We start from the raw sequence: 72,089 nt of genomic DNA, 5'->3' as shown, positions 1-72,089 counted from the left end.
TACTTACCAGTACTAGTTCCCCTACTTTCACAAGGATACATGCCAGTGCGAATGACCATAGACAGGATTTCATGATCAATTACAACGAAAGTGACCTGCCCGATTCACGGTACAACGCTCTACATATTGAACCGGGCGGCTCTTGCTCCATTAATTCGTAAGATCGGCCAGATATTCCACAATGCAGCTGCTCATTCATATGCAGCATATGCTACAAACTATTATGACAAAACAAACAAGACGTATATTTTATTTCTACATAATCTAAGGTTAAACACATTATCTTTTTTGACACTGTTATCACATAATCCATAATCCATGTGGTTATTTCGAAATATCAAGGTATAGGAGACACAGTTCTGGTTTATTAGGTGCAAATTTAAGTATTCGAATTCTTGTTTGATAAATAACCATTCTGCAAAAGTATAACAAAAATATATAAAAACATATCGATTTCGAGATTAGAAAACGTAGTGAATGTTATAGAACAATTGGTAACGTTACGTGGAACGTCTGGACGGCACGTGTATAATTGTTGAATTAACGCCAGAAGAATGTTTATACTGTAAGTGAATTAATACTGTATATTTTACAGAGATTTTCTTACACCATTATTCATTCTGTGAATTTAAGTTATTTTTCTTTTTTTATTATTTTTTTTAATACTTGCTTACCGCGTTTCGTCACGCGGAACATCATGACGTCGAAATGTTTATTCTTAAATTGCAGAATGAAAAAAGGGACTTAAATAGGCGGGTTCGTATGATTTACATTGTTTCTCATGAAGTTAATGATAAAATCGATAATAATTATGATAACAGTGATTATGATGTTGATAATGATAATAATGATAAAGATATAAATAGAACCTAAAAGGACTTAAAAATAAAGTAATAATAATAATAATAATAATAATAATAATAATAATAATAATAATAATAATAATAATAATAATTTATAATAATGATAATAATAATAATAATAATAATGATGATGATGATAATAATAATAATAATAATAATAATAATAACAAAAACAATAACAACAACAACAACAGATCTAATACTAATGTAAATAATGATATCAATATATCATGTATTATTACTATAAATAATAAAAATAAATATAATGAATGATATGTTATATGGCGTAAATATAAATAGTTGTTTTGCAATATAACCCTCGTCTGGCGGCAAGGGTTATATATGTAAACAAATGTTTATACAGGACCATATAACCTGTGAAAATCTTTATAACTAATAATGCAAGCTTTTTAAGCTATAAACATTTTGATAGGTTTAATAGCCCATTGTAAATATTGGGTAAACTTATATAACCTAAATTGACAAACAAGAATTATATATCAAACAACCGTGTATTTACGTCCATATAACCCATTGAAAGTCTTAAAATCGAATTTGTAATAGGCAATTGCGAATTTCTTATCTTTGATAAATCACAAAATAGTAGCAAACATGTATGTTATTGGTTATAACGACTTTTAAAAGTTATATTATTAGTTATTAAGATTTTTGACAGTTTATATGACCATATATAAACGGTTGATGGTATATATAACCCGAGCCGCTAGACGTTACAAAACTACAGCGAGAGCTGCTTTTTGTGCCGTTACGGGCGGATGGACCCTCATTAAACATTAACTACATACGTTACAAAACCTTCATTCTAACACTTTCGGAATTTTTTCTATATAAACAAAGAAAGCCCGAAGCGTGCATTATTCTACAACAATGCACTCGCCGTTCTTATTATCTCCCTGTGTATTTTCACATTGCGGGCGCCATTTTGTTTGAAAAATCTGATAAATAAAAACAATTTTTTGTCGAATTTTGTTGTGAAAACTATCTAGAATGAAAGAAAATGGTCTAACTAAGTAAATGAATCCGAACACCAATATCTTTTATTCAGTCGTTAACGCTGTACAGACGTTTAAAGACTTAGTATTGTTTACGTGACGTCACAATGTAGCGCCAAACAGCACGTGCAAAACAATCAAATCAAGTACGTTATTTTAATGTCGCAAACGAGTTAAGTTTTACATTTATTTCACTTTTAATAATTTTTATTTCGCTTGAAAAATTATAGAGTGAAATAAAATAAAAAACAAAGTTTAATCAACGTTTTAAAAATGCGTTATTCTCAAAATGTTTCTACACACGGAAGATTTAACGACAGTTTTTTTTCATACCACTGTAACAGCCTTTAAAGAACGTTTCTATTGGCGAAAACAAATTTAAACACCAAACATAAAGTCCGGCTTTATAGTAATAGATCTAATTATATTTTTTCTTGACGTGTTAGAATGGAAATAGTTATTAATTCTTTGTGCATTATTGTATAATAATGCACGTTTTTCGTTCAAATGCTTTGTAATTAATCACTCAGGCCTATCGGCCTTCGTGATTATATTACTACGCATTTGAACTCAAACCGTGCATTATTCTACAACAATGCACTCAGAATTGATATCTATTTCCTAAGTATCATAAACGATAATATACAATTAAATTCATAATTCATTGTGTGACGTAATATATGTGACTTAAACAATTTTGGCATTGCTGAATATACCATCCTTGACATTTTATTTCTATCATTAAGTTGTCGTTTAAAAGAGTTGGGAAAATAGCCCAGTTAAATTACATATTCACATTTATCTTTTTTTCTGTTTAAAAGGCGGAAAATAAAGGCGATTATGTGTCATATAGTCCAAGGAAGGTATTTTGTTACCTCATACAAAGTAGTTATGAATAATAAAGTAAAACACACGCTCTAACATCACATTTTATTGTGCACTATATTTCTGTAATACATATAGGATATTCAAGTTTTTTCTCTCTCTATAAATGCAGGATTTATTTTCATCGAGTGGTATGAAAATACATATTTCAGATAAACTTATTTAACTTTTTTGACCTTACAATGCTAAAGACTTCTACTTTCATTTTATTAATTAAGAATTAAGTAGTAATGCAATTTTATTGTAATGCATAAGAATTGTACCGAATTAGCTAAATGACGGATTTAGTGTGTGTCAAAAAGTAGAGATAGAACCTGAATCAATTGCTTTATATAGTTTTAAAAAAAGATATTTTCCAATAATCGAAAGTACATTTTTTATGGTAAGGAAAATATTTGAATTACGATCCGTTTTTTACATGTACATGTATGTCATCTTCTTGCATATATATTTATTTATTTATTTATTTAAGTCTCAATAACATATATGTATATATCAATCAATATAAAATACAGGATAAAACATATGGCATACATATATGAAACCAATCAAATGCAATACATTGCATGGCTTAATGTCCTTTTTGTTTGTTTGTTTTGGATTTTTAAAAATTACTTTCCTTATTTCTGTTTGTCTAAAAGAACAAGCCAAAACAAAGAAAGATATGCACACAATATGAATTGAATATGCCTACTTTTTATATTCTTATTACAACAACAACAACAACAACAATAAATATGTGTATTTCATATAGACATTTGCATATAATTCCAGTATGATCTCGGCATAGGACCATGTCATCAAAGAAAAACAATTTCGAAAACCCTGACAATACTTGCGGCAAGACAAGAGGAAACGCTGCAGACGACAGTAAAATATCAAACCGCGATGACGATGACAACATTGCGATCCCCGTGCCTCCGGACGGAGGTTGGGGTTGGGTGATTACGCTGTCGTCATTCATGGTCGGCATGATTGTTGACGGAATTGCGTTCACATTTGGAATTTTCTTCAGTGATTTCCAGGACTATTTTGGCGCCAACAAGAGCACAACATCTTCGATAAATTCTGTACTCACCGGAACATATCTGTCTATTGGTAAGTGCATAAATCAAATCATGCTTTTCAAGATAAAAGTCGGCTTAAATTAAATCTGTTTTTTCTAACTCCCAGTGTTATTCAGGACTTACAAAATTGATTAACAAATATACCTTTTGTATTAGTGTTTAAAAACGTGGACAGTATTGTAACCGTCGTACTCTCGTACTGTTACCATAGTACTGTCACCATCGTCGCGCTTCAACATTGTACTGTCGTACTTGTCACCATTGTACTGTCGCCTTCCTGTCACGCAAACATTTCACTATGTACATGACGTCAGACGAAGATACGTGCCTTTAAATCTATTTAGTTCTGTGACATGGCTAACGTTTTCCTCCATATTAATATTTTACTATGCGCGTGCTTAACAGGAAGTCGACAGTACGATGGTGACTGTACGGCAGTACCATGGTAACGGTTAGACAGTATGATAGTAACAATACGACAGTATGATGGTGACAGTACAGCAGCACGATGGACTATCACGATCGTTATGTCGCACTCCGCCACCGTACTGTCGTTCTGTCACCATCGCAGAGAAAACGCGCTGGCCCTAACGGAACACAGTATGCAATTACCTTTTGAAGCACAATCATACACTTCTAACATTACTTTAATTTCCTTTAAATACAGTTTACAAATGAACTCAGAAATCCAAAGTATGCTACATCTCTGCACTGTCAATTTTTTTGAAAAGTTTACTTTAATAGCTCAGTAAAAACAAACTGTTTTTTTTTTGTACATTGCTTAATATTTGGCTCTCATCTTATTACTATACCATTTTTGGTGCGTATTGCAGTAAACAATTGCATTGTATTGAATTGCATTGCATTGTCATTGCATTATATTTTTATTCACAGTTACACTGATATGAATTCATATTATATTCTTTATATTATATGAATTATTTATTTATTGCTTTTAATAAATTTAATATTATGATACTAATATTTTGTTTGTTTGTTTTCATATTGCAATAGCATTGCATTCATTCGTGGCATAGACTGAAATTTGCCTGCATTCATTTCTTGTTTGCAGCCTTGTATGGTCATTGCATTGTATTTAGTGCTTTGGTCAATATACGCTTTGTTTAGCCTAACTTTCTCCAACGTACTTAATTATTTTGGTTTTGTTTGGGTTTCTTTTTTCCTTTTTGGCAAGTAAACGACATGAAAACTTTTGTCTGTTGTTAATGAATATTAATAATTTTTTTGAAATTATAATTCATTCTATATAGACAGGCCCAATTAAAGGGTGCTTTAGATTATATGCTGAGATATTGTTTGTCCATGTAAGAGCGGTATCACCGGTGGCTCGTTTTTACGTGCCGCACCTTTTTCCAAATTTTCAAGTGATATTTATTAACTGTAAAAATTTTTGTTTTGTAAGCCTTTTTTTCTTAATTGGAAAAGGGTAATAACACAATGACGAAGACGTACGGTTATTGTCCGTTGGACTTTTAGTTTCTAACACGGAAATAAAATAAATGAGGAATTTTTTTTAAAATAATGTGCGTTGTATATATCAGTATATCTATAAATCAAAGCCATAAATTAAATAAACGCTTTCATGTCTTATAGGTGCTTAGCAATATAACAGCGAAGACATCAACAACAACAACAACAACAACAACAACAACAACAACTCAATATCAACTTCAAAATAGATTTTTTTATTAGCTATGAACCATATTTCCTGTAGGATTTGATATTTGAATGATAATATACATGTACTTGTTAATATTCGTTCTCTCATTAAAAATAGAGAAAAAATGTTTGTTATTTCTAGAACTGGACCATAGGGAGCCAACTTGTGCCTTAATTATGTACACGCAACTATAAACAATGTATATTTAAATACACTTCTGACAATACTACAAATTATCTCATTTTTTAACTCTTACTTTCGGCGTTTCTTCATTTCAGGAACTGGTTTCGGATTGATGTATTTACCGGCTATTGTTATGGTCGGGTACTATTTCGATAAAAGGCGCGCCTTGGCTACAGGAATAGCTGTCTGTGGCAGTGGCATAGGGAGCTTTTTATTTGCTCCACTCAGCGAATACCTCTTGAGTAAATATAGTTGGAAAGGTGCCATGTGGATTCTGTCCGGTATATCCCTAAATGGGATCGTATTTTCTGCGTTATTCCGGCCTCTAGAATATGCAGATACTTCTGTTGAACTTATTGAAACTTGCGATGAAGAAGTAGAAGTCGACAATAAAAATAAACCAATTTATAACCCATTGCTGCAGAAGATTAAAGGTACACCCGAGAATTCTATGTATAGAAGTAAATCGCTTGAAGCATGTAATAAAGAAAATGGAGGCGTGAAAGATTCCGACATAGCACGACTCGGTCATAGCCTCTTTTTGGATGCTGAACCAAGGTCACGAAAACACGCCAAAGGTCGTCACGTGTTACACCCATTAGAACGAAAAGATATATTTTATAGCGGAAGCGTTCAAAGACTTCCTGAATATACAGCTGCGGGGAATGAAGAAAACTTCGTGAGAAGCATGCTTAAACTAAACCACGATCTCTCGGATGAAGCTGATACTGGCAGTGTTAAAAGCAAGAAAGTCTCTTGGCTTAAGCTTTTTACAGATACGTTTGACTTCTCACTTTTAAAGAGTCCAACTTTCGTTATCTACGGTTTATCGTGTTTTCTATGTATGATAGGTAAGTAGAATACTCTTGTTTGTAATAGTAGCCTAAAACACAGACCCTTGTCCTCTTAGCTTTAGAGGCACTAACTATCAAAACATTACTATATATAGCATGTGGGAACTTACGTAAATGCCTCTTACTATGTAATTAGGTAACGGGGGGAAAATATGATGCCGAAACACGGAAAGAGTCAATTTTGACATATTTTGCATAAATTGTACCAAAATTTGCGAACTAAATACTGATAAATTGTGTATATTATTGTTGTTTGCCCATCTTGCTGTATGCTGCTTTAACATCGTCAACTACAATTTAAGCGTCACTTTGCATTCGCACTATTATTTGCACATATTATGCATATTTTGTTGGTTTACTAGTACCATATAACAACAACATCATTATCAACAACAACAACAACAACAACAACAAAAGAAAACAACACAAAATACCCAACACAAACGAGAAAACAAGAACTAAACACCAAAAAAACAAACAGTTTATTGTCTTTGATTGACTTGTCCATCTTTCAAACTTTGCATAACCATTCTTTATTTCAAGTGATTTAGTGAAAAGTTCAAATATGTCCTGACTGAATAGCTCTGTGCTGGCCAATCTTGGTCTGCACTGGTCGCATGAATAGATTGGTCGCATGTGTACACTGATCACATGAAAACACTGGTCACATGGGTACACTGGTCGCATGTGTACACTGGTCACATGGGTACACTGGTCGCATGTGTACACTGATCACATGAGAACACTGGTCACATGGGTACACTGGTCGCATGTGTACACTGGTCGCATACGCACATTGGTCGCATAGATAGATATAGTTGTCGACAGTAGGGTGAAGGTTTATTATAAGATTGTATTTAAAAATGCTGTATACACATGTCTGTAGTCACGTCTTCATGTGGACAGGTTGAAATTAAGTCCAAAATAAATCAAAGATGACCTGAATAACTTTCAATATATCACCTTAAATGACCTCTCTTTCCTTTATGTTTATCAAAAAGTAATACTTTTGCAGATAATCTAAAGAAGCAGGACACACATTATTACATCTTTATCACTTTATCAGTTTTATTACGTACTCCCTTATTTACTTTCTCTGATAACAAACACACTAACACCTGGCCAGTATCATTAGTCACAAAGCTACAGTTTTATTATGGTCATTGACCAGTCTTTTTGACCAACATTCGTTCACCTCTAAAAATGTCGACTCATCTTTATTTTATCCAATGAACTTTCATTGTTACATAGGCGTTGCGTTGTTTTAATGCCGTGTGGCGGTGGTAAAAAAACTCCCCACGTACTTTTCAGTCAGAGAGATTATATTTTTGGTTTCATCTGTTGTCTTTTGCTTTGTTTTTGTACAACTTTTAACAAAACAAGATTCTCTACAAATTGATCAATCTAAATGTAACAAAAAGTTTGTTTATGTTATTGTTTTATATTTTGTTTTGTTTATTGTTAAAAGCATGTACAATGTTTTATATCTACGTAATTCTAACTAACTTAATTTATTTCTCAAAATATATATACATGTTTCAATTAACAACATACACAAAGCATTTCAAATATGCTTAAAAACAGGATTTGAACGAAAGACAAAGTGTCTTATGTAATTTTTTCTCCTAAATTAACTTCTAACTAATTTAAGGTCATTTTCATAACCAAGATACGATTCTAGTTGTTTCGAAATAGCACCGATAATCACACGTGATACAATTTTCAAACTTCTTCTCATGATTCGAGCAAAGAATATATAAAATTTTCATGGATTTTAATACATATGGTGTTACAGCCGGTGCTAGGGGTATTAAATATGGCTAACCTTCCATAAACTCACTTTTTAAAACGAACTCGAACAAAATGAGTTTGTATTTGTATATATAAATATTGATATTTTATATTTTTTGTTTCAGGGTTTTTTGTTCCATTTATTTACATACCAGACATAGCCGTGAAGAATGGTATGTCCACATCACAGGTTGGTATATTTATCTATTATCAGATTGGTATATTTATCTATTATCAGGTTGGCATATTTATCTATTATCAGGTTGGTATATTTATCTATTATCAGGTTGGTACATGTATATTTATCCATTATCAGGGTGGTATATTTATCTATTATCAGATTGGTGTTTTTATCTATTATCAGGTTGGTATATTTATCTATTATCAGGTTGGTATAATTTATCAATTATCAGGTTGGTGTTTTTATCTATTATCAGGTTGGTATATTTATCTATTATCAGATTGGTATATTCATCTATTATCTGGTTGGTATTTTTATCAATTATCAGGTTGGTATATTTATCTATTATCAGATTGGTATTTTTTTATCCATTATCAGGTTGGTATATTTATTTATTATCATTACTAATTTATCTCTATTTGTCACAATATTATGTTCCTTGAAGAGAAGATAACGTTCCATTGCTAATTTTAAGAGATTTCAACATCAAAATCTCAAAATAATCAAACGTAGTTGCAGTTAAAAGAAATATCGAGACTAAATGTATTAAGTTACTTATTAATGCGTTTCATACAAACTCTAAAGAAGTTGAAGCAGGTAGAGTGTATATATACATGTATGTGTCGTAAATACATCATAATTACCATATTACATGTAATTAATTTTATCTGCATTAACTTTAAATAGTTACCCTCGTTGTAAACATATTGACTTTGATTTAATATTTTAAATGAAAATGCTTATTATTGCACGCTGGGCAATTTGTCTTCACATTTTGTTTCGATAATTTTAGACATCGTAAACAAAGACAGAGAAACAGAGCCATAATTGAGCCATGTCATGACAAAACCAACATAATGGGTTTGCGACCAGCATGGATCAAGACCAGCCTGCGCATCCGCGCAGTCTGATCAGGATCCATGCTGTTCGATTACAAACCCTATAACAAGTAGAGAAACTGATAGCGAACAGCATGGATCCTGATCAGACTGCGCGGATGCGCAGGCTGGTCTGGATCCATGCTGGTCGCAAACCCATTATGTTGGTTTTGTCGTGACACGGCTCATATACATATAAAATGTCAATTTGTTTTGATACTAGAATGCCATTAACATATCCATTTGTTTATTAATTTTGATTATTTTGTAAATCTGCATAAAGCATAGTATTTAAGTTTATGGTACATGTATTCATTTTATACTTTAAGATTTGTCATTTAGATCTACAAGGCCATACTCTTTAGTTATTATGTCATAAAACAGGAGCATTTCAAAGCACTTAAAAAATTTATACACGAATTAAGAGCCTTTTTCGGTGAATTCAAACAAATTGCAGAAAAAGTATGATCAAAGAGATGCCATTCTTTTCATGAAACTTTTCTATGTTATTAACATAAACAACTATATTTGTTAAAGCTTTTTTTGAAGGTTTATTTTTAAAAAAAAATTGAATAATCATGATTGTTATTACGTACTTTTATAAAAGCGGTATGTAACTTAGACCTTTATATTTATTTCAACGCCTGTGATGCATACATGTGTGTACAAAAGAAAGTGTGCACTTTGTTCTTTGAAATTATGTGCAGTAACTGGAGTAAAACATTGGCAAATTTGATATCAAAATTTGTATAGATGTTTTGATTACAAAATGGTTTACTTTTGTATTGAAATTTGATAATTGTCAGAATTTTGGCTCTGTGTAAATAGCGGAAGGGCGAAAAGTCAAAGTTGCAAAATTGTGACTTTTTATAATTTGAAAGTTTATCAGTATCTGTGGCGTCCATCATATAATTGGATCATCTAAAGTGTTCAAGACTGTATGGAACTTAATTAAGTAACATCGTATGGATGTGGTATTGAATGATGTTCCATTAAACATTTCAAGCATTCAGTTACATAAACGGATTAACAAAAAGCACAATTCTGGAAGTTTTAAATTTCACCTCTCAGGATTTTACACGTAGTCAAAATTCTGGTGATAATCAAATTTCAATTAGATATAAACCATCGTGTAGTCAATTCATTTCTGCAAATTTTGATATCAAATATGCACATTATTTCCTCTAAAAATATACAAAATTTCCCTGATACCAATTGCACACATTCTTTTGCAACTGAGTATATTATATATCGTTATTGTGGAACTTATGTTTACTAATATATTTCACTTTTCTTCTTGGTTTTCAGACTGCCTGGATCATATCAAGTATAGGTATTATCAACACAGTTGCCCGTATTGGCGTGGGCTGGATATCCGATAAGCCATGGGCAGATTGTATATTAATTAACACCGTTTGGTTAACTATTACTGGAGTCCTCACAATGTTTGTCCCATTCTATAACGTGTATGCAGGCTTAGTGGCATATGCTGTTTTATTTGGGTGCGGGATAGGTTAGTAAATTTTTATAAGTATTTGTCATTGCTAAATTAAAAATAAAAAACCTGCAAAGTTTTGTTCCGATCAAATACATGTATATCAATGCATACTTATGATTATTCTGACAACAATTAGGATAACTTAGGTAATGGTGACTGCAACATATCATCATGTTTCTTAGTAACAAATTCATGGGAAAATTGCTATCATTTCAGTTTAAATTCAATATATTCATGGTTAACATTCAATCAACTTCTTAAAGGAGCTTCACTGAGTATGTATTAAGGCAGTGTCCCTCTGCAAGCTAAAACAAATATTGTTCTTTAATATATCAATTGTTGCACTTTAAAAGAAAACAAATACAAATGATTAAAAACGGAAAGAATTGAATTGAAAATAGATCCTTTTTGTACGAATCTTAATCCAGTTTGAGTTTTTTTGGTCATCTTGCTCAATTAATATGATTATTATAGAAAAACTGAGAGAGTGAATGTTCGAAAATTTTGCACAGGTGTTATTTGAATCAGATCTACATCAAAAGGTATTTAAATATTAAATAAAATATTTCCATTTTTGAAAAAACTCTCTTTAAAAATCCTCAGTTGAGTCCATTTATCAGTGTGAATATTCACAAAGGACTCTTTTTGTGTTATTCAAATAGCGGTTATGACAAACCTTGTTTAATTCGAATGATGTCTGTCTCATGTCAAAATTCGAATGTAACGATGCCCCTTTAACTATTTTTCAGCTGTTTTTGTATCACTTCGATCAATCATAGTGGTCGAGCTTCTTGGTATTGACAAACTGACCAACTCCTTTGGTCTATTGATACTGTGTCAAGGTCTTTCGACATTCATTGGATCGCCGATTGCGGGTACGATTAAACAAATTACGTCATTTCCTGAATAAACCGGAAACAGATTTAGGCGATGCCCTTCGGCAGGTCTTCTCTCTTTTGGTACTGATAGGGCCTATAAATTCTTTTTTTTTTTAAATGTTTTATAGTTTTCATATCAAAAATATATGCAAATTGCAAATTAATTTATTATAATACTCATCTTATGAAATGAAATACATGTACATGTATTAACTTTTGCGAGGTATCACCTTCTAAGGCTATTACTTCCTCGAATATTTTCGTATGGTCGTGTATAATGTTTGATGCATACTCTACTATATTACATATGTATGTATTTCATGCTAGCTTTTTGAAAAAGGAAATAGTAAAGAACAGAAATCATGAAGAGAATGATTAAAATTTAGGCATCAATAAAGTTGTGTTTTAACCTTGCTGACATTATTATTATACCCATTTGTGAAAGTAATTATCAATATGAAACTGTAAAAATATGTATGTGTTGCAGGTGCTTTGTTTGACGCTACAGGTAATTATTTGGCATCGTTTTACCTCGCCGGTGCTGTGATATTACTTTCTGGGTTAATATGCCTTCCACTTAGAAGACTAAGTCGTTGGGAAAAAGCTCGAGATGAGAAGATAAAAGAAGATAGAAAGAACTGTGATGTAGAGAAAATGTTGTTAGATAAAAGACAAAGTAACGGTGAAAGTTTAAACAATAATGGGACATGAAAAATAACAGTCACGGTACTATATATGACGACACTAAGAAGGATCTTAATACGGAATGTGATTTATTTTTTTTAGCTTATTTTGTTATATAACATTATCGTTATACTATATATATATACTATACATAAGATATGGATTGAAAGGCATAACGCGATACACCTATATTTAACTTGGTGGGATTGACCGTAAAAAGACCCATCTTTCCGGATAAAAAGCTTAAATGTATACACACATCTGTTATTAGATAACATTTGCTTTCATTTATCAAATATATAAAATATTTTAATCAACTTTCTTGCCTTACTATACCTATAGCTAGGTACGATTAAGTTAGTTTAATTTTCAAACAATATTAAACTTTATCACGCTAAAGATCTTAAATAGAGTTACCCATCTTTCACTTTCATTCACATAAAATATGAGCATTATACATAATAATATGAGCTGAAGGTTAAAATGACTTTTAGATAATTAAAATTAGACCCATGTATCATTTCAGAATGATCCTTTTAACTGATTTAAGAATGGCCAATGTTTCAGTTAGTAATTTTGTAATGACCAATGAAAATTCACCTTATCTGTAAATCTTAAAGGAAGTGAAACTGATTTTAGACGGTATTCGACCGAAAAATATAATGAGCATTTGCTTAACATTGTGCTGCTTTTGGTTTTGTTCCCTATTGTCAGATAGATACATGTAATTGTGCTATGTGAGAACAGTGACTTTTAAATACCTTCCGCACTATACGTAATACCACAATGCTGTCATTCATAATATCATACAGTATTACGGATGTAGCATAAAAGTTAACAATAATAGAAAGTAAAGCATCTAATGACCTATAAATTTCAGCAACAGGTTTTTATTCTTGATATTTAAATAAGTAAAGACAAAATAGATCAATTTGTGTTTGTTACAATTAGATATATAAATGACAAAGTTTCAAGTCATCTAAAACTTTACATTTCTAATATTCATCATAGTCTTAACACAATTACATGAAAAATAAATAAAAAAATATAATAAAAATTAAAATTTAATAGTACCATCTTGTTTAAAAAGATATTGACGATTTGAAAATATAAGCATTAAATTTTTTATTTTTGCATATACATTAAGTGTTAAAAAAGGAGAAGAAATAAGCAAAAATACATTGACAAGACAAAAAAATTCTTAAAAAGTACAAAAATAGCTCAAAGTATGGCTTGAACCCAAGCCCCACATAAATTCAGGACGTTCTGCGCGATAAAAAATAAGATGCAGAAATTTTCACTTTTAATTGCATGTAGATAAATCATCATTGATATTGAAATGGGCAAAGTCAAAATTGATTTTTGTTTGTATCCATTTTGTCACATGAACTAGGCTGCGGAAATTTCCCCTATTTCAAATTATGTGCCACTGAAAGTCACTAAATGTATTGTGATCGCAACAATCTTGTTTAAAAGCAACGCCAAATGAAATGGGTGCGGAAATTCTTCTTTTATTCAAATGCATCTTAAATATGTAGAGTAGAGAATATTCAAGTTTTTTCCCTATAAATACAGGCTTTTTTTTCATCGGGTGATATGTAAAATAAATATTTCACTAATGGCAGTAGCCACAAGTGAAACATGATAATATGTTATACCATACTGTATTAATTGAAAAAAAAATCTTTAATTTTCCATTTATCATATACATTTTTCTCTTTTTGACAGTACAATTTTAAAGACTTTCCCTTAAATTTTGTGTATTGACTGAATTAAGAAGAAAGTGTACCGGCAAGACACCGATGAAAATAAGAAAAATATGTTTCATTGCAGTGAAAAATAAAATTTTAAAGTGAAAATACGGAAAATATTTCATTTATAAGAATATAATAAAGCGTTTTTTTTATTCTGTTTAACTATTACCACATGTATTAACGAGCTTATTTAAAAGCAATGTAAACTTATTTATGGAGAACCAATTTTCCACATGTATTTCTTTTCATTTTGTACATTTCAAATAACATTTTATATATGACATTGTAAAAAAATTAAATTAAATTATAAATCATCCACGAGGCAGGTCATATGCTTGATCAACAATGGTTTTATAATTCGGATTATTGAATTCCATGTAGATCAATATCATTCTATCTAGAAAGCCTTACATACTCTCTCCATATATATACATATATACTTGATTTATGCAGTAGTTATGGAACAGTCATAAAAAAGGAAGCGAACCACTCACTAAATGTATTGCCAGTTACTATTCAACCTCAAAATATTGGACTAAGTTTACTCTGTGAATTACAACTTATTAGCGAGCTCGACGAGCTGGCCCGAAGGGCCTGCTCGCAAAGCGAGCTTTACGGTAACGCGAGTACCTGCTAAGTGATGGTTTTGAAAACTTTCGTCCAAAGTACCGAATTGGACACATCGCAACCTTTCGAATTTAAAGATAACGATAAAAACTGAGGAATTCTGACTGAAAACGGATGTGTAGACTGGTCACCCGCGCGCGTTTATGGGAACCATTATTGGACAGGGAACCAGAATAACGGAAGCTGTGTATAAAAAATGAAAATCTAAGGCGCCATTTTGTTTGAAATCTGATAAATAAAAACAATTTTTTTGTCGAATTTTGTTGTGAAAACTATCTAGAATGAAAGAAAATGGTCTAACTAAGAAAGTGAATCCGAACACCAATATCTTTTATTCAGTCGTTAACGCTGTACAGACGTTTAAAGTATTGTTTACGTGACGTCACAATGTAGCGCCAAACCGGTATGCCTAAAATACGAAAGTGAGATTTTTGACGAAAGTGAGCGAAAGTGAGCGAAAGTGACTTTTAAAATAGTAATTATAATGATTATCTTTGAAAGTAAATATTATCATTTTCTGATATTATACTTCCACTTTGTGCAATAATAGTAAAAATAATTTCAATTTAAATGGTATATTTTATATTTAATAAGTCACTTTCGTATTTTTCAATGTAAGCGAAAGGAAGATATAAGAATTTGTGTATATAAATTATGCAAATAAAAACCGAATAAATCATCATGATGATTATTTTTCATTATAAATATAAGTAATTTCTAATAATATACGTCTACAAACTGCAATTTTATTGTAAAAGTCTATTAAAACGTTACAATTAATATTTTAAAAGTCACTTTCGCTCACTTTCGTCAAAAATCTCACTTTCGTATTTTAGGCAAACCCGCGCCAAACAGCACGTGCAAAACAAACAAATCAAGTACGCTATTTTAATGTCACAAACGTTTTAAGTTTTACATTTATTTCACTTTAAATAATCTTTATTTCGCTTGAAAAATTATAAAGTGAAATAAAATAAACAAAGTTTTATCAACGTTTTCAAAACTCGTTATTCATTTCACGACAGGGGCGGAGCCATATTTAACACAGTACGTGTGACGTCACACGCACTCGTTCCTGCATTTGAAATAAAAATGAGCGATTAGTTCATACTATTTCACGTAAATAATACATTGAGCTCGCTTTGAGGCTTTGCCTTTTTCATATTAAATCTATGGAACCCTGCGTATATGATGCGATTTAATTTTTCCTATTGACATTCTTGTGTCAAAGACTGACAAATATATTTAGCGAACCTTGGAAAAAGATTATTATAATACATATGAACAGGTGTGATGTAATTAACACCGGAAGTGAAAAGAATGTTCACGAGATTTACAATCGTATATTCTCGGTCCTTCCGGTTAGTCTTCGGATATTATGAATATATGATATATTACCAATAATCATCGAGGCATTCCGATTAATATTTTTATAAGGATTTGCCGCTGCGTCTGCAAGACCAAAACAGTATCAGCTACGATGCAGTAATCGAGTTTTGAATTTATTTCTGTTTTATCTAGTCATGGAATTGGTGATGAAGATAACTTTTTTCTTTCACATATAAATTGGAATATTTAGAATTTTTTTCCCGAATCGTGATACCATTGGAGAACTAAATACAGACTTTTATGTTTGATTCATAAAAAGGAAATACATGCCCATTTGGAATTAATATTTTCTTTACAAACATTGTGTGACAGAATAAACTTTGTTACTATTGTTTCTATGTCATTGTCATGAATATTTCAAATGCTACCATACCTGACAACTCGACCATTAGGATATTTCAAAATGACGTTTTGAAATATTCATTTCTCACATTTTCATTTATAGTCCTGCAAAGCAACATAGCAACATGCGTGGCCATTAAAAAGACCAAAAGAATTCCGTTTGCCTCTAAACTACTAACGTGTGCTACTCTGACATGTGACTCTTTGTTTTTAGGAATAATACTTTTGGTGGCAACCTTGCAACTTATATCAATAGATACAAATGAGTTGTTGATTGCCATTTTCACCGAGGCAGGCAAACTGTGCATTGTAATTTCCTGGCTTACCGTTACCATATTATCACTGGAGAGAGTTATCTGCCTTTATTTCCCGAACTGGTATACAAGAAACGCGAACAAGAGAAACATCATTGCCTGTCTGGCAGTGTGCACAATTGTTATCGTTCTCATTAAACTAATCTTACGCTATGTGATACTTGTTTCACTAAGAAACGAGCAATTTGATTTCGTGAAGGCAACTGGCGCCACTTCGCAGAACGTATATTTTCTAGGTATTTTCCTAGCAATAAACACTGTATGTTACATAGCGACATATCTCCTGGTAAAGAAACACGCGAGGTTGATTCAAAGTACGGTTGGAAAAGGATCGACAAGTTCAGTATCACGGACGTTCATTTCGACAAAAAACATCACGTGCATTACAACGGTGTTTCAGCTTGTTCACATACCATTACTGATTTGTCTTTTGCTACCATTTAAAGGGGAAGCATACCGACAGACTTACCTTACCATGATTTTCATGCTTATAATGTGTGCTGTCAACCCAGTACTTTATGCTTGGAGATTCAAAGAGTGCAGATATATCATGTTCAAACTTTTGATATCAGGTTGTGGTATTTTTACCAAGCGTGAATATTTCAACAACAAAGTTGAGTCGTTTCGCATGGAAGTATATGACATCAATAGACACTAGATACAAGAAACATATAAAACGAACCTCAGGGAGTTTTTTTTTACCGCAAAGAAAATAAACGCTTCTTGTTATGTTGCCAAGAGTTTTTTAAGCAAAAAGGATGCGCATTATACTCATCAGACAATCTTGAACTTATATTTAATAATCTGATTTGTAAGCTCTATTTTGATGAAGTAACAATAACATGAAATCATGCTGATGAATAATACGAAAGATCGGTTGGGATATTTCAACTTCATGAGTTCCCAATTTCATCTTCGTGAATTCACAATTTTGACTTCGTCAGTTCACGTTTTCAACATTCACAATTTCAATTTCACAAATTAACTTCGTGAAATTACGTTTTGAACGATTTCAGCATCGTGAATTCACGATTTTTATTTTACGAATTCCCTGTCTTTAACTCCACAAATTTACGATTTTCAACTTCTAGAATCAACTTAATGAATTCATGAAAAGTGCATTTTTAGAATTGCATGTATAATTTATCCATGCTGTTCGTTATCAGTTTCTCTACTTGTTATAGGGTTTGTAAGCGAACAACATGGATCCTGATCAGACTGCGCGGATGGTCTGGATCCATGCTGGTCGCAAACCCATTATGTTGGTTTTGTCGTTTTGACGCGGCTCATATAATGTTGTTGAAATTGTGAATTTAAGACTTAAAGAAGTTGACATGTCACCGCCGGTCGAATAACACTTCTTAAAGCAAATTCGAGTTACTGCAGAAATGTACATGTGCGAACATGGGTTGATATGAAATAAAGCAAACTCTCTTAACATTTAGTGTTGTGATAAAACATGTTCTGCTAAATACTATTCTATATGACGATTGCTGTTTGTATCCCACACGTATTCTGTGTGCTGATGATTTTTTATTATAAAAGTTTTGACTTCTTTAAGAAAATGGAGGCGATGGAGAGACAAGATACTTAAAGCTCTGATTATCTTACTTAGTCGGCGATTGGTATGAATAGCAAGGTGCAGGACGTGAAGTGGTTGCAAACTTGGTTCAAGCGAGGGAATTGGTTGCAAACTTGACAAAATGGCTACCGAGTCAAGAATATTTATAACATTCGCACGAATTTTTTTCGGGTAAGTGGATGTGTATGTTATTTTGAAATTTTTTAATATGCCTATTCCTTAAAGCAATGTTTATGACACACTCGGTTCAAGGAGCTTCTGATATGACGAAGTTATTGAAGATATAAACTGGTTATGTACATATTTTGATATTTGACAAGTGACAGTCCAGGGTGATTTTTATTCTCATTTATTCGCATCTGTAGGTTTTTAAGTTCACCAAACAAGACAAAATATGTATGTTTCAATACTGTATAAATGTTTGAATTTGTATGTTCCAAATAAAATTTCAATACACGAGTAGATCTTGTTTAAGCGCATTTTTGTTGCCAACTTGCAGTTCACGCATTTCTGGTTGCACACTTACTTTTTTTTCAATCAAATATTAAATTGTCAAAGAATCAAATATTAAATTGTCAAAGAATTTAACCAAGATCATATTGATTACTCACAGATATTCAATGAAAAAAATATTTTTATACATGTACATACAACTGTGTTTTTTTCACTTGCTTTTAAAAAGCTTTTAAATAGCTTTGACATTTAAATTGTCAATTGTTATCATTTATTGGTACGGCCAATCCATGTCCAGACTTTTGTGCCCACTCCTGGTTTTTGTTCGGTGCCCTACTGAATACCGTTGCGGCAGTCCATTGTGTCTTATTATCTTGTCGTGTGTAACCGGTTGCATTTTCTTAATGTCGCATGTATAAAAATAAATTGTCATAGAATATCTGTGAATAATTAATATGAGACAGAGTAATGTGAATTTTAACTTTACTCAAATATGACATGCTTGCCAAGAGCTTTGAGATGCCAAAGTTTGATTAAGAACAAACTCAGATGTAATTTAATTCCTTTTTCTGTATATGAACATTAATGAGTAGTCATAAAAAGATGTGATAGAGTTTTTAAGTTGTAATGTGAAAATGTATAGTTTAATAGTCTCTAGCAAATCAAATATTTGATTGGTTTCATATGTGTATGCCAATTGTTTTTATCCTGTATTTTATATTGATTGATATATACATATATGTTATTGGGACTTAAATAAATAAATAAATAAAAAAATAATAAAAAAATAAAATAAATATGACCTTTGTTGAATCCTTTGACAGTTTAATATTTGATTGAAAAAAAAGTTTGCATCCAAAAATGCGTAAACTACAAGTTTGCAACTAAAATGCGCTTGAACAAGATATTTTCGTGTATTGAATTTTTATTTGGAAAATGCAAATTGAAACATTTACACAGTATTGGAAGATATATTTTTTGTCTTGTTTGGTGAACTTAAAAACCTACAGATGGATGCGAATAAATGAGAATAAAAATCACCCTGGACTGTCACTTGTCAAATCTCAAAATATGTACATAACCAGTTTATATCTTCAATAACCTCGTCATATCAGAAGCTAGGCAGCTGAGTTCTTCAACCGAGTGTGCCATAAACATTGTTGCTTTAAGGAATAGGAAGAAGAAGAAGAAGACCTTTTATTATCACTGATCCTAAAGAGCCACTGACAAAGCATCAATATATATATACATACAAAAATTAGAAACATGGGCATATTAAAGAATTTCAAAATAACATACAAACCCACTTACCCGAAGAAAATACGTGCAAGTGTTGTAAATATTCATGACTCAGTAGCCATTTTGTCAAGTTTGGAACCAATTTTCTCGCTTGAACCAAGTGTGCAACCACTTCACGTCCTACCCCTTGAATAGTGTGTGTTAAGTGTGTGTTGTTGTTTGTTTTTTGTTGTTGTTTTTATGCAAATCAGGAAATTTGTTGTTGTATTGCGGACGCTAGAATTTATAAAGATGCGGCATTTATAAAACATGTACTGTAATCAATAATAATTAATAGCTGTTTCTCAGGTTTGACATTTTAATAAGGTCCAAAAATCATTGTTTTCTGTTACCTCGTGTATGATAACTGAAAGAACAAAACTGGTCTTCTAAAGACATGTAAAGCAAATTTTAGATGAAATAGGTATATATTAACTAAAACATGAATCATCTGGCTATTCCTAAATGCAGAATTCATTTTTTTTCTACGGGCAATTTAAAAAACAATATTATGTGTATTGACATTTTTAAACACTCAATGGCTGCCAAAACCTTATAGCTGGTACATGGTTAAAATTTTACACCTTATGTTTATTTCATACCTTATAAAATATAACCACTGCACTCTTTCAGTATTTGCACCACGTGGTGTTCCAACAGAAATCATAATTGGATGCAATAATATCGACTTAGACAGAGCACAAAAAGTCAAATTCAAATCCCTATCATTACCCTTGAGGACTCATTTTCATTTCAAGAGTCCAAAAGGTTCTTGAAATTCTTAAAATCTGTCAACAATTTGTCAAGAAACAATGAATAGCATTCTATTATTTTTAATAGAAGTATAGATAATAAGTGTATTATTACTTGTATGACATTAATTTAAGACCGGTAAACAAACACGAATTTCCACGATCGGATTTATTAAAGCATAATGAAAAGAAGAAAATTATCCATTACAAATACATGTACATGTATATTAATTAACATTCGCAAATTTGTGAAGCTTATAAGGAATAAGCCTAGAATCTTATTAAAATATTTATATTGATAATTAATATGTATAATTATATTTTAAGCCATAGTACTTAACCTTTGTAATCTTTTTAGTATTAATTTCTTCATCTAATACACTGGCATGAGTATCTCTTTAGTATGCTTTTAAATCAGTTTTACACCCATTACAGTGTGCTTTAGTTTGGTGTTACACCCAGAATTATTATCCGGTTAGAAAAAAAAATATGTTTCGTTACTAATTGAATTTGTTTCTTGTTGTAACTGTTTCCCTCACATGATTTCTAGCCTATACGCATGGTCAGACTATCGTAAAGTAACATGGCCAACTATTGGCTGAAAAAAGTGCAGGAAAAGAGCAGGACACAATGAGACATCAGGCAAAGGGGTAATCCTGTTTGAAATCATATTGCAAAATATTTGGTGGTGTGCTTTAGTTTGTTTTTAAACTCAAAATTATTATCAAGTATGAAAAAAAAGGTTTCTTTACTAATTGAATTTGTTTCTTGTTGTAACTGTTTCCCTTTGCATGATTTCTAGCCTATACGCATGGTCAGACTATCGCGGGACACCATTCTCATATGAACACGAAAGCTCAATTTTAAGGTAGGTATAGGGACCATTTCTCATTATGTAAGTCTACGGAAAAATCAATACGATAGTCTGACCTAAGCAGTGTAATTATCATTATCATTGTAATGTTTGTTGTTACAAAATGTCAATGGAAACCCTAATGTTTCAGGAAAAATAGATTATAGAAGACTTTGAGAATTGGTTTGAATAATTTGTTTATTCATTAACTGAACATAATGGATAACGCAATCTTGGTCATTTTCCAGTTATCATCAATTAGGAACATACCATATTATCTTTAATTATCTTTTTTCGTCCTCCCCTCAAATGACATATTAGTGACACAAATTTAGCAAGATATAAATGTATAATGATATAAATGTCTTATAATGATGCATTATGAACTGAAAAGAGTTTAGCATGATATAAATTATAATGATAGAAATGTATGATGCATTATGAATTGAAAACAGTTTTGCATGATATAAATGTATAACGATAGAAATGTATAATGATGCATTACAAACTGACAGCAGTTTAGCTTGATATTAATGTATAAAGATAGAAATGTATTATGATTAGTTATAAACAGAAACAGTTAAGCATGATTTTAAGGTATAATTATATAAATGTATAATGATAGAAATGTATAATGATGCATTATGAACTGAAAGCAGTTTAGCATGATATAAATGTATAATGATGCATTATGAATTGAAAACAGTTTAGCATGATATAAATGTATAATGATGCATTATGAATTGAAAACAGTTTAGCATGATATAAATGTATAATGATAGAAATGTATAATGATACATTATGAACTGACAGCAGTTTAGCATGATATAAATGTATAATGATGCATTATGAATTGAAAACAGTTAAGCATGACATAAATGTATAATGATAGAAATGTATAATGATAGAAATGTATAATGATGCATTATGAACTGAAAGCAGTTTAGCACTATATAAATGTATAATGATGCATTATGAATTGAAAACAGTTTAGCATGATATAAATGTATAATGATAGAAATGTATAATGATTTAAATGTATAATGGTACATTATGAACTGAAAACAGTTTAGCATGACATAAATGTATAATGATAGAAATGTATAATGATCGTTATGAACTGAAAGCAGTTTAGCATGATAGAAATGTATAATGGTACATTATGAACTGAAAACAGTTTAGCATGACATAAATGTATAATGATAGAAATGTATAATGATGCATTATGAACTGAAAGCAGTTTAGCATGATAGAAATGTATAATGGTACATTATGAACTGAAAACAGTTTAGCATGACATAAATGTATAATGATAGAAATGTATAATGATAGAAATGTATAATGATGCATTATGAACTGAAAACAGTTTAGCATGATTTAAATGTATAATGGTACATTATGAACTGAAAACAGTTTAGCATGACATAAATGTATAATGATAGCAATGTATAATGATGCATTATGAACTAAAAACAGTATAGCATGATAGAAATGTATAATGGTACATTATGAACTGAAAACAGTTTAGCATGACATAAATGTATAATGATAGAAATGTATAATGATGCATTATGAACTGAAAGCAGTTTAGCATGATAGAAATGTATAATGGTACATTATGAACTGAAAACAGTTTAGCATGACATAAATGTATAATGATAGAAATGTATAATGATAGAAATGTATAATGATGCATTATGAACTGAAAACAGTTTAGCATGATTTAAATGTATAATGGTACATTATGAACTGAAAACAGTTTAGCATGACATAAATGTATAATGATAGCAATGTATAATGATGCATTATGAACTAAAAACAGTATAGCATGATAGAAATGTATAATGGTACATTATGAACTGAAAACAGTTTAGCATGACATAAATGTATAATGATAGAAATGTATAATGATGCATTATGAACTGAAAGCAGTTTAGCACTATATAAATGTATAATGATGCATTATGAATTGAAAACAGTTTAGCATGATATAAATGTATAATGATAGAAATGTATAATGATTTAAATGTATAATGGTACATTATGAACTGAAAACAGTTTAGCATGACATAAATGTATAATGATAGAAATGTATAATGATGCATTATGAACTGAAAGCAGTTTAGCATGATAGAAATGTATAATGGTACATTATGAACTGAAAACAGTTTAGCATGACATAAATGTATAATGATAGAAATGTATAATGATAGAATTGTATAATGATGCATTATGAACCGAAAACAGTTTAGCATGATTTAAATGTATAATGGTACATTATGAGCTGAAAACAGTTTAACATGACATAAATGTATTATGATAGAAATGTATAATGATAGAAATGTATAATGATGCATTATGAACTGAAAGCAGTTTAGCATGATATAAATGTATAATGATGCATTATGAATTGAAAACAGTTTAGCATGATATAAATGTATAATGATAGAAATGTATAATGATGCATTATGAACTGAAAGCAGTTTAGCATGATAGAAATGTATAATGGTACATTATGAACTGAAAACAGTTTAGCATGACATAAATGTATAATGATAGAAATGTATAATGATAGAAATGTATAATGATGCATTATGAACTAAAAACAGTTTAGCATGATAGAAATGTATAATGGTACATTATGAACTGAAAACAGTTTAGCATGACATAAATGTATAATGATAGAAATGTATAATAATGATGCATTATGAACTGAAAGCAGTTTAGCACTATATAAATGTATAATGATGCATTATGAATTGAAAACAGTTTAGCATGATATAAATGTATAATGATAGAAATGTATAATGATTTAAATGTATAATGGTACATTATGAACTGAAAACAGCTTAGCATGACATAAATGTATAATGATAGAAATGTATAATGATGCATTATGAACTGAAAGCAGTTTAGCATGATAGAAATGTATAATGGTACATTATGAACTGAAAACAGTTTAGCATGACATAAATGTATAATGATAGAAATGTATAATGATGCATTATGAACTGAAAACAGTTTAGCATGATATAAATGTATAATGATACATTGTGAACTGAAAACAGTTTAGCATGATATAAATGTATAATGATAGAATTGTATAATGACGAAACAGTTTTGTATGATATAAATGTATATTGATAGAAATGTATAATGATGCATTATGAACTGAAAGCAGTTTTGCATGATATAAATGTATAATGATAGAAATGTATAATGATGCATTATGAACTGACATCAGTTTTGCATGATATAAATGTATAATGATAGAAATGTATAATGATGCATTATGAACTGAAAATAGTTTTGCATGATATAAATGTATAATGATAGAAATGTATAATGATGCATTATGAACTGAAAACAGTTCAGCATGATTTAAATGTAAAATGGTACATTATGAACTGAAAACAGTTTAGCATGATGTAAATGTATAATGGTAGAGTATGAACTGAAAATAGTTTAGCATGATATAAATGTACAATGATGCATTATGAACTGAAAACAGTTTAGCATGATATAAATGTATAATGGTACATTATGAACTTAAAACAGTTTTACATGATATAAATGTATAATGAGAGAAATGTATAATGATACATTATGAACTGAAAACAGTTAAGCATGATGTGAATGTATAATGATATAAATGTATAATGATTCATTATGAACTGAAAACTGGACAGTTTTGTTGCGTAATTGATTTCCTTTCCTTTAACATGAGCATGACATTATTACAAGCAACTTTATTTAGTTAGTTTACTTTAGTTTAAGCATATGAGCCGTGTCACGACAAAACCAACATAAGTGTGTTTGCAACCAGCATGGATCCAGACCAGTCCGCGCAGTCTGATCAGGATCCCCGCTGTTCGCTATCATTTTCTCTACTTGTAAAAGGGTTTGTAAGTGAACAGCTGATCAGACTGCGCGGATGCACAGGTTAGTCTGGATCCATGCTGGTCGCAAACGCACTATGTTGGTTTTGTCGTGACACGGCTCATATCTATTCAATCTCGATTGCGAAACAAGTTCTTGCAACTTATATCAATCACTTTTGAGTTCGCTTCCTGGAACCAACCGATACTGGTGTGACTGGTGTCATATAAAGAAACAGGATCGTGACCTTAGTAGGGCTCGAACCTATGATCCATGGGTTGAGAGGTAGACACCTTTACCATTAGGCCACCGCTCCCGTTTATTTTTATTTAGTTATTCAGTGTATCAAATTTCTTTTTTATCTTTTGACATATCGAGTTATGTCTGTTAATCATTCTGCATCATGTTGTCAAGTATTTATTGTACATGTCTTGAGAGAAATAAATATTTTTTGGAGGCATATATCTTTATAATTTAGTTTAAACATATCTTATTGCATTAAAAAACTTGTTTACAAACATATTATACAAATAATGAGTATATATCAAAATGCAAATGGGTTGGGCAACAAGTTCTTACAACATTAGATTAAGCCCTTCCCAGTTTATCAGCTTCCCAGATTTTTTTTTAATCTATAATGCTATATCAGATATGTATGAATTAATATATAATATGATTATATCCGATAATTATTTTCTTAGTTTATTACATTCTAATGCTATTTACATACTTAAGACTAAATAATCCTACAACCTAATACTGTTATCCAAGATTTATCTATACATGTACTTATTTCGTGTAAGAACTTATTTGCAACACGTGTATTAGATATTAATACATAAATTTATATAACTTTTTTTGACATTTAAATGCGTGGTTATATCTATATTTCATATCATGAATAATTAACAGTATGTCTATTCGTTTACTTCTGGAAAATCGTCTTTATGGATTTTTTTAAATAATATGGCTAAGAGTTATTTAGATCCGAATGGAATGCATGTTTTTATATTTCACAAAAGATTTAACATTTACCATACATAACCTTGATTGCAGTAACAAACTTTGTACTAATGCTAAATAAAGCTTCTTCTTACTCGACAAAGTCTTTGTTATTATAGTGTAACAAAATCGCGCCTTTGACGGTAACAACCAAAGGCTAGCCATTGTTGCGCATATCATATCAAGATTAGTTCCTTATTTTACCAAGATAATAAAATAACACAAAAAAGGACAAAATCTCCTACAACAATTTCAAATCCATACACATTTATATTCATTTATATTCATTTACACACGTTTTTCTAATCTATTATACCAAATACCCGACCTCAATTTCCTTACCTTGTCAAACTCCTAGTCTAACTCTCCCTACTTTTCTCCGTTTAGCCCTGAGATATGAGAGTCCTGCCGGACTGTCGGATCGCAGACGGCAGCCTCCTTGAAACAGAAAGAGATAAGATACCAGAACAGATTAAATGATTCAGAGACCATTTACTAGAATGTGAGAGGCCATTTACTGTAAAGTGGGAGGTCATTTACTGTAAATTGAGAGGCCAATTACTGTAAATTGAGAGGTTAACTACTGTAAAGTGGAGGTCAATTACAGTAAAATGAGAGGCCATTTACAGTAATATGAGAGGTCAATTACTGTAAAGTGAGAGGTTAATTACTGTAAAGTGAGAGGTCATTTACTGTAAATTGAGAGGTCAATAACTGTAAGTGAGAGGTCAATTACTGTTAAGTGAAAGGCCATTTACTGTAAAATGAGAGGTTAATTACTGTAAATTGAGAGGTCATATACCGTAAAGTGAGAGGCCAATTACTGAGGTCATATACCGTAAAGTGAGAGGCCAATTTCTGGAAAGTAAGAGGCCATTTACTGTAACGCCTGCTAAGCAAATATTATTAAATATTAATTTTATTTGCATAAAGCATCTTATCAATTTCTCAAGTAGGATAGAAAGAAATTGCAACAATAGCATGTAAAACATAAACACAGTCAATAATTCGATGTAGTCTTTTGAAAACCATAGTGATTATCAGTAAATTTTTCATATTTATCAGCCCATTTGATAACCAAAATTTAGACTACATTTTTTGACAATATATTATTCCGCAATAAAAGAAAAGATGTTCGTACATTATATAGAAAAATAAAAGGTATACTCAATTATCCCTTTTGCATGTATCATCATTGTGAGATATCTTCAATAATGATAAACAAGACAAGAATAACAATTAAACGAAAAGTCTGCTAGTAATCACATAGTTATCATTTTACCTTCTCTGTGCGCCCCGACTGAATATGTTCTTATTTCAAAGTTTTGATATGAAACACTTAAATTTCGGTCCGGTTTTCCGAGGATTTTGCCTGCATATTTAGCATTAGTAGTCATAGGAAATTGTCCGGTTTTCGAAATTCAGAGGTTTCGGTATTTAGAGGTTATTTTTCAATGAACTTATAACGAAAAAATAGGAGACTTTTAATATCGCCCTGTTTTCACAGGATTCTGGTTTTCAGAAGGTCCGGTTTTCAGAGTTTTTACTGTAGTTGCTACTTGAAGGTACAATTCAGTTATATGCTTTCGTATAACTAATAACCGAAAGTGAAAATCAGATACAATTTAGAATTAGTTATCCAAATGCGAAAAGGAAGAATTAAGCTAATCAAACCACTTGCCTCTCGCCGCTGTGGGTTCGAATCCCGCCAGGGACTTTGGATTTTTTCATGTGAGGAATCTATCTTTAGTCAGCTAGCTTACAAAACGTCCGTGCGTTCGTGTTAAAATAATGCATGGACAGGCACATGGGGTTTCCTCCACCTATAAAGCTAGAAAGTCGCCATATTACCTATACTGTGCTGGTGCGACGTACAACATAACCAAACAAAAAATATTAAGTTATTCACAAATTTATCATGGTTGTAAAGCCCATTATTGACTTTGTCAACTGATTTAGCATAGGATTACATTCTTTTGGAAATACATGTATTCACGATATTAAATTTCGAACTAATTATACACTGTTGAGCTAGTTATTTTCGTAAAAGACTCTTTGTTGTCATTGCCCTCAACGGAGATTCCTTTTTCAGATGTTTTTTTATTTATGGAATTGATATATAAAGGTCTAATTACATCGTTGTGTATCTCAAATAATGATATATCAAAACCACGGCTCGAGCAGCTCAAGTTATAGATCGATTCCCATTTTCTGTATTAAAATGAAAACAAACGGACAGAAAAAGAATAAAATGAATTAAGAAACGAATCCATTGCGCTATTCTTCATTGTGAAGGTCAAAGTTCAAGGTGATAGCAATTACTGAAGATTCCCCATGAATCACATACAATGTCATTTCTTTTACAGTTTGAACAAAACAAAAAGTTAGAGTTCATTATTTACATTACATATACAGTTGTATATTTAAATGTCAACTTGCATTATGGAGGAGACCTTATACAAGGGTGGGGGGGGGGGGGGGGGGGGGGGGTTGAACCCCATATGGATCTCAAAATTGAGCATCGGTAAAAATATATGTGAATTTCCGCTAATCCAGATGTGTGCTATAACTCGATATATGAAGGAGAAAAAAGGTCAATCACAGGGTTTAAACATTTATATAAAATTTAAAACTTTTTAAAAAGAAAATCGAAATGTGATTCTACCCTCCCAACTTTCTTCTATATTTATAAAATATACAATGTGTATGAAGAAAATGTCGCCAAATGGATTCCAAATACACAAAATCTAACCATTAAATGATTCTTAACCTTATTGAAACAACTATTGATATATCAAATATTTGAAAGACCCTGTTATGAGGGAAATTATTTATCGTATTAGTAGTATTAGCTGTGTCAAAATTTTATATACTCGGTATTTTTAGACTTTTATTGATAGCACCAGATTATTGAGGTCGTTGTATTTAATTACCAAACACACGGACTAATGAACTTTCAGCTAAAGCTACGGAACTTTAATTGTTCCTTTAGATTGGCTACTCAATTACTACATGAAAGTGATCCGAAGTTTTGTAGATGCTTTCCTAAATCACATATGGATCTCTTCAGCCCATATGAAGCTCAGCTGGATTTTTGACCATCAATTCCTTTATTTTGAGCCCAGTCTCAATAAATGTTCAATAAGAGTTTGTTTGAATATTAAACATCGTTTGGTCGTTATATTTTATGAAAACTCTGTATATGGAGTCCGTTTTGCGACATTTTTCATTTTGCGACATTTTTTTCATACGCATTGCATATTTTGGGCACATCAGAACCCACAAAGGAAAGAATATCTCGATGAAGACTGCATAAAAATCCGAACAAAATGAGTAAATATAGAAGAAAGCCAGGGGTAGAATTACATTTCGATTTTCTTTAAAAAAAAATTAAATTATCACCCAAAGTGTGTCGAGGAGTGGCACGTGGTATTTCCAGTGGTAATTAAAGTAAATGTCTGTATTTAGTAAATAATCCGACAGTTATTGTTTAAATTAAGTGTTCGCATTTTAAATGGTATAAGAACCTTATACCGGGAGGTACTTAGTACCAGGAATGTCCAGATATTACAAATAATACTTACATAAGGAATTTCTTTTGTATGCAAGTGTTTTTCACATTAAATTCATATTAATTTTTAAAAAAAGAAATATATTTGAAATATATTTGACTGATATATAGCACCATATTTCATGAGTAAATTAAATAATGACGTTATGTTCGACTTCATTTGACACGTAATCATCGGCATAATTGATTAAAGTTGACTTAAACCACTCAAAAACATGAGCTAGAAAAAATGTTTGGTTTGTAAGTAAGACCAAACGCTTAGGATCAAAACTAAAATGTTATTTGAGATACACACTTTAACCTCTTGAGCGTACAAATCTCACAAAAGAGGAGTGCAGTGTAGATGAATGATTTCTCTTTATTTTATTATTTGGACGAAGTCCGTCTTAAAAAGGTTTGACTCCCTGTAAAATATACAGGGAGAAACTGAATATAGGTAGGATATTTATTGGTCATTTTAAGATTACAAACTGAAATCAGGGAATCTCATTGCCATTCTAAAATTAGAAAAATAATGTAAAGGATATCTCTGAAACGTATACACGTCTTATTTCTAAAGAAATAGAATAGAAATTCGTCTATGTACAGCCTATCAACAGCCGAAGCAAGTACGATTCCTACAGAAGGTCACGCGATGGCATCTGTTCCACACTCGAAGTCACCTTAAATATTCAATATTTTACCAAGTAGTTAACTCGCAGGGCACGCGAAGGCCACGCGATAGGTGCACGACCACACCGTACAATCAAATGGGCAGACAGATATTGTTAAAATTCTGTCAGCATGTTGATTAATGTTGCCCCTGTGTTATAAGACTAGGCTACCTACACTGTAGATCTAGTCACAATAACGTATCCATCAAATTTCAGCTTTATCACGGATTTATGTTACATAAATCCGTGGTTATAATTATAATATCAGTTACACCAGAGCTGTAAGCAATAAATAAATAAATAGAGGATATTGAATGAGTGTAAGTTCAATACTGAATTTATTGCACGAGTTGAATAAAATTATATTATGCGAGCCTCTGGCGAGCATAATATTATTTTATTCAACTCGTGCAATAAATTCAGTAATGAACTTACATGAATTTAATATTCTTTTTATCACAAACCCAAAATAAAGACCGTTTTAAGTGAAATAAGAGTCATTTTTCATTGACGCGTCTATAGTATAACGCTAACATTTAGCGCGTCTTTACACTATGTTTGTATAACGCTAATGACGTCACGTCAAAATATATGCACGGCCGTGCAATACCATATTTACGGAGTCGCAAAATCGGCACGGGTGTGTGATAAATAAATAAATCGTTTTCCGAGCGTGTTTCAGAAGGATTTAGCTCAATACAGGATTGGAGCAGTACCTCTAGACGCTTGCAGAAATCATGATCACAAAATAGACAAATATCGTTTTTTTCGCTGATTTTAACATTTTTCATGCATTATCATACATAAATCAGAGTGAAAAGATGAATTAGACCTATTAAAGTTCATTCCGTTGCGTAAAAAAGCAAGATTTTGGCATTTTACGATTCAAGCGCCTTGTCCGGTATTTACCGGAATACGGTATTTAGTGTGGTGCTCCAATCCTTTATTTGTCTCACTCGTTTCAGAAACATTAATTTTTAGTCTGTTTCACGTGCACGCCGTACACTATCTTTTCAAGCGCCCATTGACACAGACGTAGAGGACATCTGTTTTAGCATTATCAAGCTGCATTTATTTGAAGTCACCTTTGGCTCGGACCACACTAAATAGTTCACATGACATCATTATTGACTGAAGCTGTGAAAATTGAATTGGGTGGTAAGTTTTTTTATTTTAGACAAGAAATTCTATTGTTACTGGTTTTCGCGATGATGTTTTTAACAGTTTAATATTTTGAGTCTGACATTCCGTCTAATTTAAACACAAACGTCCATTGCATTATAATCTTGATCCGGATCACTGAACTGCTCATGTAGAAAATGCGATGATAACCTCAGGCCAACTATAAGAAACTCTTTAAAAAGGCTTAGATAGCTTACAACAGTTACAAATGGAAGTGGGGACTGAATTTGGACAAGGATTTCAAGTTCAACCTATACAACTGTAAAGAAATCAGGGGAAAACATTCTTTACCTACTAATTAATCTCTTCAATGGAACTACAAAAAGGCAGTTGCTAATAACCTAGTCCTTGACATTTATGTATCAAATTAGGCAAAGCCTATAAACGGTGGTCGGTTAAAAAATCGTTTATTTTTTAGTTTTAGAGGTGTCATTAGGTATTTCATGCACGACTTCCGTCACTCAGTATACTCGACAGATATTATTAATCCGAAAGTTGCAATTGTTCCTTATCGGAAGACCCTGTCTATTATCATTGAGTTACATTGTCATTGAAAATGGCGGCACACAAATAGAACTTCTGAGTAGAACTGACACTGAAAAACTGAAATTTCATTGATCAGTAAAGAATTCTATATATACTTTAATTGTTTTTTTTTATTCGATATTCTTTTAAATATACATGTGTAGTCTATACCTGTGCAACCAAAGCACGGACATGCAAAGCAAGCCTTTGACTTACCCGTATGATCTCTCATGGGTTGAGCACATTAACTTGGCGACCATAAAGGCAAACCAAACTGTTTCTTCTTTTTCCATTTTTTAAAAATCAACTCGGCTGTGGCATATATGATATAAATAAATGTCAATGGTGCAACAGTATGTTGAAACCTGAATTGTGATAAAAAGGAAAGATTTCAAATATTGATTCATTCAGAACAATTAAGTATATTTTTCATAAGCACATTTTAAAATTTGGTATGGAACAGTACTATTTGCTGTGACACAATGCAGTTATTATGTCACAAAATGACAATGATTTTTTTTTTAATTTTTGTTGTTATTTTATCCTTGAATAGGAATTTTCTCCTTGAAATATGGGGGGGAAAAACCCATACTTTTTGGATTTGGAACATGACCCAATATTGGTCTTCAATTAGCCTGGGTTCCAGTCTGTCGATTTTTTATGTGCTTCTGTTCGGAAAATCGACAGCCTGGGGAAATACAATTTTCGATCGAAGCGCCACCTAGTATACACCCGGAAAATTACGGGTGTTATTAAAGAACGATAATTCATGCAACAACAAACTAGTTTCTAAAAATAGAAACGGAATTTCCACGAAGTGATCCGAAGTTCAACGAACAGTTATGGAGCCTCGCTTTCAAAACACCATTTCCTATTAAAAACTAACACTCGTTGACAAAGCTTATTGCATGATAAGTGAATTTGATCAACAGGTGTGATTAGTTAAAGAAGATAAAGTGTGTGAGCATCAGATAATTGTGCTGGACTCAATTTATAATGGTAAATGGCGTCAAATTTTCAACATTTATCATCTTCGCCTCGATTTCGATTTAATCATGTTATTTGTTGGTCACGTGCTAATCGGTCTATTAATTAATAGGATTATCTTTAGTCGATAATTACATGGGAAACCCCGCAGGTTTCCCCAGGCGTTGATACTATCAAAACCAGAGATGTTGTGTTATCTATGACGATCGAGTATGAAAAAGCGCGTAAGTTATGAATAAATAAAAAAATATCAACGCCTGAATCCCAGGCTAGTCTTCAATATGCACCCCACTAATAACCCTATTTCATAACACAAATGTTATACTATAAGCTTTTAAAACCACTTACATCTGGATGGTAAAATGGGGTTAAAAATAAATTTTCAGGGAAACATTTAATACAGTAACAGATCAAGTTTTGTTTATTGTGTAAATCCATTATTATTGACCAGATGTGTTTCTTCTTTGGAGTCACAGTCTACTGCGTTACTAACACAGTAGCCAATATATAATAAATAGAAAAGATCCTTTTACCAACATGGTCATGTGTCATAACAGTGGTTCGGAGAAATCCTCAGATCCTGTATGCCAGGGATTTAGTGCAGAAATTATAACAAATAATAAAACCAAAGCAATTTATTTGCTTCCATCTATGTTTGATATAATCCTGGATTCTATATGTTACAGATCATAGAACTTTACTAACATTTCATTCCCGCAGTAAAATTGTTAAAATATAAACAGTTTAAAGTGACATTTCCCATTTAAGGGAGATTCTGTTATTTAAGTAGCTTGAGACAGTAAATATTTTCCTCTGGAGGCATGCTGCTTTAAAAAAGTTTGTGTACTCGTAGTGCTTCCATTCACAGACCAACATGTGTTCAGATTCCTAATTGAGAAGTTGAAAAAGTAAACATGTTCAGAAGACACACATTTAAATTTTCTTGTGAGTTGATTATCACTTGTCAGTATGCCAGATTTCTTTGTATTGTCAGATTCAGAAAAAAAAAAGAAAAAAACTGTACATGTCAAAACTACATGTAAAGTATCACTCAAATAGGTAGGGCCCACTCTGAAACTGTAATAGTTGTCAGTCTGACAGGCATGTATAAAAGATTTGGGTGTTATTTGTAAATGTTTACATGTATTTACATTATATTATGTCAATCATAAATTGTAAAATGAGATATGTTAATTTCAGTGTCATATACTTTCAGCAACAGAGAGATGGCCGGACAATGTGAAACTGTTTCAACAATACCAAGGTAATCAAGTTACTTATTTGAAGTTTTATTGTTCTAATAACATTTTATTACAGAAGTTATGTAACTTATAACTTGTGAAACTTGGTAGGGGCATGGTCAGTAGAAAACGCCTATGTGTTCTATGAGGTCTTCATATAATTCAAAACTTCCAATATTTTAGCATTATGTCTGCCCAACTTTGTTTTCTCAAAGCTCTTTTGTATGATATAGATGAATAGATTAATACATAAATGATTTCTATGTTTATAGTTGAACAAATTACATTCCATGATTTCTATGTTTATAGTTGAACAAATTACATTCCATGATTTCTATGTTTATAGTTGAACAAATTACATTCCATGATTTCTATGTTTATAGTTGAACAAATTACATTCCATGATTTCTATGTTTATAGTTGAACAGATTACATTCCATGTTTTCCATGTTTATAGTGGAACAGATTACATTCCACGATTTCTATGTTTATAGTTGAACAGATTACATTCCATGATTTCTATGTTTATAGTTGAACAAATTACATTCCATGATTTCTATGTTTATAGTTGAACAAATTACATTCCACGATTTCTATGTTTATAGTTGAACAAATTACATTCCATGATTTCTATGTTTATATTTGAACAAATTACATTCCATGATTTCTATGTTTATATACAAATTACATTCCACGATTTCTATGTTTATAGTTGAACAAATTGCATTTCATGAATGATGATTTCTATGTTTATATTTGAACAGATTACATTTCATGATTTCTATGTTTATAGTTGAACAGATTACATTCCCTGACTATGCTGCATGTCTGAGTGTTAAGACATACCTTCACATGTGTGGACTGAAGTTTACAACAGAGCTTAAAATAAATGCAGAGGAGATGTCACCTTCAGGTAAACTTACGCAAAATTATCTATTGTATATAGCATGAACTTTTTTTAAAAATTCTTTTAATTCAATTAAATTCTATGACCACAATTTGAAAAATTCCACTCATCTGCTCATACTTACAAAAAGAATCTGAGGTATTGGGAAAGAAAAATGTAGCCTGTTTGTTTGATAGGATAAGTGAAAAATCTATGAAGAAGAAGACCACTGTAATTAAAATTTTTTAGATGTGTTTATATTTCACAATGGAAAACTTGAAACCAAGTGGGTATGCTTGGATATGTATGAAAATGGGCACTGTATAAACCACTGATGGGTGCCTCCGAATCATGATCCTTTCTACAATTTATACAGGGCGTGTTTTATACATACTTGCCATCTGATTGGTTTTTTGGTTTTTGTTCATTAATTTAAGCATATGAAATAAGTTCATTTCAGGGCCTTTATTTAACTGCATCAAATTGATTAATGAGGTTCTATTACAGTTTACTGAAGTATATCTAAGACACTGAGTGAAATGTTTATGAAATGTTTAAAAGAGTTTATGAATGCAGCCTCTGCTTTTAATTTACAATATTCAATTAGAATTAAAAATTAAGTGATTTCAGTATTACATGTAATACAATTGAACAGTGTCTATTCTGTGTCTCACATTATTCTTGTCTCTGAATTAAATGAGATTTTACTTACTAGATATTTTAAAATTAGCAGTCTTATTATACCCCCATGAAGGAAGTTTAGGGGGGCAATATTATAGGAGTCAGCTTGTCGGTCGGTGATCGCCTAGTCGGTCGGTCCACTTCATGGTTTCTGGACGAAAACTAGAGTTTAGAATTAAGTATTGTTATCAAAGTTACTCAGTCAAAATACACAAAAACAACACATATTTCTTTAATCTTTACTAGTTTCGACTGTTGTCTTTATCAGAATAACGGACAAAGTACAGTTTATTTGACGTCACGTCCGTTAGGACGCCAACGTCAACGTGACAAATTTGCGCAAAAACGTGAATGTAAAGTAATTAACAAATAGATATGGATCAAAAAGAGAGTATGTTTCATAGTAATCAAACTTACTATAATATAGCAACCTTATGTGGAAACCCCAGTTGGTATTGCATTTCAAGACCCCCTGGGGTCAAGGTCTCTGTTACTAAAAATAGGAAAATGGTTTACAGACAAGAACTAGAGTTAGGAACGAGATATTGTAATTAAACTTGATGTATTGCAAGCTTTTATGAAGAGCCTGTTTGAGATTGCTATCAATTGAAATAATTTTTTGTAGACAGTTGATACTTAATTTACTATCGGATGAGTTAACATTTTTAGCTCGACTTTTTTTTTTTGAAAAAAAAAAGTAGAGGTATTGCTATAGTCGCGACGCCGTTGCCGTTGTCGTCCGCAAACTTGTACCTGGGTCATAACTTTTTTATTTCTTGGTGTATTGTCTTCATACTTGGCCACAACAACCTTTGGGACAAAACCTTTCAGTAGACCACACTAACCTTGACCTTCATCCATAAATGACCTTGACCTTCAAGGTTAAAAGTCCAAATTTTGCTTGTTCATGCTGTTATTGGCTGTAACTTTGTTATTATGCCCCCACTTCGAAGAAGAGGGGGTATATTGCTTTGCACTTGTCGGTCCGTTGGTCGTCGGTCCGTAGACCAAATGGTTTCCGAGTGATAACTAAAGAACCCTTAGGCCTAGGAACTTCAAACTTGGTATGGTGATTGGTCATGACCAGTAGATGACCCCTATTGATTTTGGGGTCAAGGGGTCAAAGGTCAAGGTCACATTGACTTTGTAAGCAAAAACGGTTTCTGATCAATAACTAAAGAACCCTTAGGCCTAGGAACTTCAAACTTAATATGGTGATTGGTCATGATCAGTAGATGACCCCTATTGATTTTGGGGTCAAGTGGTCAAAGGTCAAGGTCACATTGACCTCTTAGGTAAAAACGGTTTCCGATCAATAACTAAAGAACCCATAGGCCTAGGAACTTCAAACTTGGTATGGTGATTGGTCATGACCAGCAGATGACCCCTACCGATTTTGGGGTTAAGGGGTCAAAGGTCAAGGTCACATTGACCTTTTAGGTAAAAATGGTTTCTGATCAATAACTAAAGAACCCTTAGGCCTAGGGACTTCAAACTTGATATGGTGATTTGTTATGATCAATAGATGACCCCTATTGATTTTGGGTCAAGGGGTCAAAGGTCAAGGTCACATTGACTTCTTAGGTAAAAAGGGTTTCCGATCAATTAACTAAAGAACCCTTAGGCCTAGGAACTTCAAACTTGGTATGGTGATTGGTCATGACTAGCAGATGACCCCTATTGTATATTTTTGGGTTAAGGGGTCAAAGGTCAAGGTCACATTGACCTTGTTAGTAAAAACGGTTTCTGATCAATAACTAAAGAACGCTTAGACCTAGCAACTTCAAACTTGGTATAGTGATTGGTCATGACCAGCAGATGACCCCTATTGATTTTGGATTAAAGGTCAAGGTCACATTGACCTTGTTGGTAAAAACGGTTTCCAATCAATAACTTAAGAACGCTTAGGCCTAGAAACTTCAAACTTGGTATGATAATTGGTCATGGCCAGCAGATGACCCCTATTGATTTTGGGGTCAAGGGGTCCAAGGTCAAGGTCACATTGACTTTGTAGGTAAAAACGGTTTCCGATCAATAACTAAAGAACGCTTAGGCCTAGGAACTTCAAACTTGATATGATGATTGGTCATGACCAGTAGATGACCCCTTTTGATTTTGGGATCAAGGGGTCAATCTCATATTGACCCTGTACTTAATGACCAGTAACTCAACAACTCAAGTTGCCTTGGTTGATATTTTTATATTGAACTAAAAAAACTTTTGGTAAACACATTTGAAGGTCTTATGTAATATAACAACTTGGCTGTTATTAATGAGGCCTACATGATTCATAAAATTTATGCATATATTATTTGGTAAGATTTGTAATAACTTAAATTGCTGCACACAACCTATGGGGTCACAATAATTATTACCTTGTGACTAGACATGACCAGAAGATACTAGATAACCCTTATTAATTGTTTGTTCACTGGGTCAGAAGTCATGCATAATAACCTGATCACATGACTAATTGGCTGCTGATAGGGGGCATACATGTTTTACAAACATATCTTGTTTTTGAATGGATTGTCTTCAAACTTGAACATAATAATCTTCAAGGATATCCCTTAAAAATAATCCGAGAGACCTTGACCTTCACTCATAAATGACCTTGACTTTGAATGTCAAATTATTGAAATTTTATTTTTTTTGGCTATTATTGGCTATAACTTTGTTATTTTTGAATGGATTGTCTTCAAACTTGAACATAATAATCTTCAAGGTTAACCCTTATAAATAACCAGACAGACCTTGACCTTCACTCATTATTGACCTTGACCTTTTCATTGTTTTTGCTGTAACTGGCTGTAACTTTGCTATTATTGAAGGGATCACCTTCATATTATAACAGAACATACTAAAGGACAAGACCTTGTCACCACCACATGTCACCACCAGCACGTGACACCACCAGCAAATGACTTCACCATGTGACTCCACCTCGTGACACCACCACATGACTCCACCACGTGACTCCACCATGTGACTCCACCACATGACTCCACCCAAGAATCCACCACGTGACTCCACCACGTGACTCCACCATGTGACTCCACCCAAGAATCCACCACGTGACTCCACCATGTGACTCCACCCTGGACTCCAAAACGTGACACCACCACATGACTCCACCACGTGACTCCACCACATGACTCCACCAGGTGACACCACCACGTGACACCACCATGTGACTCAACCACGTGACACCACCATGTGACTCCATCACGTGACTCCACCACTTAACACCACCACGTGAGACCACCATGTGACTCCACCACGTGACTCCACCACATGACTCCACCACGTGACACCACCACATGACTCCACCACATGACTCCACCACGTGACACCACCATGTGACTCCACCACGTGACTCAATCAGGTGACACAACCACGTGATTCCACCACGTGACTCCACACGGTGACTACATCACGTCTCCCTCCACGTGACTCCACCAAGTGACACCACGTGTATCTATTTTTAGAATTTTCTATTGATAGAATTGCGTGTTTCTATTTATAGAATTGCGTGTTTCTATTTATATATATATAATAGTTTATATATACAAATATATAGACAAAACTAATGTGACAAAATAGACCGATTAATTTTATAAAAAGGAAACGTTAAGATTTTGTTCAAACATTCTTTTGTTTGCTTTTAGAGAAAGTAAAAGTCGAGCATTGCCCCCGCCTGGCGGTGGCTCTTGTTCTTCAGACCACTTATTTTAAGTCAAAGTTGCTGTATTAATCACCTTCAGTGATAGGTCTAGTTTTAAGTCAAGTCTGTTATCATATCTAAGGTCAGGGAAAATATTTATTTTTTCTTTTCAGTACATTAATACTGATATCAGTTATGTTTTTATTTAATTTCAGGACGTGTTCCATTTATTCAGGTTGGACCATTCCTGGTATCTGAGATGGAACCGATTATAGCTTGTGTCCAAACAAGGGTAAATTACATTTTTGATTTTAATGGAATATACATTTGTTATATCAAAGGTTTTGTTAATAAATCAATGAACTTGAATAATTGAATGAAATTAATTTTAATGTTTAATTGCTTTAAAATCTCTGGTTACTGTCTACAGGCCTAGGTCAATAGTGAGAGAATCAGATTTGTAATTCAGGGTTGCTGGTTCAATCCTTGGTCAAGGCAAAATTCTCTGCAACAATTTTAATTCCGGACATTGAGTCTGATGGTCATTCGTTTCTCCTGGCTGATTCACAGCTTATCACATGCTAAGAAATTGGTAACTACTGGTTATTAGTCCCCTACCGGTTTAACCGGAGGGGACTTTAGGTTTACCCTCCGTCTGTCCGTCCGTCTGTCTGTCAGTCTGTCAGTCCGTCCGTGCACAAAACTGGATCCCGCGATAACGCAAAAAGTACTGAAAATATTTTTATGAAACTTTATATATAGATAGATGGCAGTATGGAGATTATGCACGTCTTGTTATGCCCCCGCCATGTAATGGCCGGGGCATATAGTGTTACCCTGTTCCGTCATTCCGTCCTTCCGTCCTTCCATCCTTCCATCATTCTGTCATTCCGTCATCATCAGTTTCCGTTCATTATCTTCAGAACGGTTGGACATATTCAACTCAAATTTGACATATGGATATGTCATGAGAAAATACAGGTCAAGTTCGAATTTGGTCATGGTTCGATGATTTTTGGCAGAGTTATGCCCCTTTTACTTTGAAAATAATATGAAATTTCAGTTTCCGTTCATTATCTTAAGAACGGTTGGACACATTCAATTCAAACTTTGACATATGGATATGTCATGAGAAAATACAGGTCAAGTTCGAATTTGGTTATGGTTCGATGATTTTTGGCAGAGTTATGCCCCTTTTACTTTGAAAAAAATATGAAATTTTCAGTTTCCGTTTATTATCTCCCCAATGGTACAACACAATCAACTCAAACTTGACATATTGATATGTCATGAAAAAATACAGGTCAAGTTCAAATTTGGTCATGGTTCGATGATTTTTGGCAGAGTTATGCCCCTTTCACTTTGAAAATAATATGAAATTTTCAGTTTCCGTTCATTATCTCCCTCAAGGTACAACACATTCAACTCAAACGTGACATATGGATGCGTCAAAGGAATGCGCAGGTCAAGTTCAAATTTGGTCATGGTTCAATGATTTTTGGCAGAGTTATGCCCCTTTCACTTTGAAAGTAATATGAAATTTTCAGTTTCCGTTTATTATCTCCCCAATGGTACAACACAATCAACTCAAACTTGACATATTGATATGTCATGAAAAAATACAGGTCAAGTTCAAATTTGGTCATGGTTCAATGATTTTTGGCAGAGTTATGCCCCTTTCACTTTGAAAATAATATGAAATTTACAGTTTCTGTTCATTATCTACCCAACAGTGTCACATATTCAACTTTAATTTGACATATGGATATGTCAAAGGAATGGGCAGGTCAAGTTGGAATTTGGTCATGGTTTGACGATTTTTTTGGCAGAGTTATGTCCCTTTCACTTTGAAAATAATATAGATACATCTTAGGAATAAGCAGTTTTAGTTGGAATTTGGTCATGGTTCAATGATTTTAGACAAACTTATCTTTCCTGAATGTTGGAAAAATTTTGAACTTTCAGTTTCACTACTCATTCTTTTAGCCATTATTTTGGCTACAAATATGCAATATGCTATTTCTAAAAGGTTAAGACTGAATAATTTCAGTGCTTTGAACATTGTATGGAAATGGTTTGTGTTAACATTGAAAAGTTTTAAGGGCTTTGAACTTAAAATGAAAAAAATAATTAATGCACCATCTGAAATTTTGGCTGCATGCGGGGGCATCCGTGGCATGATGACACATTTCTAGTTTTTTTTCTTCCTATGTTGAAAATTCTGGTTGCTATGGCAACAAATAGTCTGAAAATATGGCAAATTTAACACATAAACTGGATCCAGTGATAACTCAAAAAGTACTGAAAATATTTTTATGAAACTTGAAATATGGGTAGATGGCAGTCTGGAGATTATGCACATTTTTTTCTTTTCTATGTTGAAAATTCTGGTTGCTATGGCAACAAATAGCCTGAATTTCAAGATTTCTGATTTAAATTTTTCAGCTTTTTCACTATAAGTTTTTTATTTCTTAAGGTGTTTACTTCAGACTTTAAATATAAGTTTCTTGTCATCAACCACATCATATGTGACAAGGTTTACAACTCTAGCACAAAAATTATCAGTATTACCTCCCTTGAACTTAGAATTTTAATGAAAAAAATGTTGTCTTTTTTAAATAACTTCTTTATTTCCTAATGTATCTACTTCAAACTTCATATATATGTTTCTTATTATCAATCAACATTTTTGAGAAGGTTTTTAACTCTAGCAAGATTATTTCAAGAATTATCTCCTCCTTGAACTTAGATTTTTTTCGAGAAATTTGTATTTTTCACTCCAACTTCTTCATTTCTTATAGGATTTACTTTAAAATCCCACATCGTAATAATATGACAAGGTTGTATAAACATAATTTCCTTACTAGGCAGGGAAACTTAACACATAACTGTGATATAGACAAACTTTGAACTCAAAAGATATAAGTTCATTCATGTCATTCATTCACTGGTAAAATTGAATGGCCAATGGCCCATCAGAATGTTGCTGGGGTTCTAACCGGTAGGGGACTTATGGATTGCTTGCAATCAGAGCTGCATCAGTACTAAGGGTGTAGTACTTCAGTACCAGTACCAGTACTTGGCAAATTATGCAGTACCATTACCAGTACCAGTACTAGATTTTAGCTCGGTACTGCAGTATCAGTACTTTTTTTTGGTGAAGTATTTAAGTATCAGTACCATTACTTTTATATATTCATCAAAGTTTGAATAAATACAGTCTCAAACAAATAATTGCAAGTATTATTCAGCAAAGAAATAAAATCATTTACTTTAAAGTTAACATAACATATTTACAACTTTATGGTTTTAACATACTTTTTACAAACAATATTTACAACATATATTCATGTCATATCTAATTGTTTAGTAACCAGTCAAGTGTATAAATACAACGCAAACATCTTTCATTTAAAACACAACAGTCTTTTGTTGCCTTTCACACCTCTGTTCAATTTATACCAAAGTAAATGACAACTTTTTATGGTGCTAACAATGTCACTTTTTTCACTTGAAATGGGATTATGTAGAATAGAAGAAATTAATTACTGTTTATTTTGCTCTTTTACTAGTAAATACAAAGTAATGATTTTAATAAGGATATTTTAGGGTAAAGAGTTATTGAGTCTGTTTATTAACTTAAAGTCTTTGGTGCTTTTTATGATGAATACTATGTTAACATTTGAAGGAATATTGCAGCAAATTATCTTTAGATTTGATAACTTACTTTTTCACAAAAATAAAATATAGTTAATGTAATTTACAGCTTTATTTTATGAGGAAAATTGATGCTATTTTTAATTTCTATCAAACCAAAAGTACTGGGTAATGCAGTAGCAGTACCACTTTTTATACCCCCGCACAACAAAGTTGTAAGGGGGGTATACTGGAATCAGCTTGTCCGTCTGGCTGTCCGTCCGGCCGTCGGTTTTTTCTTGTCCGCCCAATAACTTAAGATTCCTTTGACCCTTAGTCTTCATATTTGGCATGGAGGTTAGTCATGATTAGAAGATGACCCCTATTGATTTTGAGGTCACTAGGTCAAAGTCACAGGGGCCTTGACTTCAAAAAGCTTGTCCGCCCAATAACTTAAGATTCCTTTGACCCTTAGTCTTCATATTTGGCATGGAGGTTAGTCATGATTAGTAGATGACCCCTATTGATTTTGAGGTCACTAGGTCAAAGGTCAAGGTTACAGGGGCCTTGACTTCAAAAAGCTTGTCCGCCCAATAACTTAAGATTCCTTTGACCTACAGTCTTCATATTTGGCATGGAGGTTAGTCATGATTAGTAGATGACCCCTATTGATTTTGAGATCACTAGGTCAAAGGTCAAGGTCACAGGGGCCTTGACTTCAAAAAGCTTGTCTGCCCAATAACTTAAGATTCCTTTGACCTACAGTCTTCATATTTGGCATGGAGGTTAGTCATGATTAGTAGATGGCCCCTATTGATTTTGATGTCACCAGGTCAAAGGTCAAGGTCACAGGGGCCTTGTCTTCAAAAAGCTTGTCAGTCCAATAACTTAAGATTCCTTTGACCTACAGTCGTCATATTTGGCATGGAGGTTAGTCATGATTAGTAGATGACCCCTATTGATTTTGAGGTCAGCAGGTCAAAGGTCAAGGTCACAGGGGCCTTGTCTTCAAAAAGCTTGTCAGTCCAATAACTTAAGATTCCTTTGACCTACAGTTGTCATATTTGGCATGGAGGTTAGTCATGATTAGTAGATGACCCCTATTGATTTTGAGGTCAGCAGGTCAAAGGTCAAGGTCACAGGGGCCTTGTCTTCAAAAAGCTTGTCAGTCCAATAACTTAAGATTCCTTTGACCTACAGTTGTCATATTTGGCATGGAGGTTAGTCATGATTAGTAGATGACCCCTATTGATTTTGTGGTCAGCAGGTCAAAGGTCAAGGTCACAGGGACTTTGACTTCAAAAACTTTGTCTGCCCAATAACTTTAGATTCCTTTGACCCACAGTCTTCATATTTGGCATGGATGTTGATCATGATTAGTAGATGACCCCTTTTGATTTTGAGGTCACTGGATCAAATGTCAAGGTCATAGGGACTCTGACTTCAAAAAGTTTGTCTACCAATTAACTTAAGATTCCTTTGACCCACAGTCTTCATATTTGGTATGGATGTTGATCATGACTATAAGGTGACCCCTATTGATTTTGAGGTCACTGTGTCAAAGGTCAAGGTCACAGGGACCTTGACAAAAAAAAAGCTTTTCTTCTCAATTGCTAAAGAATGTCCTGTCCGCAATGTATTGATTTTGACATTTGAAGCGTGTAGAATACATAACTTAGCAATGCACTGTTTTAGTAACCTCAGATTTGGCAGGGAGGTTGTCCTTGAGCTCTAAATGGCCACTGTTTATTCTGACAAAGTGGTATGCGGGGGTATTCAAGCCATGATAGTGGCAGTTCTAGTTAAGACAGTAATGCAGTACCAGTACCAGTAGTAGCAAAATTTTGTAAGAGTAATTCAGTATCAGTACCAGTACTTGCAAAATTGCTGCAGTACGTACTGCAGTACCAGTACCAGTACCAGTAATGCAGCTCTGCTTGCAATACTATGATAATTGCTTGTTTATCCAGGAAAGGCGGTAATTTAAGTGGACTGAATGCTGAGATATGACTAAAAATTTGTTAAGAAATGTAGTAAAAGATAAACAAACACGTATGGTAACATAAAAGAGTTATATAGGTATAATGTATTTTTTATCTGCTTTTCCTGAGAGAACTATCTACAAATGTGTTAACTTTAGATTTTATACTTGTTTGCAGGGTTTTTTATTGAGTTCAGAGTTGACGGACATCCACAAGTCTGAGTTGAAAGCTTATATGGCATTAATAGGGAACACCTTGGTCAATGCGGAACATTACCTGGCATGGTTGAATAAAGATGTTTCAGAGGAGGTGATATAGTTTTATTTTGTGATACATGATTTGATTGCTTTGTAAATCTTTACATTGAATTAATTAAATTCTGCTTAATGTATTTTCTGTATTTTTCCTATTAAACACCCCCTGGTGCTTGCATTTTTTAAGGGGGGGGGGGCTAATAAGAAATATAAGAAATGTGCTTTAAAATATTCTTATTAAAGATACAATTTTGTCATGGTTCAATGATTCAGTTATGAAATTGTTGTGGGGGTCGCTAATAAGATGGTGGGGTAGGGTTGGAGGGCATAAAATGGAAACAATATGATATTTGTTTTCCATGTTAGTTATACTGCAAAGAAATTTTGTTATATTCTGCTAAAATACTATTTTATTGAAAGAACATTTTTAGCTCGACTATTCGCAGAATAATCGAGCTAATGCAGTCACCCATTTGTCGGCGTCGGCGTCCCTGTGGTTAAGTTTTTGTATGTAAGCTGGTATCTCCATAACTACTGAAGGGAATGGATTGAAACTTCACACACTTGTTCTCTGTGATTATCTAAGATGATTGGCACAAGTCCCATAACTCTGATTTGCTTTTTTTCATAATTATGCCCCTTTTTCGACTTAGAAATTCTTGGTTAAGTTTTTGTATGTAAGCTGGTATCTCCATAACTACTGAAGGGAATGGATTGAAACTTCACACACTTGTTCTCTGTGATTATCTAAGATGATTGGCACAAGTCCCATAACTCTGATTTGCTTTTTTTCATAATTATGCCCCTTTTTTGACTTTGAAATTCTTGGTTAAGTTTTTGTATGTAAGCTGTTATCTCCATAACTACTGAAGGGAATGGATTGAAACTTCACACACTTGTTCTCTTTGATTATCTAAGATGATTGGCACAAGTCCCATAACTCTGATTTGGTTTTTTTTTTATAATTATGCCCCTTTTTCGACTTAGAAATTCTTGGTTAAGTTTTTGTATGTAAGCTGGTATCTCCATAACTACTGAAGGGAATGGATTGAAACTTCACACACTTGTTCTCTGTGATTATCTAAGATGATTGGCACAAGTCCCATAACTCTGATTTGCTTTTTTTCATAATTATGCCCCTTTTTCGACTTAGAAATTCTTGGTTATGTTTTTGTATGTAAGCTGTTATCTCCATAACTACTGAAGGGAATGGATTGAAACTTCACACACTTGTTCTCTGTGATTATCTAAGATAATTGGCACAAGTCCCATAACTCTGATTTGCTTTTTTACATAATTATGCCCCTTTTTGGACTTAGAAATTCTTGGTTAAGTTTTTGCGTGTAAGCTGGTATCTCCATAACTACTGAAGGGAATGGATTGAAACTTCACACACTTGTTCTCTGTGATTATCTAAGATAATTGCCACAAGTCCCATAACTCTGATTTGCTTTTTTACATAATTATGCCCCTTTTTCGACTTAGAAATTCTTGGTTAAGTTTTTGCATGTAAGCTGGTATCTCCATAACTACTGAAGGGAATGTATTGAAACTTGAAGAGTTTGTACCTTTTCGGACAATTTATGTATTCATATAGGTAAGCATTATTATACTCAATGAAACACCCTTGTGACAAATTTTCGAATAGTCGAGCGTATCTGTCCTCCGACAGTTCTTGTTATTACTATGATTATCATTTTGCTTTCAGTTCTTTCATTCAATTTTATTTCTTTTCATTCTAAATGTGAGATACTGCAACATTTTTTGAAGATATATAAATGTAAAGAAATCCTGTGATGTTTTTTTAATCAAGGTAACTGAACTACTGAAATTTTATGATTAATTTTCACAAGTAAATTAAAATTATAAACTGTGAACTTTTTTCTCAGGTTATTATACCCAGATTCCTAATTAAACAGTTATGTTTTGTTCTCAGGTAACAAAACCTAGATATGGCAGTATGCATCCTTGGCCACTAAATAAACTTCTGCCGTGGAAGAAACAGCGTGAAGTGAAGCAGCGTCTTGCTGGTCTTGAATGGGCGGAAAAAACATTTGACGAGGTATATAATGATCGTGTTTTTTTTCTTGTTTTTTGTTTTTGTTTTTTGTTAATAACAAAATTATTTTATTTTGGTTCATTTTATTGATGATATTGGTATCTTATTTTCAATGAATGTTGATTGTTGGATAATTATTAAAACAGTTGTTCCAAAGCCAAGGTGTTTTAGCTTCACTGTTCGAAGAAACTGGGAGAGCTAAAATTGTACTCACCCTTGCGTTGGCATCTTACTTTGGTTAAGTTTTAGCAGTTATTAAGGAAGAATGTACATGTATGTCAAGTTATGGGCAAGTTTGTTTTGTTTGTATGTTTATTGTTTTTCTTATATACATGTATCTTATATAATTGTTTCTCGTCATTGTAAACAGTTTATAATTATACATGAAATGACATTGTAAGGTGCTGTTTAGGATGCCCTAGACCCTTCACCATCGTATGACAAGGACAATAAAAAAAATAAGAATGTATGTCATATGATCACAGTGCTGTGTTAAACTCTTCTTCATAATATCACACTCTAGTATATTTACATCTATTTTAGAAACATGTTACTCAGAAATAATGGTATAACAACCTTACAAATTGCTCATGGGCAACATATTTAAATAAGTTATTTCTTCTTGCCTTTATCAGGTATGTGATGAAGTATTGACATGCTGTCAGGCTCTATCAGAAAGACTCGATAAACAAGACTTTTTCTTTGGGAAAAGGTAAGTTTTATGGATAAACTGAACTAAACTTTGGATAGAGCTTAAAGCGGCCTTCAGTTTTTCTAAAGGTTAAATATGTTATTTTTAGGTACATGTAAATGATTTCATATATTATTGCCAATTCAAAAAAATTAATGTGGAAAAAGAAATTTGCTGACGATAAAATACATAAAGAATAAGGAAACCACTTGATACCTCTAATCTACGGGTCTGCTCTCTATATTGAAATAAGTAAAGCTGAACATTCGTTTCCCGATTTTTTATTTTTAGAAACGAAAATCATTGACACGTTATAAATAGCTCTCTGAACACAGTTTTAAAGAAGGCTTAACAGTAATATGATGCACTTTTTCAAGATAAAATTACTGAAATATATAGTTTGAAAGAATACAGAATTGTTGGGTTTTTTCAACAGAAAGTAAAAGCTGAAAGTTGCTTTAATTTAAAAGATAAACCAGACAGTTTCTTTTGAAAGGGGGATGATTTTTGTTTAGATAAAAAAGCCTTTAATGACTTTGAAAATTGTTAAAGGCGCATAATACCATGCCTAATAAATGAGTAATATTTTTCTTTAAAAGAGACAAGCATATGTTACAGAATGGCTTTAAAGCATAGTAGACGCTTATCATTCGATGTTCGCAGTGCTGAATGTGAAATGATTTCTCATATAGGTAGAAAATTAAGAAGTAGAATTTTTAATTTCATACAATATACAAAATCACTATAATTGTACTTAATGCTTAAATGCGAAAGATTAGCTTCAGCTAAGTTATTGAGGAATTCTTTTTCTTGCATATCATAACAGGATACCAAAAATAAAGTTATTTGTAAATGAAATAATAGCATTTTTGAGATAAATGGGCCTTTAAGCATTATAAACTGTATTTTCACTTTGGGAAAAAGTAAATTGAATATATGTAGGTCTTTTTTCAAAGAGTAGATTATGATTTGTGCCCCCAAAAAAAATAGGCACTAGAGAACTTGAATCTTTTAATGTAAATTATAGTGTTACATAAGTTTTGAATGGTAAAATGAAGCAAGATATTTGTATCTTTATCACAAGTTATTGATGGTTATGTCTGACATGTAATAGAAGAAAGAGCATTGAAACATGAGGTTATCTGATGTGCAATGAGGGCATGGAGGGGGCGTGGCCCCAGATCCCCACATTAAAAAATCAAACCTCCAGTGTAGTAAATGCTCTATATGTATTCTTTTTCAATTTTTCCGTTTTTATTTCAGACCTACAGAATTAGATGCACTGGTATTCGGACATCTATTTACATTGTTGACCACTGATCTGCCAAACAGAGAATTTGCGTTGATCATTCAAAGATTTGATAACCTTGTGCAATTTTGTGACCGCGTGGACCGAAAATACTATAAAAATTTAAATAATGATTACTGAATGAAACTGATTTTTACATTTTTTATTACAAGGATTACTTGTGTTCATTTTGTGATAATTTTTTACCTTCTATACTTATGTATACTTAAAGACTAAGTCATGCATGTGTGGCACAAATAAATATTAGTAAAAGAATAGTGTGTTACAGAAGGTTTTGTCCAATGACTTTATTCTAACCTGTATTCTTAGAGGCACTGACTTTGTGTCACTGTGGCCACATGGTTTTAGTAGCTGGCTTTAAACCTGTTGAACATTTCCTATTTGGGTTCGAACCTAGAAACGAACAAATAATTTTATGTTTTTTTAGGTAAGCACACTTGTTCTAACCAGATGCTCATTTATGATTAGGCGATGACTATGACAGATTTGTTTAAGCTTTGACTTTCAGTTGCTTTCTCCTTCCTGCTGGTGTTTTGAACCACGGACTTTAATTACATATAAATCCCTGTTTGAGCCCTACTTCCCTATCTTCCCCAGTGACTGAGTTTTTATAGAAAGATGTTGCTTCTACTCATGTGCTCACTTTGGCCCGACAAAATGTACGGGGGTGTACCATAGGTCTTCCTCTACCAGGAAGACTTGAATGTCTCATTAGATGGAGTTCATGTTGTTTAAATGTTAACCAAAATAGAAAGAAAAAAATATATGACAAAGTAATACCATCATGAAAATTTTCAATGTCATATTTTCAATACTATATACATGTACAAGCTCTTGGCTTACCTCTATAGTTACTGCTTGAATTACTGGAAGCTAGTTTTTAATTAATTTTCCCCTAAACTTTGATTACACTGGAGAGGTACTTGTTCCTAGCAGATATAAGTACAATCTACTTGAACAGTGCATGGGTACAAATTTTCAGGCATTCGTCTGAAGTCCAGGTTTTTATACCCCTGAAAGCAAGCTCACTTTAAAGAACCAATTAACTTGATGCTCAGAGTTTTTAGGCTTTCAGAAATTTTGAACTTGTACCCATGATAGTGTATGTTGTATAGATAACTGTCTTAACCCTTAGCCTGCTTAATTTTTAGCTCGACTATTCGATAAGAATAAGTAGAGCTATTGCAGTCGCCCGAGCGTCGGTGTCCGCGTCGGCGTCGGCGTAACCACTTATGTTAAAGTTTTTGTAATAGTTCAAATATTTTCAAAGTCCATAGACATATGGCTTTGAAACTTTGCACACTTGTTCACCATCATGACCCCAACCTGGAAACAGGAGGAGGTAACTCTATCAAGCATTTTGACAGAATTATGCCCCTTTTTCGACTTAGAATTTACGTTAAAGTTTTTGTAATAGTTCAAATATTTTCAAAGTCCATTGACATATGGCTTTGAAACTTTGCACACTTGTTCACCATCATGACCCCAACCTGTAAACAGGAGGAGGTAACTCTATCAAGCATTTTGACAGAATTATGCCCCTTTTTAGACTTAGAATTTACGTTAAAGTTTTTGTAATAGTTCAAATATTTTCAAAGTCCATTGACATATGGCTTTGAAACTTTGCACACTTGTTCACCATCATGACCCCAACCTGTAAACAGGAGGAGGTAACTCTATCAAGCATTTTTTTTTACTAACAAGCACTAAGAATAGTCGAGCGTTGCTGTCCTACCGCCAGCTCTTGTTTAATGGACTTGTCCTACATCATTTTAGGAACTGTCCAGTTACAGTTTTGGGGATATTAAGATGAACACTTAGTCAGCTTATAGTTCATAAAGCCAGCTGACTGACACGGCTTGGTGCTCGTGAGTCGTGGTTACAGCTTAACACTGCAGATTCCAGCAGGTTATCTTAGGGTCAGAAGATATTTTGAGCAATATTTTGATAAAACCGTTAAACCATGAGCAACAAAATATTTATTGTACTCATGCTCGGTTTTGAGTACTTTTTGCATAAAAAGTAATGATTTAACAGTTGCTATTATTCTCAATAACTGTAACAATTGGCGCATGCTAAATGGGATTTTTGTTGTACCGTCCTTATCAATTTAAGTGAACTGGTCTGCCTTTCATAGAAAGTCCTCAGTGTATCCTAAGTCCTAAGACATAAAATCAACTTTAGAACTAACTTAAGACCATTTCAATAAATATCTTTATCTTCAGTCAAATACTGTATACTATAAATGAATTCATTCTCCGGAAAAAAAGTTAAGAAATACAATGACAGAACCTTTTACTCGCAATGTGTAAATGCCTATCAGCATTGCTATTCAGAAATTAAGAGTCATAGCATAGGGGTCTTATGTTTTCTTTTTATAGGGTACATTTTTTTTTTGAAACGCAAAACTGTTTAAGTTTTGGTCATAAGACTGATTTCAGACTTAGGACTTTCTATAATTTCAGACTTAGGACTTTCTATGAAACCCAGACCGGAATATCATGGTGTCTGGATTGCAAAACAGTTAAACAGGGTTTCTTTTTGAATGTAAAGTAAGACTGGAACAAACAATAATAATAGAGTATGTACAAAATGTTATTATGGTAAAATGCCCTTGTATCAGTACATTGTGGCTACTGGTAACAATTTATTTCAAGTCCGGATACATTTTAGCTCCAATGCAAATACTATCCACTAGAAATATTGACCCAGTAACCCATGACAACAGCCACGCTATCACAGTAAGGTAAAATCCAGCATGAAGAGAATAACCATCTAACACCAGTTCTACATGAAATATCCCAAACGCTAATACTGCGAGAATACCTGAAAAGAAAACAAACTATTGTATTTTTTTTAGCTTTTACTGCCTCACTTCAGAAAGAAAGTTGCGAAGCGAACCTAGTTTTGTATTTCGTTTTCCTGATTTTTGGATCCCGTCAATTATTGAAATTATGCCAATCAAAATATTAACTGAATACAGAAGTTTGTATCATAATACATGACATCGCAGATGTTAGACACCCTGCACAGTTTTCTACTAAAATGGGACACTTATAGTTTGGCACCTTATTTATGGAGTTGTATGAAAAATTACCTTAAGGTAGTCTCTTAAAGTATAAAAAGGTCATTTTGAATCAGTATGCATACACTATTTTGTAGTAAAAGCATACAGAGAGTTTCTAAAATAGCTTTACAAGCTTCCTACTCAATCCGTGCAATGTATTATTTGTCAAATACCATGTAAATGAAATCTTTATAAATAAAATAGTGTTTAAACTAAAAGGTAATACATGTACAAACTGGCTGACTGATAATACACCCCAAATCAGAAATTTGGTGCCGGCCAAGAAATTCAAGAGGGCGTCCAAGATGGCAACAGTTACCCATTTGTGACCATTAACCAATGGAAATAAGCTTCTTGGTGTAGCAATTATTATACACTACTGTTGTAAACACAGCTATTATATATTTAGTACAAAGTAAGCTTCCACTCTCCATAGGTCGGTAAAAGTAGCAATGGCTACTGACGAATAGCTTTTAACAATGGCAATGGCAAAAAAAGACATCGGTCCAAGATCAACAAATGACATAAATACATATAAATACAATGCTATCTGCGACACACCAGCAAATCCAATCATATCAGTTCTTTCATTTGTATTTCTTAAGTTGTTCAAGTATACGTTTTCTTTCTAATTGAGCATAATAAATATATATAACACTATTTTAATCAGTGCATCGTTTCTGCTACTCAGCAGAAAGACAATAGATTGAAAACATTGTTTGTCGTGAAACTTTCTAGGAATAAATTGTGTTCGACTGTTTGAAAGTCTAGAACATTTTAATAAGAAATGGTACTCATCTTCTACCTCAACTTGACATAATTTACATATTCTAAATGCTCATCTGCTCCACTGTATCGACCAGGTTCAATTTCAAGGTAACGTGCAGATGTACGAAAATATGACATTACACAGCAGAATTTAAGAAAATCTAATACATCAGGATACAGTTAGCTTTTAACAAATAAAGAATTACCTGTTAGAAAGGCAAACGCCGCAGAGATGAACCCCAACACCATCTGTTGTTTCTCGTGCTTCCATTCCTTCAGCAGGCAATGTTTTACGAGTATCAAAAGAATTCCCAGAAACATAAAGGCTATACTAGCAAACAGAGCATACTGTACCACACTTAGGTAATATGACATTCTTTGAGAACCTGGAATGTAATTACAAAGGATTATACATGTAGTTGGAATTATAATTCGAATTGATAACCTTTCTAATGAATGCATTTGACCAGGTTACATTGTAAATGCGTTTGATATATATGTACTTATAAAAGCCGGCAAGGTCTTTTTTAGCAATATTAGAAAATCCCCTTCAGACAAAATAATAATTATAATGTTTTTATAATCCCCTTATCAGTTTAGATTATTTAGAATATTAAGGTATACAATTACATGAACAAATTAACACCACGCACCGTATTATATGTCTAATTATCGCCATATTCGTGATCTTATATAAATACATTACACGTTTTCATGGTGGTGCATGATATATAATATATTATATGAGCCGCGTCACGACAAAACCAACATAATGGGTTTGCGACCAGCATGGATCCAGACCAGCCTGCGCATCCGCGCAGTCTGATCAGGATCCATGCTGTTCGCTATCAGTTTCTCTACTTGTAATAGAGTTGGTAAGCGAACAGCATGGATCCTGATCAGACTGCGCGGATGCGCAGGCTGGTCTGGATCCATGCTGGTCGCAAACCCATTATGTTGGTTTTGTCATGACGCGGCTCATATATATTATACATACAAATAGCCAATCCTTCGATTTGAGCCGAGAGACAATGTGTCATTGCGACAACACGTCGCACGGCAACGCGCCGTTTGGCGTGCATCGTTAGCGACATCATGACGACTAAACGAAAGTCCGACAACGCGCTGTCGACAAGACGAAAAGGTGATAATGATATAGGTTGTGTGGTCGCTATCGACAACGCAACGCGCAAAGTGTACCAAATCAGCCATCATACCATAAAGTGAAATTTAAGAGACAAATGTATGATGCATTGTTTTCTGTAGTATATTTAATTTCACATAAGTACAAATTTCAATCTTCCTCAATACGTAAGGAGCCCATCCCAATGCTATTTCCAACAAAATGTATTTCGCAATTGCATCGGAAAACTTATCTTAATATTGAAAAACAAATATTTTTAATTATTCTTTTGCTGCTATACTTACAAATATCAGTAAAATCATAACAGACGGAAATCAAAGTCTCTTTTACTGTGACTACATTCATCCCAATCGACTGGGAATAGGTCCTTGTTGTGTCATTGCAAAACTTCCACAACCCACCGTGACCTTGAAATTCCACGTACTTAGAAACCTGCTCGTTCTTATACTGCCACTTATCCACGCCAATCGCCACTGCTAGAAATGAAATAGCGGTTAATGCTGGTATAAGCCCGATAAGCCCCGCCTTCGGTGACATCACCAACAATCAATAATGCACGTGAGAGTGGTACATATAAAAGTTTCGTCTGCTTTAGGTACGTTTAGAGATATTTACATCGTTGTATTAATTAACCGGATTGATTTATTTTGTCCTTCATTTTATTTTTAAAAGCATTACATTCTCATCGTAGTCATAATCATTCGGCTAAATTGATAGAACAAAAACAACACCAACAACGAACGCACTGAAATATTATTACATATGACACGTGATCGCAGTTGTTACATTATTACCAGGATATTTATTCTTAATTATTAACACAGAAATATCCAATTATTCAGTTTTTCAAATCCTAACCATTTCTAAGCCATTCCATGATATTTAAGCACTCTCTGTTTAACGTTACATGAATTTGAAAAGGATTAATTCCCTTGTGATCAAATACATTATATATGTCTTACATAAAAGACACATGATTATGTCTAACATAAAAATATAGGCATTTTATATTTCAGCATAAATATCCGTTCATAAAACGCCATAGTTTTGTATCTAAAATAAATTTAATCATAAATAAATATTTTCTTCAATATAAGGCTTAAAGCCCGCTTATATCAATATAATAATCAATATTATCAATAACCGAACTTCATAACAAGTAATTTTTGATATATCAAATTTGTAAATAGCTATTTTACAAAACCCTTTAATCACATCTTAAACAGCTTTTGTTGAAAAGTACGTAATGTGTAAAATAAACATTTTGTTAATTTAGCTCTTTATGCGTTTTAATAAAGAAGCGGGTGAATAGCACATTTACAATATTGATTTGTAAATTGAAACTACCATGCACATCTTTAACCCTTTTCTCGCTGTATGTATTGGTCTTGTTTTCTTTTTTTTTCAAAATTGACAATCTTAATAACATGAATTTTCAAGATTCAAATTTTGCAGTTTATCCTCTCTCTAAAATAATCAAAGAAGTTTTTATGTAGAGGGCGCGGGTTTTATTGTAAAAATACCCTAATATCACTCGAGAGTTGTCAGTTATGTCCCCTTGCTATACAATAGCATTTTTACGTAGATCTATATGCCAGTTAATCATTGCGTGTGTAGATGTAATTACTGCCTTACTGCTAAATTTTGAAAGTTAAAGAACAATTTACGGGCATAAATGCCATATTTCGGTCAATGCTAGGCCTATTATTTCACAGCTCCAAATACATTACTAATCTACCAAAGTGAAAAAGGCAAAACACATGTGAACATATCTTTATAATCTTTGGAGATTCCCGAACATTCTTGGCTCAGTTAAACAACTATATCCTAAAATAATACATGTTGAAATTGTGATCCGTTAAACCTCAAAGTTACCCTATAATTATTCAAAATAGCCAATGCAACAGGGGTTTTCACTCCAAAGAATATACAGGATTTAGATGACATGCTTCAATTAGAACTATTTTTCAATAACATACAAACCATATGATAATATCATAAATTTTTATTTGCTTACTAAATATACATTAAAGAAAAATGAATTCAATTATTTCACAATGAATAGCAATAAATCAGGTCACGCTTTTTATATCTATCTTAACGTAACATTTTGTTCCAGCAAAATGTTTTGTAAATGCAGTTTATTATTGGTGAAAGAAATTCTTCTGTATCGACATAACCTATTACGTCATATCCGGGTACATGCTCGCTCCAATACAAAGGCTACTCGAAAGAAACAAAACCGAAGATATCCACGATAATATTCCTGTTGTCAAGGTCAGATAAAAACCGGCATGGGGAGTAAATCCTTCATATTTAACTTCAACGTTATACACACCGAACGCCACTATAGCTAGAGCACCTGCAAAGTACAACAAGGTATAACTATTCAAAGTTTAGAGGTCCATGAGCAAAAACGTTTTAAATGGATACATCAATAAAGTAAAAGGTTTGTATGATAAGACTGTGGTTACCAACACCATCATCATAATCATCATCATCATCATCATCATCATCATCATCATCATCTTCTTCTTCTTCTTCATCATCTTCATTACTATATTCTTTTTATTCTTCGTCAGCTTCTTTATCATCATTATCATCATCATAATCTTTTATTTCAATAGCTTAACTTATCACCCATGCTTCATTTTAAGAGGACCAAATATTAATTAACTAGCTTTAAAATCAAACTATTAATGAGCATTCTTTATATGCTGATACACGAATCCCCCCTATCATCTGTATCAATCTGGATGCATATATGTACCTGAGAAAAAAGCCATGGCAGCAGATATAAAACCAAGTCTGATCTGTAATTTCTCGTGTATCCATTCCTTCAATATGAAATACTTCACCAAGATTCCCAGGCAGGCTATAACAATACAGGCAAGAGCAGCAAACATTACATTCTTTACTATATTGTTGAACTTAGTCATCCTGGCTGTGACTGAATTATGACAAAATGCAACATTGAGATAAGATTGAGTCAATCACTAAAGAATATCTTACACTAACACGCACATTTATCTGACTAATATATCATATAATCAAGTTATGAAACAGAATATATATCAAATAAAAGAATCAGAAATAATGTTACCGTTCTGACATTCGGCGTTTTTCGGCACTGTAATGTGATTGGGATTTATGTGTGTGTGTGTGTGTGTGTGTGTGTGCGTGCGTGCGTGCGCGCGGGCGTGTGTTTGAGTAAATTTATACTTGCCAGCGGTTGCCCATATGGGCGAGTCCTCTGGAAGAGTATAAGTCATTTTTATATTTCGGAGGATGGTGCAAGATATAGTAAGATTCCTTTATTACATGGCAGAAGCTTCTCCTGGTTCTATAACGTGCCAAGTGTTTAAGCACTCATACACGGAACTCATCCTAAAGACTGATAAGTAATTTTAGTTGGCAAGCCCGGTAATCGAACCCACAATGTAGAGATTACAAGTCTCGCGCTCTAACCAATTGAGCTATGCGAACTGGCTAAATGTACCGGTAATTCTCAATTCCTGGCATGGTTTAAACTGCTCATGGCATAGTCGGACATTCAAATGTTTCGATCTCCTAATAAGCAATGCTGTGTACAAAGTTAGCGAAATTTGACGGTCGCTAAGCGTGGGTTATATTGCAAACAACCGTCCATATACTGTCATATAACCTTTCAGGAATATTTATAACGAATTTATAGAAAAGCAAACGGAGAAAAGAGAGATTTCTTCATAAATTGACAGCAGCCGTGTATATAAAGCCATACACTCGTAAAAGTCACGATTATCCAATGAAAAGTAACGTTACAATCTTGCAGTATTATAAAACATTGTAAATATCATACTTACAGACGTCAGCAATGTCGGCGCATGATGTTGGCGACGTTTCCCTGACTGTTTCAGACCCCAGACCAGAACCCGTCGACTTAGAATAAGTCAAAATTGTCCGGTTGCAGAATTCCCATAAATCAGCATATCTTTCATGCTCAATATAAACCGTCAAATCATCAACCTTGTCCTGCCATTTAGTCACACCAATGGCTAATGATAAAAACAAGATAACGATTGCTGCCGGAATTAAACCCACTATCCCCTTCTTTAGTGGCATTTCTGAAATGCAGGCAACCGTAAAATTCAAATAAGAAACCAGTCAGTCGTTAGAATTTTATTTTAAATCGTTTGAAGTGATGAGCCATATTTCCTCAAATTTCGAGCTATCATAGAATATCAGTACAAATCAGAAGAACCATCTTCATTAATATACTTGAATAAGTCCAGTTATTGCAACGTTACTAGGGCGTCAACAAGTCATGCTTCAATATACCTTTTCATAAAGTAAAACGTATTGTTTAATGACACAGAAAGCGATGAAAAGAACACAGGTCAAACACTCTGACCGAAATCTCCTTTACACAAGGAAGTCGCTGTCAAACATTCTTTCTGAAAATTCTTAACACTAGAAAATCGCTGAGATAAACAATTCGAAACGTGTCCATGCCGAAACAGATTTATTCGTGAAATCGAAATATACGAGAAGTACTGTCAAAGAAATATAGATTACCACGCCAATCACTCTTATTCAATAATGATAACAATAACAATAAAATATTATCACAATAGCATTATAATAATTGATTAATTAATTAAAAGTCTTTACCAATCTTATGAGTACTGAATGTGTTGACAAAAAACAACAACAACAAAAAAACGTTGTTATAGTTAACTTCTGAATAATAAAAAAATAACTTGTTATAAAGTTCACAAAGATAAAACTTAAAAAAAACCCAGCAAAAACAAACAACGACTTTACATAAAAAATCCAATAGCATTGATCGGTAATCATTAAAGTTATATTTAACTTTGAAACCCACATAAATTGAAATGTCACTTAAAGTCACATTTTAAACAGAAACGTAATTATATCGACAGAAGAGTGCTTTTTTAAACAATTTGTAAATAATAACGTGAAAAAAACCATGTTGTGATTTTGAAGGTGATTTAACGAGTAATTATACAATTTTAGCAAGTTAGGTCAATATACAAATGTATTGAATGTTTATACCAGTGAAGGTCATTTAACAAAGACTTCGCTTTTATTGACCTTTTTTCAAATTTGGGTGGAAGAAAACTGATTTACAAGGTATATTGATAAAAACTCATAATAAAAAAGAATTTTTCAACCTGTAAGATCAATATTTGGACTGTTTTTAGATCAAACTTATAACATATCCACGTGAATTTGATTATTCATTAATTGAATTTCTCAGCAGGACCCCCTTGTCATTATACACAGCGCTGCGGTAGTTTTGTCACAATCTATAAACTAATTTCCATTCTATCATTTCCTTGCACACATGCTTATAGTTATAAAAGTCGAATTAAATAATGATGCTATAGCTAATTTCAAACAAAACCACACAACTTTAACTTAATTTGTATGCAAAGGCTTGCAGTTATTATTTTTATAATACGATTTGGTTATGATAGATAATTAAGGTAAAGTATTCAAAAGACTTCTTATGTTCTGATCAGCTTGAACTTTTATCAAGAATGGATCCCAAAAAATGAACATCAAAATGCATTAAAACGGCGCTATATATTTTGTTTTTCAAATGCAATATTAAACTTTTACAGGGATTCATTGTAACTTGTCTGCCGACGTTATCTTTTTTATACGTAACCAGCTTAGCAGATGTAGAGCTGTTTGGAAACAATTGTCTACAATAATGGCATCGTATCACCTTTTTTGACACCATAAAAAGACAACTCTATAATGCAAAAAATGAAGCAATGTTAATGAAATGACTGCTTTGTCCACCTTGTGATGACGTACACGCAGTTTTACTTAGCAACGAGTGACATTAAAAATACGACTATTACGGTGTCCCGTTAGTGCCATCGCGACACACACACATATAACTTGAAAACACGATGGTGAAAAGTCGAAAGTACGATGATGAAAAGTCGAAATAACGAAACAATGAAACCACGACGATGAAATGATCGTCTTTTCATCATCGTATTTTCGTGTTTTCGTTGTTTCGAGTTATGTGTTCGTCGCGATGGTCCTCACGGGAAACCGTAAAGTGTGAAGCGGACCCCTGGTGTAGCTATGATTAGTTTAAACATGTTATTAAACCATGATAAGCTTGGGCTTAATGTCTGATTACGTACATAGGTGTTAGTTGACTGGCTGAATGTGCCAGCCACATCTCTATTAGCAATGGGCTGGGTGACAAAACAAATAAGGAAAGAAATATTTGTTTAATTAACCTTTATTGACAGAACAAATGTGAAATACATAATATATTATACATCTATATATAACATGAGATAAATTGTTCTAGAACAGGATATTATCATTTATCATACAAATGTTTCATTTTATCCAAAAATAAAGATTGTTCAAATGGTACATTTTCATTGTTTGTTTTATCATCAATATTTACAATACTTAAGGAACATGTGCCCAATGAAGAAAAGTCCACTTTAAAACAAGGATTTATAAATGAAGCATAAAATTCATATTTAGTTGTTTGTCCTTTTAAAGACTTTTTTGAAAAAAAAAACCGGTATGGAAAAATGAGCCGCGTCACGACAAAACCAACATAATGGGTTTGCGACCAGCATGGATCCAGACCAGCGCAGTCTGATCAGGATCCATGCTGTTCGCTTACAGACCCTATAACAAGTAAAGAAACTGATAGCGAACAGCATGGATCCTGTGGATGCGCAGGCTGGTCTGGATCCATGCTGGTCGCAAACCCATTATGTTGGTTTTGTCATGACACGGCTTTAATATATTTTTCGTCTTAAAGGGACTCCGTATAAAACCGTCCGTTTGAATGTCTTAAATCATCTGGGAACTAAATAGGAAAGATGTGAAGAAGTAACAGTAACAACAGACTTTAATTTGAAAATCGCATGTTAGTGTGATTTTTAACTTCATAGTTTTAAAAAAACATGTTTTTTAGTTATTTTTCACAATAAAGATAATTAAGAGTAAGTAATTATTCTAAGTCATGTTATTGGTCATGGCCTTCGAGAAATTGTAAATAAATCTCGAGAAAAAAAATCCAAAATGCCTATGTGGAATCACATCAACGTTTCAATCTTAATCAAATAATATAACATAAATTACTAAAAGCTGTCGTTCACTTATCATATAAAAGTATTTCTTTTTTCCATAATGTATGTTCCTTGGAGATAATGTCAAAAGTTCAAGCATTAAATTATATATACACATGGAATTAAGTTAAGCACACCTCAGAAATTTGAAATTGGCTGTTATTAAAAGCACTATCATGAGATGACTAAGAAATAATAATAAGATAAGTAGCGATACAAAGTTAGTAATCATTGACCAGTAAATTTATGAGTTTAGTTTATTCTTAACAAAATTATTGACGCATAAGCAAATATGTTTTTTAACCGAAAATGAAAGTGTTTATAAGTATGGTGTTGGAGCGTTTACAAAACATTTACTGGTGGATATTTTTGGTAAATGTTGACAATTACGTAACCTAAAATGACATTATGTAGCCAAATAACCAGTAAGGTGTCAATAGCGATTTAGAGGTGAATTTTGCCATTCTTGATGCAGAGCTTGTTCCAGTTGTTGCAGGTTCACCACAGGTGGTTTGTACCATTGCCCAAATAAAATTTTAATTTTCTGTTCATGTCAAAATTGAGGCAAAATACCGGGTATTTAAATTAACTATCATTATAAGATTATTTATCTTTGTTTTAGGATCCCTTCGAAAAACAGTAGAAAAATATGTTTAACTTCTGTTTATCAATACATGTATTTAAAATTAATGTACTGATGATGACACTATATGTGTCATGTCCAGCATGTGACTAGTGTCCTCTGATCGAAGTGTTCTGTGTGAGTTTCTGTGACGCATGGTCTGTGAGTCATGTTTACTATGTGTGTCCTGTGTGTCATGTTCGCTGTGTACATAGTGTCCTGTGTGTCATGTTCACTGTGTACATAGTGTCCTGTTTGTAAGGTCTGTATTTGAGTAGTTCCCTGTGAGTCATATTAGCTGTTTGTGTGCGTAGTGTCCTACATGTCTGTGTCAGTGTGTTGTGTCCTACATGTCTTTGTCGGTGTGTGCATGGTGACCTACATGTCTGTGTCAATGTGTTCATGAGATGACTAAGAATAACATGTATGTGTCAGTGTGTGGTGTCCTACAATTCTTTGTCAGTGTGTGGGTAGTGACCTACATGTCTGTATCAGTGTGTGGGTAGTGTTCTACATGTTTTTTTCAGTGTGTAGTGTCCTACATGTCTGTGTAAGTGTGTAGAGTCCTATAATTATGTTCGTGTCAGTGTGTACGTAGTGTCGTATATGTCTGTGTCAGTGTGTGGGTATGTAGTGTCCTACATGTGTATGGATAGTGTCTTACATGTCTGTGTGTAAGTAGTGTGCTGTGTCAGTATATGAGTAGTGTCCTGTATGTCAAGTGTGTGTAGTGGCGTGTGTACAATGTGTCAGTAATGTCATGTGTGGCGGAAATGCTATGTGTTATGTGAGTATTGTTATTTGTGTCCGTAGTGTCCGTAGTGCAAGTAGTGCGCTGTTTGTAAGGCGTGTGTTTTTGTAGTGGTAGGTGTGTCTTGACAGTGTGTCAGTAATTTCCAGTGTCAGTAGTGTACAGTGTCAGTAGTGTTCAATGTCAGTAGTGTCCAGTGTCAGTAGTGTTCAGTGTCAGTAGTGTTCAGTGTCAGTAGTGTCCAGTGTCAGTAGTGTCCAGTGTCAGTAGTGTTCAGTGTCAGTAGTGTCCAGTGTCAGTACTGTCATGTGTCAGTACTGTCATGTGTCAGTAGTGTCCAGTGTCAGTGGTGTCAGTAGTGTCCAATGTCAGTGGTGTCAAGTGTCAGTAGTGTGCAGTGTCAAGTAGTGTTCAATGTCAGTAGTGTCAAGTGTCAGTAGTGTCCAGTGTCAGTAGTGTCCAGTGTCAGTAGTGTCCAGTGTCAGTAGTGTCCAGTGTCAGTACTGGCAGTAGTGTCCAGTGTCAGTAGTGTGCAGTGTAAGTAGTGTTCAATGTAAGTATTGTTCAATGTCAGTAGTGTTCAGTGTCAGTACTGTCAGTAGTGTCCAGTGTCAGTGGTGTCCAGTGTCAGTGGTGTCCAGTATCAGTAGTGTCATGTGTCAGTACTGTCATGTGTCAGTAGTATCTAGTGTCAGTAGTGTCCAGTGTCAGTAGTGTTCAGTATCAGTAGTGTCCGTTGTCAGTAGTGTCAGTGTCAGTAGTGTCAGTAGTGTCCAATGTCAGTGGTGTCAAGTGTCAGTAGTGTGCAGTGTCAGTAGTGTTCAATGTCAGTAGTGTCAAGTGTCAGTAGTGTCCAGTGTCAGTAGGTGTCCAGTGTCAGTAGTGTCCAGTGTCAGTAGTGTCCAGTGTCAGTACTGGCAGTAGTGTCCAGTGTCAGTAGTGTGCAGTGTAAGTAGTGTTTCAATGTAAGTATTGTTCATGTCAGTAGTGTTCAGTGTCAGTACTGTCAGTAGTGTCCAGTGTCAGTGGTGTCCAGTGTCAGTGGTGTCCAGTATCAGTAGTGTCATGTGTCAGTACTGTCATGTGTCAGTAGTATCTAGTGTCAGTAGTGTCCAGTGTCAGTAGTGTTCAGTATCAGTAGTGTCCGTTGTCAGTAGTGTCCAGTGTCAGTAGTGTCAGTAGTGTTCAGTGTCAGTAGTGGTTAGTGTCAGTACTGTCCAGTGTCAGTAGTGTCCAGTGTTAATAGTGTTCAGTGTCAGTAGTGTCCAGTGTCAGTAGTGTCCATTGTCAGTGGTGTCTGTAGTGTCCAATGTCAGTGGTGTCAAGTGTCAGTAGTGTCACTGTGCAGTGTCAGTAGTGTCAAGTGTCAGTAGTGTCCAGTGTCAGTAGTGTCCAGTGTCAGTAGTGTGCAGTGTAAGTAGTGTTCAATGTAAGTAGTGTTCAATGTTAATAGTGTTCAGTGTCAGTACTGTCAGTAGTGTCCAGTGTCAGTGGTGTACAGTGTCAGTGGTGTCCAGTGTCAGTGGTGTCCAGTGTCAGTGGTGTCCAGTGTAGTAGTGTCCAGTATCAGTAGTGTCCGTTGTCAGTAGTGTCCAGTGTCAGTAGTGTCAGTAAGTGTTCAGTGTCAGTAGTGGTTAGTGTCAGTACTGTCCAGTGTCAGTAGTGTCCAGTGTTAATAGTGTTCAGTGTCAGTAGTGTTAAGTGTCAGTAGTGGTTAGTGTCAGTACTGTCCAGTGTCAGTAGTGTCCTGTGGCAGTAGTGTCCTGTGGCAGTAGTGTACAGTGTCAGTAATGTACAGTGTCAGAAGTGTCCAGTGTCAGTAGTGTTCAGTGTCAGTAGTGTTATATGTCAGTGGTGTTAAGTGTCAGTAGTGTCCAGTGTCAGTAGTGTACATTGTCAGTAGTGTTCAGTGTCAGTAGTGTCCAGTGTCAGTAGTGTCATGTGTCAGGTTAGTAGTGTGCAGTGTCAGTAGTGGTCAGTGTCAGTAGTGTTCAGTGTCAGGGGTGTCAGTAGTGTTCAGTGTCAGTAGTGTTCAGTGTCAGCAGTATCCTGTGCATCAGTAGTGTCCTTTGTCCTGGTCAGTGTGAGTAGTATCATGTGTGTAAGTGTGTCATGTTTGTCAGTTTAGTGTTTGAGTAGTGATTATGAATTAATTTTTATTTTTATTATTTTTTTCATACGAAAGATTGTAAGTGTTTGAATAGTGTTTATTAATGATTTTTTATTTTTATTTTCATACGAAAGATTGTAAGTAATTTTAGTGGAGTAGCGGGGGGTCGAACTCGCAACCCCTAGATTTGTAGTCAGACAGTGTTACCACTGCACTACAGCGCCCGCTCTGATTTATAACTATTTTTGAAGTTCCTATAAACATTACCACATTAGTAAACAAGAAATTGAGTAACACAATTGAATGTTCACACATAAATAGTTAATATAGCTGTTAAGTCTAAAGTGTTTTACAATGGCTGACTTTCGTGTCCTAGCTTGAGGGGTTATGATAAAAGACTTTACACAAACGAGCAGTAAAAGGACAGTTGATAAGAGATAAAAAAAACATACCAGAAAAAAACATGTTTCTTTAAATAGAATCGCAGTTCTAATACTGACGATAAGTAACCAATGAGGATAAATGGTGGTTTGAGACAAGTCTATTTGAGCCGCGTCATGACAAAACAAACATAATGGGTTTGCGACCAGCATGGATCCAGACTTACAAACCCAATTACAAGTAGAGAAACTGATAGCGAACAGCATGGATCCTGATCAGACTGCGCGAATGCGCAGGCTGGTCTGGATCTATGCTGGTCGCAAACCCACTATGTTGGTTTTGTCATGACGCGGCTCATTTAATCTATTTTTACTGGTTAAGATATTTCTGTTGGCGGAAAAGTGAAAAAAAGTAGCAGCAAACCTCCAGATTCATGCTTATTTTCATGAAAATTTTTATAAATGTAATATAAATTAGATGTAATTTACATATTGCAAACAAAACTTTCAATCCAAATAAATGTCAAAGTATGCAAAAAAAGCCTTTACTGCGTTAACTTCCCGTCAAGCAAAATAGTTTTAGTTTAATAAAATCTTAGTAAATTTTATCTTAAGTTTTTTTTCCAGAATAAAAGTAACAGATATATGACAAGATAAAGAATTCTACCAAACGGTATCACCCCGCACTCTACGTCGACCAGGGAACTCAGTTGGTTATTCGCGTGAATCCCCAACTACCTACCAGATGGTAGTTGGTAATTCGGATATTCCATATCAACGTTTATTATACAACAAGATATGTGTTTTCTATAATATGGAAACACCCCCTTCAAAATAAATCGACCAGGGACCTTAGTTGGTTATTTCCCCACCTACCTAGCAGAAGGTATAGATGGTGATTCGATCTTTATATGTTTACCCCTAAAAAGTATTTTTCCGAAATAAATGTAACAGATATGAAAAGCAGGATTGATTCTCCAACATAGCAACATGTTCACCTGGGGACTCAGTGTGTAACTGGCGCGAATCCCCAACTATCAACCAGAAGGTAGTTTGCATGTTTTCCACTGAAAACAGAAAGAACTTTCCGGAATAAATATAACGGATATATAACAAGAAAGGTTTTCAACATGTAAACACCCTGTGTCCGTTTGTCCGCCAGGGGATTAAGTTGGTAATATGCGTGAATACCAAGCTACCAGCCAGAAGGTAGTTGGTTATTCGAATTTAACATGTATTTCTCTAAAAACAGAACATAGTATTTCACAAAATAGTGTGATATATAATAAGATAGATGAATTCTACCAAATGGTATCACTTTGTTCCCTAAGTCGACCAGGGAACTCAGTTGGTTATTTGTGTGAATCCCCATCTACCTACCAGACGATAGTTGGTAATTCGAACTTCTGGTAGGTAGTTATAGTCCAAGAAATCCGTGCATAAAATAGGGTGAATTGTGCACCTCTTGTGAAAAGCATGAAACTTGGCATAGTGGTAGGAAATAGTATTTCAATTCATTTTAGCCTGGGATCCACTTTTTAAAAATCCAATATGGCCGCCAAAATCCAAGATGGCCGCCATATATAAAATTTTCAGAATATTTGGGTATTTCGGCTGTAGTCATACCTAGAATAGTATAAAAAAGCATCAGTTCATTATATTACAGATTAATTTATATTCAGGCCTCTGATCCATGTTGTGCAAATCCAAAATGGCCGCCAAAATCCAAGATGGCCGCCATTTATTTTTATTTTTCAAAATATTAAAGTTTTTCAGCTGTATTCTTTACAGGTCAGTATGAAATAGCACCACTTTATTATATTACACATTTATATATATTCAAGCCTCGGATCCAGGTTGTGCAAATCCAAGATGGCTGCCAAAATCCAAGATGGCCGCCATATTAAAATTTTCAGAATGTAATAGTTTTCAGCTGTTGTCGTCATTACAGAACAGTATAAAATAAGACCAATTTAAAATTATGGTATTGCATATTTATTTATATTCAAGCCTTGGATCTAGGTTTTGCATATCCAACATGCTTGCCGAAATCCAAGATGGCCACCATGTTGATTTTTTCAGAATATGTAAGCTTGCTAGCTGTTATCATTTTCAAATTAGTATAAAATAACACAAATACATTATATTATATGTTTTTTAACCATACCATAATGAAGAAATTTTTTGGGAGACGTATTGTATTTGCCTTTGTCGTCTGTCTGTCTGTCCGTTTGTCGCATTAAGCTTGTCCATCCTTCACAGGTCAAACTACATGTGGGATTTCAAGTTAACTTTACAGGAGTAATCAGTACCTTTTTTTTGATGCGTTTATATTTAAGGTCGCCGCCGGAAAGCCCATATGGGCGACCGACACTCAAGTCGGGCCATCCTAGAGCGTCCCGCCAAGATTTTTTGTCGATTTTTGTCCAGCTTAATTGGTGGAGGAAGCCGGGCATTATTTCAGGCACGAGCGGGCACCTGGGTAGAACCACCGACCTTCCGTAAACCAGCTTGGTTGCTTCCTCACATGAAAGATTTCGACCCGAGTGAGGATCGAACCTACAGCGGTGAGGGACCTGTGATCTCAAGTCAGCGACTTTAACCACTCGACCACGGAGGCCCCTCTGATCGTTACCATCCCAAGTTGTGGACATCACCGTCACATTCCGCTTCGCTGCACAAAATGGCCGCCAGAGCTAAAAGCAGAAATATCTTGCCCGGCCTTCACTGGTTAAACTACTGGTTGAATATCAACCAAACTTTACAGGAAAGAGCAGAAATATCCCTAGTTGTGCACACACATCACCAGCACATTTCGCTTCGCTGCACAAAATGGTCGTCGAAGCTATAAATAAAAAAATATTGTCCGGCTTTCACAGGTCAAGTTACTGGTGGGATTTCAATGAAACTTCACATGAGTGACCATGCATAGTTTTGGGAGACATATGTTTTTGTGACAAAAACCCATTTAGTTATGAAACTGTTTTAAAGCATTGGATTCATATTGAAACATGCTCATAATTAAATTGCTCAGATTTATTTTTACTTGATTTACGAAAACTCAAAAGAAACAAAAGAATATTTAAAACAAAAAATGGAATCTAAACTATCTCGTAATTTCATTATCTGCCCGTGAATAAAAATCTCTTTGCTAATTTTAGGTAATTTCAAGTTCAAGCAACTTGCAATCAAACTAAGCTGAGCCTTATTCCAATGATATAATATGTAGCTGACCTCCTATTGGGTCATTGTGCAAGTGCTAAAGGAATGGTATAGAAATTTTTGTATATTTTTACCAACAGCTATGTAATTTTCCCTAAAAAGAAAACACTTCATAATAATAATTTCAGAGAATTCTAGACTCTGTAATTTGTATTTTGATAAGAATAAAAAGTTAAAAGTAACCAAAGACTACTTAAGTAGTTTATGTTCAGAGTCAAAAGTGACCAGTTCTTAAAAAAAATGTGGATACTAGGCTCGTAAATTGCTGAAAATGTTAGAAATAATGATATTTCAACAGTTGTACATCAGGTTGCTTTTATACTAACTTAAGCAAGGTAATGTTTAGTGTTATCAACTAATACTAATAAGTATAAACAAGAAAACTTTAGTCAATTATCTATATTTAACACCGATTGATCTCGTACTGAATGTGTGTCAAATTAAAGGTTAATTGTTCATTGTTATTGTGATTCTAGGAGTAAATAAAACAAAATAAAATAAAAGAAAGCTGAAGAAATGACAATCTCATGAATTAAGCTAAATGCGGCATGATTTCACTAGTTCTTGTGTACAGTCCTTTTATGACAGTTGTGGAAACCAAACAGAAATTATCTAAACAATCTATAATTTGTTAAAGAGTTTTCATTGTTTATGAAATACAAAAAAACAACAAACAACTGAGATTATAAATCAACTATTTTACTGTAATATCAGAAAATACATATGATTATGTAAGGCTTAATCAGGCATTTCAACTGCTTTAAAATATAAAAGGAAGAAATTAACAAGAAATTTTAGAGCGTTGCTCCTGGAATGCTGCCCCGAAATTCGCAGTAAGTCAGTAAGTTAGTATCTCAATCTTACAATTGGAATCTCATATCAAAATTATCAAATAGAAGAGCTGCAAAAGTCTAAACTTGATCTCATATAAAGTCACGAATTACTAATCTTAATAATGTCAAACACTTAAAAGTTTGATTACAGAAAAAACCCAAGATATTTTTGTTCAATATCATTCTGTTTTTCTTGTTTATTCACAAGACCTTGGCAAAATAATCACATAATAAGAGTCAGATTCCGTTATCTATGACACAAAATATATGCTGCTTAAATTACTAATGAAAAAGAACTCACAGCTGCAGTAAGACGATCACAAGGATGATGCAAACTAAATTTATTAAAAAGAATTGACAGGAGAAGAAACCCTTACGTCTCCGACACTAACTAGTATATATAATACTGAACATTTGGTTCAAATAAGCTAAGGAATTGTGTGCACTAAAATATACAATACAATAGAGGATTAATTCACACTTTTCATGCATTAACATCTACAGAAGCGTGAAGGGCTTCTATGGGCTCAGGTTTCAATTTCTGTAGATGTTGATGCACAAAATAATGTATTAGTCATTCTGTTTCGGTGATTCTACGATATGTTGTTTTCCGCATAAAGAAACTAGTTTTGTATTGATTTTAACTTTAATTTTTGTGTGTTATGTTTTGATAACAAGGTAACTGGGGATCATTATTAAAATCAGCGGCTTTGCATGGTATCATAATCATGCACATTGACAAGAGCTATTGGTAGGACATCATAAAGTGTTAGACTGTTCTCGGTGCTTTATAGCTAAACAAGAACCTAGATTATGAAGAATTCTCTATATTTAAAAGGGGCATAATTCTGTCAAAATCCATGATAGAGTTATTGACCTTTAACGGTGACCTTCTATTATGCTAAAAAGTAAGTGTATTAGGGTTTAACGTATTCCATCATGAATTTTTTACAAAACCAGCTTGCATGAAAAACTTGTATAGCTGACGCCTTTAGTGTACAATATCACTTGCTCTCGATTCTTTGAAAATGTGCTCGCATGGTTTTATCCATAAATGCAAGTTTTTTTTCTCTGTAAATGTACATCTGTATATGCAGTTTTATGCAGGAATACCACTTTTTTAGTTTGTTACATGTATTAAAAGTGTTGATGATACAAATTACCTTTATTATAGTAATTTGTCAAAATGTCATCATTTAATGGCAGCCATATTGGATTTTGAAGCCATATTGAATTTTCTACCAATGCTACTTAAGCATTTTTCCAAGAAATTACTATTTTTGACCTATAATGTCAATTTATATAATTTTCTAGTCATAAATAACTTCATTTTGACATTCCCTGTGTACATTTTACATTTTGGCGGCCATCTTGGATTTTGGCGGCCATCTTGGATTTTTAAAAAGTGGATCCCAGGCTGAAATAACTTGAAATACCATTCCTTGACACCATGCCAAGTTTCATGCTTTTCACAGAAGGTGCAAAATTTTTTCACAAATTTCTTGGACTATTAGGGATTCGCGTGAATAAACAACTAGGTCCCCTCCTTTAATCTGTGTTTAAAAACGTAAGATGTGTCTAATATTTCATTCTGATGATAATGGATTTAATTACCAATTACCACCTATCAGCTAGTAGGTAGTTGCATGGTTATTCGAATATCCAACTACCAACTGCCTACCAAATTGACGCTCATTGTGAGGAGAGAAGGGTTGAGGCTATCATCCGGGCACGTGGCAGTTACACTTGAATTCGTATAGAAATTGGGCACATCGCCGAAACGATTTAAACCAATTCCATACTGGCCCCTGACGGCCGTGTTTCTTGGACGAGAGTCAATTGCCTTTTATTGTCGTCAAAGAGAGATTTTAAGTTACTGCAATGGCAAATCTGCAACGAAATTGGACAAATGTAGAGATCACGTATTTTTTTTCGGAAATGGTGCCTTTTACGAGAATAACATTAATTAATAGAAAAAAGCACACCGGGCATCCGACGGTCATGATTTCTTGGGCGAGCGCCAAGTGGTGCCTTATATTGATGTTAAAGTAAAATTCCAAGATTTGCAA

General features: G+C 33.4%; 4 protein-coding genes across 4 annotated transcripts in view; 2 read left to right on the top strand and 2 right to left on the bottom strand.

Annotated features, from left to right (window-relative positions):
• Window positions 1–12,769, top strand: part of LOC132742332 (monocarboxylate transporter 12-like) — a 14,462-nt gene extending 1,693 nt beyond the window's left edge. The window contains exons 2-7 of the mRNA XM_060730702.1: window positions 3,536–3,859; window positions 5,668–6,543; window positions 8,463–8,527; window positions 10,705–10,909; window positions 11,644–11,769; window positions 12,260–12,769. Coding sequence (XP_060586685.1) covers window positions 3,556–3,859; window positions 5,668–6,543; window positions 8,463–8,527; window positions 10,705–10,909; window positions 11,644–11,769; window positions 12,260–12,483 — 1,800 coding nt within the window. The 5' untranslated portion in view covers window positions 3,536–3,555 and the 3' untranslated portion in view covers window positions 12,484–12,769. The remainder of the gene's footprint in view (window positions 1–3,535; window positions 3,860–5,667; window positions 6,544–8,462; window positions 8,528–10,704; window positions 10,910–11,643; window positions 11,770–12,259) is intronic.
• A 19,135-nt stretch (window positions 12,770–31,904) lies between these two features.
• LOC132742375 (metaxin-2-like) lies at window positions 31,905–50,257 on the top strand. The gene is made up of 8 exons (XM_060730761.1): window positions 31,905–32,063; window positions 34,816–34,863; window positions 35,634–35,753; window positions 40,287–40,363; window positions 45,867–45,998; window positions 47,880–48,005; window positions 48,638–48,714; window positions 49,957–50,257. Exons 1-8 carry the CDS (start codon window positions 32,021–32,023, stop codon window positions 50,120–50,122), a joined length of 789 nt encoding a protein of 262 aa, XP_060586744.1. The 5' UTR covers window positions 31,905–32,020; the 3' UTR covers window positions 50,123–50,257.
• Window positions 50,258–52,111: 1,854 nt separating this feature from the next.
• Window positions 52,112–54,242, bottom strand: LOC132742323 (uncharacterized). The gene is made up of 2 exons (XM_060730692.1): window positions 54,044–54,242; window positions 52,112–52,828 (listed from the first exon to the last, which is right to left on the bottom strand). Exons 1-2 carry the CDS (start codon window positions 54,210–54,212, stop codon window positions 52,650–52,652), a joined length of 348 nt encoding a protein of 115 aa, XP_060586675.1. The 5' UTR covers window positions 54,213–54,242; the 3' UTR covers window positions 52,112–52,649.
• Window positions 54,243–56,940: 2,698 nt separating this feature from the next.
• Window positions 56,941–59,320, bottom strand: LOC132742312 (uncharacterized). Its single transcript, XM_060730682.1, has 3 exons — window positions 58,824–59,320; window positions 57,752–57,931; window positions 56,941–57,343 (listed from the first exon to the last, which is right to left on the bottom strand). The coding sequence occupies exons 1-3, from the start codon at window positions 59,080–59,082 to the stop codon at window positions 57,165–57,167; spliced, it is 618 nt and encodes a 205-aa protein (XP_060586665.1). The 5' UTR covers window positions 59,083–59,320; the 3' UTR covers window positions 56,941–57,164.
• Between the last annotated feature and the right edge of the window lie 12,769 nt (window positions 59,321–72,089).

Source organism: Ruditapes philippinarum, unplaced genomic scaffold, assembly GCF_026571515.1.
Source record: "Ruditapes philippinarum isolate M1 unplaced genomic scaffold, ASM2657151v2 ctg819_1_1_1_1, whole genome shotgun sequence".
In the NCBI taxonomy this organism is placed as follows: Eukaryota; Metazoa; Mollusca; class Bivalvia; order Venerida; family Veneridae; genus Ruditapes; species Ruditapes philippinarum.
This window is presented reverse-complemented; position numbering and strand designations above follow the sequence as displayed.

Excerpts from the sequence above, each read along its gene's own strand:
- LOC132742375 (XM_060730761.1), top strand. The coding sequence starts at position 32,021 with ATGACATCATTATTGACTGAAGCTGTGAAAATTGAATTGGGTG. Across the intron at positions 35,754-40,286 it reads AGAGGAGATGTCACCTTCAG|GACGTGTTCCATTTATTCAG; the intron begins GTAAACTTACGC and ends ATTTAATTTCAG. Across the intron at positions 48,006-48,637 it reads CGGAAAAAACATTTGACGAG|GTATGTGATGAAGTATTGAC; the intron begins GTATATAATGAT and ends TGCCTTTATCAG.
- LOC132742323 (XM_060730692.1), bottom strand. The coding sequence starts at position 54,212 with ATGTCATATTACCTAAGTGTGGTACAGTATGCTCTGTTTGCTAGTATA. Across the intron at positions 52,829-54,043 it reads GGCGTTTGCCTTTCTAACAG|GTATTCTCGCAGTATTAGCG; the intron begins GTAATTCTTTAT and ends TTTTCTTTTCAG.
- LOC132742312 (XM_060730682.1), bottom strand. The coding sequence starts at position 59,082 with ATGCCACTAAAGAAGGGGATAGTGGGTTTAATTCCGGCAGCAATCGTT. Across the intron at positions 57,932-58,823 it reads CGCCGACATTGCTGACGTCT|TCACAGCCAGGATGACTAAG; the intron begins GTAAGTATGATA and ends GTCATAATTCAG. Across the intron at positions 57,344-57,751 it reads TGCCATGGCTTTTTTCTCAG|GTGCTCTAGCTATAGTGGCG; the intron begins GTACATATATGC and ends TGTACTTTGCAG.